We start from the raw sequence: 72,089 nt of genomic DNA, 5'->3' as shown, positions 1-72,089 counted from the left end.
GAGGGTCTCTTCGAGGGATGGCTTCGTCCTCCAGATTGATTCAATGGGAGCAAATTAAAGACCTTTGATATCAGCAAGCGTCCAACCTATCGCAGATATATGCGTTCGCAGTAGCTCGAGTAACTGCAATTCTTGAGAATTTTGAAGGTTGGATGAGATGATAACTGGAAAGGTTTCACCGTCTCCCAAGAAGGCATGTTTCAAACCCTCGCGAAGTTGGGTCAATTGAATAGTTGGAACCTCTTTGGCTGAAGTTTTCGGCTGTGCCCTTTCGCGAGGTAACTCTTCAAAGCGAGGTTGCCAAAACTAAGTCCTTCTATGGCGTGAGTCTATGCGATCTGATATTGCAAGAGTAGACTCAATAGAACTGAGACTTTCTTTGTCTGACAGAAGGAGGAGTTCATCAAGATTATCAAAGTTGTTTCGCAATTGAACCTCCTCAGGAATTAAAGAGTCAATCATGAATGTTTGCTAGCATTCATCATCTTCTCGGGGTTATTTCCCGATGTGAAAGATATTGACTTCAAGAGTCATGTTTCCAAACGATATCTTCATTAGACCATTCCAATAATTGATCAAAGCATTTTCAGTAGCAAGGAATGTTCTTCCGAGGATAATAGGAATTTAAGACTCCATGATCACCACAGATTGGGTATCAAGAATAAGAAAATCCATGGGGTAATAGAATTTTTCAATTTGAACCAATACATCCTCAACGATACCCCTAGGATTTTTGGTGGAAAGATCAGCAAGCTGCAGTACAACAGATGTTGGCTTCATTTATCCAAGACCAAGTTGCGAGTATACAGAGTAGGGCATGAGATTGACACTCGCGCCAAGATCAAGTAAGGCTTGGCTGACTTCATGGGTCCCAATTTGGCAAGAAATGGTGGGACATCTTTGTATTTTGGCGGTGCCTTTTGTTCAATCACCGCACTCACTTGCTCGGTCAAGAAGGTAGTCTTCTTGACATGGTGCTTCCTTTTTGCAGTGTAAAGATCCTTGATGATTTTGGCATAAGCAGGCACTTGTTTAATGATGTGAAGCAAAGGAAGATTAATCTTCACTTGTGTCAAGTGCTCAAGGAGTTTAGCTTGGTTATCAGGAAGTTTCCCAACAGGTTTCAAAGCCTGGGGAAATGGTACCTTTGGAGTGGCATTGAGTGGTGGATTTTCGGAAATGACTTTTGGAATACTGGGAGAGTTGGATTTTATGGGTGGGTCTGACAAAGTTTTACTGCTTCTCGTCATGATGGCATTCACTTCCTTGATGTTTTGATCATTTGAATTTGAAGATTGGGCTATGTGTTGGCCTTGCACATTGAATTTCGGTTGGGAAGGAAGTTTTCCTTTTTCCATAATGGCCAAGGATTCAGTCAATTTTGAAAATTGACATTTCATTTCCTTGTTTTCTTCCATCATTTGGCGATTAAGTTTGGATTGTTCCTCCATGAATGCATGAAGAGTATTCTCGAGAGAATTTCATTGTTGAGGAGCATTGTATTGAGGTGCAGAATACGCCTTTGATGGTTGAACTTGTTGCTCATTTCTCCATTGGCCTCCAGATGATTGAGCTTGGTTGGAATCTCTCCAACTGAAATTTGGGTGGTTTCTCCTACCAGGGTTGTACGTATGGGAGAATGGCTTGTTATATGCCCCTAAGGCATTGCATTGCTCCTCATAAACCCCCCTCATTTCATTCAAAGCTAAGCAGTCCTTAGCTAAATGCTTCGTCCCTCCACAAACAAAGCAAGGTTCTTGCAGTTCCGCTTGAGAGATCATGTGTGATTTTTGGCTATTCTTCGTCATTAAGACCTCTAACTGCTTTTTCAAAGCTTCGAGTTGGGCCTTAACACTATCCTCTTCTCGAAGTTGATAGATCCCAGATGGTTTGTGTCGATTGGTGCTGTCAGTAGCACTTGGACCAGTCCAGGTGTGAGACTTTTTCGTGGTTTCTTCGAGATATTCAAGAGCATCGTCTGGCTCTTTTTCGAGGAATTCACCATTGCATAGCATTTCTACAAACTGGCGCTCACACTTCATAGAAGTAACTGAACAAACGCCAGTTCTCATAGCCATGGCGCGAGCACTGATTTAACAAAACTTTGAATCTTTCCCAGACTTGATAGAACGTTTCATTGTCCTTTTGGGAGAATGTGGAAATCTGTCGTTATAGACTGTTGGTCTTTTGGCTAGGGAAGTGTTTCAGAAAGAAGGATTTGGTCATCTCCTCCCATGTTCCAATAGACCTAGGTCTCAAAGAGTATAACCAACTTTTGGCTTTGTCCTTCAAGGAGAAGGGGAAGAACTTCAGTCGCACAGCATCAACATTTTCGGCTCGGTTATAGAACGTGGCTACCACCTTTTCAAATTCTCTGATATGCACGTATGGGCTTTCATTTTCTGTTCTGTGAGATGTGGGCAAGAGTTGAATCGTGCCAGGTTTAAAGTCTAATGCGGGCATATTAGGAGGGAAGATAATGCGTGAAGGCGTGGAAGTGCGAGTAGGATGGAGGTAGTCATTAAGAGTTCTTAGTTGGATTTCATCATTGCGAGCCATTGCGAATGGATTTTTATCAGCTAAAGTTTGTGGAGATGCAGGATTGGTGGAAGGAGTTCCGATAGGAGTGGCAGATGAATTGGAAGAAGTGTCACTGGAAGTTTCGTGATGATTCATCCACTCTCGGAAATCAGAATTAGATTTATTTTATGTCTTTTTTTTTGTTTTTTGTTTTTATTTTTTTATTTTTTGTTTTGTTAAACTTGTTCCCAGGTAGATTTGGAGGTTTTCGGGTGATCTCTAACGCCTTACTAAAACTCCCCGAGGTTACTGAGTAAGTATGGTGGATCACAAGTCAACCTTTTCGACCAAACAACCTTTAAGCAGAGTGAAATTGCTTATTTTGACAGAAAAAACTTGGTTTTCTTATAGTAATAAGTTCAACAATGTAATAGTGCAAAGGTAGATGCTCGAAATGTTCCCAGGCCGATTGGGAAGGTTTCCAAGGTACCGCTTTAGACCCACACTTGCCTAGACAGAACTCCCTGAGGTTCCCAGGTAAGTGTGGAGGGTAACGCTATCACAAACCTTATTTAACAACCAATCTTTCTAGATAGAGCAATGTCGGTTTCTACGATTTGTAATATTACACAATTGTTCTCAATACTAAGTGTTTTATGATTGAAATTTTATGAACAATTTTATGCAAAAAAAAATTTTGTTTTTTTTAAAAAAAAAAAACCTAAATTCTAAGGAAAACTAAGGCAAGAGAAAGAAAAACCTAAACTAAACAACAAAATAAAAAAACACAAAAATAAAATAAAGAAAAGAAAATTAAAGTGAAGATAAAATAACAAGCTTAATCTTTTTTGTTTTTCTACAAATATATATTTAACTAAAAAAAAAAAAAGATTAATAAAACTATAGTTAAAAAGAGAGAAAAAAAATTATATAAGTTATATATATATGTCTATATAATGTTTTTTTTTGTTTTGGTATGCGAAAAGTAGAGAAAAAAATTGAGAAATAAATATATATAATAAATAAATATATATGTTTTTTTTTTGAAGTTTTTTTTATATGTATACTTATATATGTGTAGCTTTATTTTTATTTTTGTCTTACCAAAAAAAGGAAAGGAAGAAAGAAAAAGAATATATATATATAAATTACTTTTTTTTTTGTTTTTTTATGATTTTTTTAATAGTAATAATCAATTTAACTAAAAATTAGTAAATAAAAAATACTTAAAAATAAAAACTATACTACCACAATATTTACACCAACAAAAATACAAATAAGGTTACTAACATTTTTGGTAGAAATTTCACTAAACCTTTGGAAACTACCTCCCCGGCAACAGCGCCAAAATTTGTTTAACGCCCAAATCGTGACAACCACTAAGCGGTGGTTGTAGTATAATCGGGCAGTCAATCCACAAGGAGGTAACCTAAAATCAAAAGATTAGTAGAAAATAACATAAAAAGTTAGTAACAAGAAATAAATAAAATTGTAAGTGAAAAGAGGTTTGATATTTTGGTATTGTCTTTTTGATAAAGTGATAAAATGAGATAGGTGAAATAAATGTAAGATGTAATCAAGAGTTTGAGAAATGGAAAGGTTTCAAGAATCATCCATATGGTTGCTTAGTTACTTGGTTACTTGATTTACAAAAATACACAAGTAAATAGTTCACATCCCAACATTTACTTGGAAAATCTAACATTAAAGTCCATATTCTTTTCTAACAAAAGTTCATTTGAGTTATAAAGTTATTTACTTTAAAAGCACAATGTTACTCTTATGAAAAATCTAAAAATGACAAAATACTCAAGGGCAATAATGCAATAAAAGATTAGACATAAAATTATGTATCAATATTACTTTTACTAATTAGAAGCACATACAAAGAGCAAGACTAATTCTATATACTATTAGCATAAGTAAATAAAGATAACAAAATAGAGATGGAGATGAAAGAACATAATTAACTCAAATATTTTACATTAAGAACATAGTAAATCAAAGTAGCAAAATAACATCACTAGCATATGGAATCATCCCTAACCTTCCTAGGAAGATTATGCCATTATGCTCATGATTCTCACAAAATTCTAAGAAGAAAATATGAGAAGAAAGTGAGTAGAAATTTTGCTATAGTTTCTTTTACTCTAAAAATTACATACATATTGTGAAGAAAGAGTCCCTATTTATAGAAGGAGAAAATGACTAAAAAGAAATTATACAACAAAATGGGGTTTACAAAATAAATATGAAATATTAATAGTAAAATATGATTTTGAAAAATCAAATCTTATTATTAATATTACCCTAGTTATTTTGGTGTAGAGTCAAAATGCTCTTTTTCAAAAACACAAAAAAAAAAAAGATGAGCTTTAAGCTCAAAATGGGAGGTCCAAGGCCCAAAGAGCACACAAAATGGGCTGGTGGCAGCTGGTTCGTTGACCCAGTCGCAACCAATCAGAGGCGGACACATGGCATGGCTGGCTGGGCATGTGAACAAAAAAATGGCAGCTGGAGTTGACGTGGCGGGGCGTGGTTGGTTGGCAGGGAGGCTGGCAGGCGGCAGGCTGGTAGGCAGGCGGCTCGGCAGCTCGGCTCGCGTGGCTTGAGCTGGCTTCAGTGGCTGGGGAGGAAAATGGGCCTGGGCCAAATTCTAGGCCTAATTCCTCAAAAATGCCACTTTCTTCATTTTCTTTTTCAGTTTTAACCATTCTTTGTTCTCTCTTTTCATTAATGTCCAAATGCAATTTATTTCTTGAAAATTAAATACAAATTAAATTTAAAATTAATATTTTAATTATAAAATACATTACAATAAATTGATGAAAATATTAATTAATACTTAATTTATTTTACACTTTAAAACCAATGAATTTGCATTTTTGAGCACTAATCAGTTTTTTTAAATTGTGACTAGGATTTTATCAAGAATCGGGATAGAGGACTATTGTCGTGATCGCGGTGCTCAAATAGCTCGGGACACAGGTAAGAAAACTGTTGTACCTGTAGAGCAGGGCGTGGCCCTAATGTTTGTATTGCGAGGCGTAGCCCTATTGTTTGTATTACAGGGAGTGGCCCTATTGATTGAACTGCAGGGCGTAGCTCTAGTGTTTAAGTTTAGTATATGTTTAAATATTTGTTGTTATTATGTTATGTGATGCATAATTGTGAGTGAACGGTGAAGGTCGGAAACGACAAAGGCCGGGAATGGCGAAGGCCGAGAATAGCAGGAAGCCATGTACGGCAAGGGACTGGGATCGGCATTGAGCATGCTGAGTGGATTCCGTTAGGGTGAGACCCTCCTGGGATTCGGGAGACATTTTCTCGGTGAAGACCACGAACCCAGGGCCTGATAAAGCGCCTGGGACGACATGGTCGTCATGTGTTTAGCCTGTTGGCTATTTTGTTATATGATGTTGATAGATATGCATATGTTATTTGTTTTGTGTTGAGTTTTCTTGTTGGGCCTTGACTCACGGGTGCTCTATGGTACAATTAAGAGCAAGGGAAAGGTCGACCAACCATGAGTATGGAGAGCGTGGGCGACAGGTACATGTTCAGCCCGCCTGGTCGCCACGGCTAGGGTTATTTTTGGAAAAATGTTATGTAATAGTTGTTTTGTCGCTTAAGTCGGCCATGTGTATATTTTGAGATGTAAAGTATTTTCTAAACAGTATTTTGGGATCCCAAATGTATAACTTTTTACGTTTTCAATGAATGCCACACTTTTATATTAAATGCCTTTAAACGACTTTTATCACAGTTTGGCCACACTTTCAACCTAAAACCTCGATTAGCGAGCTTATGGTACATTTTTAACTCACTTAGTAATGGCTCTAAGGCAGTAGGGCGTTACAACTACACTTAACACTACTAGTCTACTACTACTTGGCCTTCACTAAAAAAAAAGAAACATATTAGTGTGAAAATTATACACACTTATAGGAGTTAAAACAACAGTCAATTGCATTATTAAAGTAAAATACAAACCAAGATATATCAATTATAATAGTAAACTCCATCTAAATCCAACAAAACTATCGATTCCAAAATTGACAAAACTAAAAAATCGATCAAAATATAAATACAAAACAATATTAGATTTTGCAATAACAAAAATGAATAAAGAAAAGATAAATAATGGAGATGCACCGGGTTGGGATGAAATGACTCAACACTTCAGCAGAGATAGTGAAGTCATGGAACTGGACAAAGACGATGAGAGATGCACTTGTAACGCCCTGGTTACTCCAAGACCGTTACAGTGAGCTTTGAATCGTGCTTAACTCGCTAATCGAGTTCTTGAGTTATAAACGTGCATCTAGGTATTATTAACAGGCTAAGGTGAAAGACCAATCAAAAGGAAATGATATATTTTATTTAAAACATAAAACTGTTCATGGGCCCATAAAAACGTTTACAAGTTATTTACAATACAAAACTGTCATTATAGTGTAAAAATTACAACCCGCAGACCTAAGCGGAAAAAATAGGGTTAACTCCCTAGTTCCTCCGAGAAACTCCTTGGCCGTGGTGGTCAAGCGGTTGCATATGTACACATCACCACCTAAGCTCTCCACTCAAGGCTGGGCGAGGTTTTCTTTCCCTTTACCTGCACCACATAGCACCTGTGAGCCAAGGCTCAACAAGAAAACTCATTACTGCATGTATATAATATCAAATGATGATCGTGATAATCATACAGAGCTTATAGCCCTTAACAGATGAGTGAATATCACATTGAGATTCTGTTAACCATGATGGGGCTTATAGCCCTAATGAGATGAGTGACCAATGAGTGAGTCACTAACGTAAACCAGATGAGTGACTGATGAGTAAGTCACTAGCGTTAACCAGATGAGTGACTGATGAGTAAGTCACTAGCTTAAACATATGAGTGACTGATGAATGAGTCACTAATGTGGGCTCAACATCCATAGCCATGTGACGATGCAGTCACCTGGACCTTCTGGCCCTAGCTCTAAGTGACTAGCCATAGGCTAGACTAGCGCTATTAGTTTTCATCGAACTTGAGGTCGGTCCGACATTAATGCTCATGATGAGTCATTCAATGCATATGTCAATTAGATCTAATCTTTTTGGCTTGCGTTAAACATGGTAAGACCATTCTTAACTCTTAAAGCCAATACCATATGACCAGTCTTCAGTACTACTGCCAAAGTTGACTAGTGAGTCACAACTTCACAGTTAATATTGATACCATTGCTGATTCTGACTAGTGAGTCAGTGCCATTCACAAGTAAGCAAGTTTTGCTAAGCATTTGATATGCAATCAATGTCCACATTTAAACACTCAACATGCCTCATGAATAACCATTCATGTCACATATGGGGTGCAGTTTTCTTACCTCTGGTTTGAGCGAGAAATAGTAAAAGAACAACCCTTGAGAACGATCGACCTTTTGATTCCTTAGCAGTTACCTAGTCATAACCAATTATAACCTCCATTAATGAAAATCAACAATAAAAGGGTCTTGACCTAAACCTCACTCCCGGGACCCCGAATTGTACCCAAACGGTGAGTAGATTCGATCCCGAGCCTTAGGAATTGAAACCTCGTGCCAAAAACCCTCAAAAGTGCCTAAAACAAGAATCTGGAAAAAGCAGAGTTGTAACGACCCAAAATCACTAATAAGGCTTAAGGGCCTTGATTAGTGTGTTGGGATGGCATAATTGGTTTATGTGTGAATTTATTAGTTTAATGTATGATTCTGTGATAAGCATACTTGTATGGTTATATGAATGTAAATGTGATTATGTACTATAATTGCGAGGACCACATTATTATGTGGGTAAATCTGCAACATGCGACTTGAGGCGATCCTAGGGAGCTTGTTAGCGGGAAAGTCACAACGGGACCTAATACTTGACTTGGAGCAAGTCAAGGGGTATTTTCGGGTATTAGATGGTTATTTGGGTTATCAGGTTATGGAAATAAATAATTGGAGATATATTTGAGGTTAGGAAGCTTAGGTGGGAATACTGGGGAATTTTACCATTTTTCCCTCGGGGACGTTTCCGGTACCCCGAGCCTCGGGATTAACTTAATTGCTTAAGGATAGATAGAAAAAACTTAGAAAGTGGTGGAACATTAAGAACCGACCTTCCCTCCTCTTCTCTTTCTCTCTCAAAGAAAACCACAAGGAACCAAGAAGAACTTGGCTGAAATTTAGAGAAATGGAGTTGTGATTTAGGAGATTAGCTCAAGGATTAGTTGAGGATTCAATCAAGAATTAAGGTAAGCCATAAGTTTTATGCATGGTGGTTAGATTCTGTGGTTATAGCTGAGTTTTGAGATGTTTATGGATTTTGACATTGAAGGACTGAATTGAAGCTTGGAACTTGGGAGTTAGCTCAGAAACTTCTTAGAGGATTGATTCATCAATGAAGGTAAGCTCAAATTTAAGGTCTAATGTCTGAATCTTAGTGTTTTCTTGACTGGTTTTGAAGTTCTTGAGTGTGAGGTTTCAGAAATTAAAATGATGTTTTGATGAGTTTTTAGATTAGGTTTCAGCTGGCTTAAGCTTTTGAAATCATGCAGGAATGTTTGTGATAATTGGAGTATATTTTTGGGATGGTTACGTGAGGTTTTGAGTGAGGTTTGAGAGTTAAAAATTGAGGTTTTTCTGGGTTCGAAGGGGTCGGGCCGCGGCATAGTTCTTGGTGTGCCGTGACCCTCTGAAGCTGATGAGTGCTCGAGAAGGAGGGCGGGCCGTGGCATGGGGCATGTAGGGTCGCGGCCCGTGTTTGGTTCTGAGCGAGGATGAGCCTCTAGTTGGGGCCATGCCGTGGCATAGGGAGCTTGAGCCGCGACCCTTAAGAAAATTTGGGTTTTTGGGATTTTAAGCATGGGAATTTAACCTAGGGTGCTCGGGATCGAATCTACTACCGTGTTTGGTGGAATTCGATGTTTCGAAGACTAGAAACTTATCTAGAAGCCTTTTTACAATTATTAATGGTATCCCTTATCTTGGTTGGGACTAGGTACTAAGCTAGGGCTCGGGAAACAGATCGTGCTCAAGAGGCATCTCTTGTAATCGGTATACTTGGAAATTAAAGGTAAGAAAACTGTACCCAGTTGTGAATTGATAATGGGACTAAGGGCTCCATATTCTGTATGCTTATTGAAGGATGGTATTATGCCATGCGAATATAAAACAAATAGCCTAAGGGTGTCGGGGTTTACATTGGCGCACAGGGCGCGACTCAGCCACTGGTAGCTGAGGACAACTTATTATGCACTGAGCTCGGTTTAAGCGGATCGGAGTCAGTGGGGTATACAAAGGGTGTGACGTAAGGGTGTCGACCCTGATTATCATGTGCTTTGATTATTATTATTATTATTATTATTAAATGATGGGTTTGTCATGTTGAATAGCTGAGTGTTGGTTTGTTGATTCTTTGCTTATGTCCATGGATTATGTAATTAGTGTGATATGCTATGTGTATGAACCCGCTTTAAAGATTATTCAGTTGATATCATTGTTTGTACTATAATGTTATGTTTTCTTGCTGGGCCTTGGCTCACGGGTGCTACGTGGTGTAGGTAAAGGCAAGGGCAAGCTTGATCAGCCCTAACTCGGAGAGCTCTGAAGGTAGAATGTACATGACCAACTGCTCAGCCGCCACAGTTGAAGAGGAGACAGGAACAAGAGAACCATAATGTCTGTTTTGCCCTTAGAGTGGCTAGTGGTTGTTTGTACTCTGGCAATTTTGTAAACTAACTTTCAAACACTGTTTCTTTTGGGATCCCTTGTACGAAATGTTTAATTAAATGAAACGTATCTTTTGAGACCAAAACCTTTTAACCCTAGTGTTATACCCAAAAATTGGAGATGAAAAACATGGCAATAAATACATTAATAGTCAATAAATACATTGACTCCTCAGAGTTGTGATAAAGGGACCCGGTAGACTGACGAAGAATTTGGACTGCTTGAAAGATGTCATAACCAAGCCAAGTGCACCTTGGTCTGAGGAAAGCTAAGGAAAGTGCATCCTAGGAGGCTAAGGAGAATGCATCCTAGGAGAGCTAAGGAGAGTGCATCCTAGGAGGCTAAGGAGAATGCATCCTAGGAGGCTAAGGAGAATGCATCCTAGGAGAGCTAAGGAGAGTGCATCCTAGGAGAGCTAAGGAGAGTGCATCCGAGGAGAACCCAAGAGGGTGGTCCTAGGAGACCCCAAGAGGGTGGTCGTAGGAGACCCCAAGAGGGTGGTCCTAGGAGACCCCAAGGATTTGGTCCGAGGAGAAACATGGCATGCTAGAGGAGAGTGCCATGTTAGAGGAGAGAAGTGCATGTCCACCATGCACGTCCGACCCACAAAAACATGTCCTACCACCATGCACATGTCCGACCAGCACTTGCATGGGTGGTCAGTAGGAGGTGGAGCAACTAGCTAGAGGAGACTAAGTCAAGATTCCCAGAAACAACTTCAACAAGATATGCAGGAATCTCTCATTCGTCCCACAAATGGGGGGTTTGTTACATTTTGAATTTTGAATGTTTCTTTGTACTTTAAATGTAATAAATATAATAAAATATCTCGATTCTAAGGGATATTAGTTGTATGACCCTAAGCATATAAATAGAGGGCTTATGGGATTAGAGAGGGGTTTCTTCTGCTTCTTCTTTCTAGAGAGAGAGAAAATTTGGGTCTGAGTATTCTAGAGAGAGAAAGTGCTGATATTTGAAAGAACTCTTCTGTTTTTGCAATCTGTACTGAAGAAACTCAGTTGGCTCAGTCCATCTGATCTTGAGTACAGATCTATAAATCACAACTCTAAGTGGATTAGGCTATTACCGACTGAACGGGGCTGAACCACTATAAAAATCTCCTGTGTTATTTACTTTTCTTGTTTATACCGTCTGTGTTGTTTAAATTCTCTTGAAGGTTTGTTGTATTTGACGTTCTCACGTCGTTGGCTAAAAACACAGTCAACACCTAGCTCATTAATGGTTTCAGTGACACGTTTTTAACTAAATGACTTGATTAGCAAGTCCTGAACCTTTATAAATACACAATGTAGCGATCTTGGCTATCCAGGGCGTTACAAGGGTAGCGCTGTAGCGCTACCCCCTAGCGCCCCAGTGCTATTGGCAGAGTGAAAGGGCGCCTGGCTAGCGCTGCAGCGCTACAACCAGGGTTTTCAACCCTGGTTTTTCCCTCCTTCAACATCACCATTTCCAACCTGAACAACAAGTTTCTAAACCTCATTTAAAGTCCCAAATGAACCCAAAAAGCATCTACACATGTCCTAGGCATCATAACCCAAGTAACCCTAGCCAAAAACTCCCATAAATTCCCAATATCCAATGTAGAAATGCAAGCTGAAATCCAATAGTAAAACAGAGCAAACCAGAGTTTTAATGGCTAGAACTTTACCATAAGCTCAGTTTAGAACCCTCTTCAATGATGGAACACAATCCTAAGCCCTCAAGGTCCACTTCCTTAGATTGAATCCTCAAAAGAAGCTCAAAAATCCAAGAAGAAAAGAGAAGGAAATGATGTACGGGAGAGAAGTTCTTAATACTCTATTTTGGCTAGTTCTACAGCCTTCAATGGCTGATATATATCTTAGGGTGAAAAGACTATTTTGCCCCTAGATCATTTAAAGTCTCTTAAAGGCTTCCAAGGGTAAAATCGTCATTTCCTGCCTATTTCATTAATCATAATTAACACCCTCAAATTCCCGTTATTCTCAATATTCTCAAATACCAATAAACCATATCCCATTACCCTTTAATTCCTAGTAACGTTCTAATCACCAAATTACCCCGATCCCCGAACTTAATCCCGTTATGACCAAACCACTAACTTGCACTCAAATATCGTCTCATGCCGAATGCCTCAAACAAATCCACATTGTAATGTGGCCTTATCAATAGCTCACCAACATGCATGAAAAGACACAATTACGCCTTCAACGACCAAATTACCAAAATGCATTTATGATGAAATGTGGACCCACATGCATGCATTTAGCATCATATTATAATATAATTCACATAAACATGCATATAATCAATTAATGGCATAATAAATCAATTAGGGATTTTGGGGCATTACAACACCAGTTTGGGATACCACTTGGCCTCCTTCCTTGATGTCAGTGCCTAGACTGAAGAGAGAGATAGACGACGAGAGATGAGAGAATAAGAGACGAGAGGGAGGGAGGTGGGAGGCGCGACTGGTGAGAGAGATCCAGAGGGGCCGAGTCTAGAGTGTGTGACTGAGTGAGGCCCAGGAAGAGGCAGCCAACCGAGTGAGTGACAGTGAGGGAGCGTGAGTATGAGCAACGAAGAAGGATAGAGAAAGAGAAGAAGTGAGAGAGATGGGCTGATGAGGTAACCTGTGAGTCTCGTTACCCTAATCCCTAAATTCTATCTTTTTTTAAATGATTTATTTTTTATTTAATAATTAATAATATTAATAAACAATTAAACATAACCTATTATATATATAATATATAATCAAACTTATATAGGAAGCTTACACTCGGTCGGTTCTGCCATTGAACTATAAACCAACCGAATTAAGGGCGGTTTGTGCCGCGACAGTTTTGGTAGTTTTCGATTCCATCGGTGTCGATTTATTCGTTGTTTGGTCGGCCGATTTAATCGGTTTGTTTTGGGTTTCTGGATGTTTTGAACAACCCTAGGTTACACGGGTCATGTCGGGTCAACCCATTTATAAACAGGTCGAGTTTGTGTTTTAGTTTTCGACACGATTAATAAATGGGTCGTGTTTGGGTTCAACATTTTCTTATAAAACAGGAGCATCGACACGACACGAATACGACCCATAAACATGAATTGCCACGCATAGTCATATGCTTTGCATGTGAGACATTTAATGTGAATATAACAATTTGGGCAAAATTACTAACAGTTGTAATTGTTAGATGAGTTTGGGGATTTAAATGCCAAAATATAGAAGTTGAGGATGTAAATGCCAAAGACATATAAGATTGGAGTTTTTTTTGCTGCAAATAAGCCTTTCTTTTTTGAGCAACCGAAATGTAACTTAATAAGCTAGTGTTTCTTGCATGCTTCTACATAGCAAAGGTTAACTAATCAAATGAGTTCATGGGACGAAACTAATCCCACACGTTATCTAGAGTTACCACATGATACCCATTAACAAGGGAGGAATTAATGTATCTAGTTTCATAATTGTTCTAAATATTTTCAAAACTAAACAAAGTTAGTGATTATTTAGTAAAGGTGAAGCCCCCTAATCATACTCTTGAAGTGTTTGTGCATTTCCTAAAAATTAATTGTTGGAAGTAGCAAGTTTTTTTATTAATCATTGTCGAGATTTTTTTAGTAGTGAAAATGAATATATGAATATGTCTTTTAGGTAAATAATATTTTTAAGATGTTAAAATACGAAATTAGAAAACAACTACCATTGGAAACAACAATTTTAAATTAGAATGTGAATAACTTTATAAAATAGATCTATTGGGTTTCTTATGTCTTTGTTAAGGTAACATGCGTCACCCTGTTCTCATAATGGTTTTACCTTAATGATCGATGCCTAAGTAATTTTCGTTTAGCTTTCATGTTTTTTAATGAAACCCAAAACTACTATGTACACTACAAGAAATAGAAGTTATTGTAGCGACATGTTGTCACAATTGGTCCTAAAGACCAATTTCTGCTCAGCAAAAAGGTCGTGCAAACACTTTGTCACAATTGGGGCTCTTATGCAGCAACAATAGGTGTAACCGCAAATGGTGTCATTTGCGGCGACATTGTCACTGCAATTGAGCTCAAGTGCCTGCAAAAAAATCGTCATTTCGTCGTATTTGATGACCATGTGCAACGACAGTGTCAAATGCTGTCGATCTCACTTAGAAGTAGTAGTTTTTTGCACCCTTCGCTAATTATGAGGTATTTCAAACCTAATCAACTGGTTAATTGCCTTCGTATAATTTCAAGATCAATAATCACACTAAATAAGAGTGTTCTTGTTAAATGTTACTGATCAAAAGGCTACGATCGATGTTGATTGCCATCGATCTCACCGAGTGGTAACCGGTTACAAACATACTAATAATGCAATTGGTTATAAGTTTTAAAGTGGTAACCAGTTACAAAAATGTGACTTTAAATTATTATAGTTTTTAAAGTGATAACCAGTTACAAACATTACATTGTAACTAGTTATAGTTTTTAGAGTGGGTAATGAGTTACAAATATGACACTTTAGTTTGTTAAATGTTTTTAGAGATGATCAGTTATAAACATGTCCCTAGTTACAGTTTTTAGACTGATAATCTGTTACAATTTTTGAGTGGTAATACATTAATTATTCAATCATAATAAAGAAAAAACAATATAGCACATAATTTTTTTCAGCAAGACGTGCTTGTGCTTCAATTGGGGTGTTATGATATTCATAAATTAATAACTAATGATTCTTTCACTTTCTTTTATACTTAGAGTAACATTAAATACATCATTAGTTGATGTTAATTAAATCTTAACTTAAAAAATCATTTTTGTTTATGCCATCACTATTTGTAAATAACTTTTAAATCTAATTAATTTAATAATAATAATAATAAGCGACTATTGTTTTTTGTGTGTATGCTTTTAATCGGTTTATTTTGTCTTATTTGGTGTGTTCAGCCAACCTTACCATTATACATAAGTACATAAGTGAGATTATACTTACCATTATCTTTCAAAACTTCTTTTCCTGCTTCTATTACTTTTGAGCTAATAAATTAGAAAACTTGAGAGTTTTCAATGATTACATAACTATAATGCTTACATTTTTAGTAACCTGCTATAATAGGTCAATCAGTTATGATTTATAAAATTTCTAATTTAAGAATTAAATTAATTATTATTATCTTTTTAAAAATTAAATTAATTATTTCTTAATATAATAATTATGTAATTTTTTTACATGTTAGATCCTTCAATTATTTTATAATTTAGATTTTTGTTATTTTTAAATATTTCATATTTTCCCCTTATTCAAATCATTATATCCAACCAAAACCAAAATTATTTTTTGTGTTCTTCATTTTTTGTATTTTTCTTCAGCAACCTTGATCTCTCAAGTAACTTATGAGCAATGAAAGGAGGTGTCATTTTTTATTTTTTTATTTATCAAAATTATTTTTAAGAACATAAATAGGAAATGAAACAGACTCAAACTGGTTCTTATTCATTGTTCTAGATTTTTATACCCAAATTGAGATTTCGAAACATGGTAGGCTTCCTCTATTTCCATGGCTCAATTTCCTGATTTTTTATTTCTAGATTTTTATCTCATGTTTTGACAACTCTTTTATCTGATTAGTTTATGAGTTAGGTTCCAAAGTGAATTAGTTATACCATTATCTATATTTTCTGTGTTTGTACATTGTTAATGGATCAAGTATTGGTTTGTAAAAGACAATAGTAAATGTATTGTATATTCTTTAAGAAAAAAAAATGTTTTAATGCTTCAATCTGATATGGCTATTACTAGTATTGAATTTTCCTAGCTAGCTAGTGTGGCTTTTAAATACATATAATTTTGTTTAATTTAATTTATGTCTTGATGTGTGTTTCTTGGCAAAAAAATAAAAATAAAAATAAAAGCCATTGTGTGCTTCCACTTGGCTTTTCTTTCTATAATTATAAATATAGAAATTTATAAATGTGTATTAAATTTAATTTGTTTATAATTAAATTTATTTTTAAAATAAAATAAATCTTAATTTGTGTTTTATAAAGAAATGAATTTTTTTAAACTAATAATGTATAGTATCAGGTTACACATTAAATATTTTTAGTTAATTATTAAATTAATCACAACTATTCAATATCAATTCAATAACTAGAATTAATGTAATAATCAATGAGTATAGTTTGGACATAACCACTATATAAAAAATGTGTAGATAAAGAAAATTCTTAGTCTTAACTATTTGATTGGTTAACTTTAATGAAATATTATAAATATTTAACAGAATATTCATTTAAAACTAACTTAAAAATAGACATTTATCAATTATATTAGAGATATTTGCGGCATAAATACTCAATGTTTTACACTTGTTACAGTTAAATACCTAATTTTTTATTTTTACGGAAAAAATACTCAATGTTCAATATATGTTAAAAATAAATATCTAAATTTTTTAAAACATTACTTTTTTTAATACCTACTCTGTTGGAGCTGTTAAGTGTTGACTCACCAGACATGTATCACTCTGTAATTTATGTATTTTTGTTATCAAAATATGTATTTTTTAAATTTGTATTAATTTTAAATATCTTTTTAATTCATTTTTCTAATTTAAAATATATATTTTTCAAAATAAATATGAAATGAACCGATTACAGAGTGACAAATGTCTACATAGTCAATATGCTTAACAGTTCCAACACAAGAGGTACTGACAAAAGTAATGTTTTAGAACCTTTAGGTATTTTTGCCGCAAAGAAAAAAGATTAGGTATTTATCTCTATAACATATATTGAACATTGAGTATTTTTGCCGTAAAAATAAAAGATTAGGCATTTAACTGTAAAAAATGTAAAACATTGAGTATTTATGCCACAAATACCCTTATTATATTAATATAAATTCAAATATTATAAAATATCATTATTATAATAATATTTAATATAAGACTACATATATAATAATTATATTAATTCAAATTCAAAAGTTGTATATTGACGCCTGATTAGTGCTAAAAAATATCATTTTATTAATCTTAAAGTGTTAAATTAATTAAGTTTTAATTAATATTTTCATGGATTTATTGTCATATATTTTATATTTGAAAATATTAATTTTAATTTAATTTGTGTTTAATTTTCAGGAAATAAAATATATTTTTGACACAAAGAAAAATAAAGGAGAAAGAAAGAATTAAAATTGAAGAAATCATGAAGAAAATGACATTTTTGAAGATGAAATGGCCCAAAACTAGGCCCAAAATGGAGCCCAAACCCAAGCAATGGCTGCTCCTCATGCTACCACTTGGCAGCCCGCCATTCGGCCAGCCAAGCCACACCAGCCGAGCCATTCCTCCAGCATGTGACACGTGTCCCACCAGCAGCCTGACGCTAGCCAGTTGCCAGCCGCAGCCACCCCTGACGCCGTCTGACGCACTGCCCCCCACGTGGCCGACCATGCCTGACAACCTGACCGCCTCCAGCTGCCCCATCCAATCCTAAGCTGCCACCTGTCCCCTGCGTCAGCCTTTGTCTCCCACGGCTGAACACCATTTTTCCCACTTTGCACCTATTTTGCAGCAATTTTTTCCCACTATTTTGTACACGGTTCTACACGTTTTTGAGTCCTATTTACACTATAAATAGAGGACAAAATGGAGTTAAAAAGCATCAGATTGTGAAGGGAGAGTAGAGAGTATTGGAGAGAAAAACACTTATTTTTCCTATTTTTCTTTTACAATTTTGGGAGTGAAAACAATGCCTATTTTAGGCTAAATTCTCTTATGGAAAGGCTAGAGTGAAATTTATGTTTAACATTATATTTTTAATATATTGATTCTTTATTTTGTTATTCATTTCTATATATTTGTTACAATTAAATTTATTTTCTTCTAATTTTTATTCTAAATTTATTAGTGTCTTTTACATAAGTCTAGTCATGCTCTTCTTATGTAATTTAGGCTTTTAATTTAATTTAGGATATTTGTTATATTATATGCTTTTTACTGCATTTTTCCATTGGTATTTTGTCGCTCTAAGGTATATAATATGATAGGTTTTTAAAATTAGAAGTTAGTATAATTTAATTAAAGAACATATTTTAAGGTGAGCTTTATTATATATATTTTCCAACTATAATTAATGGTGTAGAATTATAGTTGAGTAGAATGAATCAATTTTATTAAAATATATATATGTTTGCATGAATGAAACTTATGCCTTCCATACTTTCTTTCTGATTTTAATTCTTCGATTTTATTCATTTAATGTTTATATTCTTTTTCAAATTTACATTTTTCCAAAGTTTATTATTTTTAATTTACTAATCTTTCTTTTAATTTTGTATTTTACCTCTCTGTGGATACGACATAGCCTGATTACTACTGCGATCGCTTAGGAGTTATTGGGCGATATCAACGCCGTTTTTCGTCAACTTAAAATGTAGAGCGAATAAACAATGTGAACTATGGCGCAGATGAATAATACAGTAAAACAACAAGAATTTTACGTGGTTCAACAGTTAACTCTGCCTAGTCCACGAGTCAATTTTTTTAAGACTTTGGAAATTTCGGGAAATTCCTTAGGGATGAATTCTCCAGAAATTCTTTCAAGATATCCCAAAAAAAAAATCTCCCTCCAAATGTTCATGACCTCTCTATTTATAGAGGGTTCTCAGAGTTCATTCCCACATATTTCGGGAAGATACTCCTATTTATTAATGGAAATAATGACACTAAATTCTGTAACTCCTATATACAAGGAAACGTCCCCTGAAGACCAGGGGGCATATAATAGACTAGTTAATATCCCTTTAATATAGGGAAGTTACAACAATAAATATCTTTTGAATGCATGGACTGTGTCTCATCAGATGACCCACTAAGTTGTTCGAGGTCGGCAATCAGCATCATACCTGTCAAAGTCTATAGATAAGCTATGAGCTAGCCGCCTTACCCCAAGTCCAGCTCGGAGCGGGTAGATACCATCGGGGCTGTTACATTCCGAGCTTGTACTTTTGCTAAGCTCGGGCTGCTTGATCCGAAGACACCCGACAATGGATATACCCCGATGCTAAGTTCTTCCGAGGTCAAATGTCTTCGAGGTTTCCTTCTTGACTCTAGGGTTCAACATCTGGGTCATGCACATGCGGTTCAGATATTTTGAGCTCGCAGTTGACGAGTCCAGCTTTCAAGATCACAATCTCGGGTCTCGAAATCTGGGTGTAACATTTTTCCTCCTCAAAAGTATTAGTTCGAATCCTATGAAAAGGAAACTTTTGAACTACTTCCTTTGGGAACCGTTCCGTCACACACTCGAGTATGGACATGCGTCAGCTGGGTATTGCTTACTCAAGGTACTCGAGTACCTTGAAACTCTGCCCATGATCGTTCGCCTGCCACCTTTATGGTACCATCATGTCATTTATCCCTGGCCGTCAGATCTGATACGAAATCTGGCCAATGGCCCAGATTAATCCTGGCTTTTGCATTCTCACGGGTTTGTAAATTGGACTCCAGTCGTCTTCCTCTTTTACTCCCACATTCATTTCAGAGAGAAAAAAGGAAGAAAGAAAAAAAAAACAGAACCCTCGTTGGCCATTTCTTGCATGTTCTCGAAGCCGAGTAGACAAAGTAACATTGGACTCTTCGACTCAGTGAGGTCGCACTTGCAACCGCTCGTTCGCTCATCCATTTTTTTGTTTCCTTCGATTGCATTGTGTAAGTTTTCGGTTTATGGTTTTTTTACGTTATACATGTACGTTTTTTTTTGTATGCTTTTGCCTTTGTTACACCGTGAGTGCTAGGATTTATGCTAGTTTTGTGCATTAGGATTAGGGTGCTTCGACTAATAGTTATTAGGCTCAAACCCAGTTTCTGCGAAAGAAGGTCCAAAAATGGTTCATTTTCTGGGTTTTCAAATTTTAGGAACCGTATCTTGCACACCAAGATATTGGGTAAAAAATCAAGGTTTTTTAAGGAATGCGCGATTCCCAAAATATCACCTTTTAGACAACCGCCACCTTTTTTCCCTAATATTTCGGGACTTTTCATAACTGATCCACCTTCCTTCCTTTCGGTGGATTACACGCTCTGAGACTGGTCTCACCTTTTGGATCGAGCCTGTCTTGCAATCTCGACCATTCGAGCTTAGGTACTATTTATTTCTTTGTTTCTTGCTCGCTCGGCCCTCACCCTTTTACTTTCTTGTTAGATTTCGCAGAATTCGGGAAAGTGGTGGGGGTCAAAGCTCGCAATTCCTTACTCACCAGTAGCTTCGAGCCCGGAATCCCCATTCACTCGGAACCAACGCTTAATTCGGGAATACGATCTGAGACGTGAGCGAGAGGACACTCGAGACCACTTCCGATGTCAAATTGACGAAGTCGCAGAAGGAAAGAGGAAAAGGATAAGGGTCGCCCTTCATCCAGATTTGGACACCGAGCCCAGACCAATCCCTCTCAACCCTACACTCAAAGTGACAATCGCATTCAAACCCGGTGAGCTTCAGTTTTCACTGATGGGGGAACCCTCTACCTCGCAGCCGAGGAAAGAATTTTTTGAGGCCGAGCATTACTAGAGCTCAGTCACGTCACTAGGCCAGATAACTGATATTCTAGCCTTTCACGGCATAGGACTATCAGGCTCGCTAAGGTGTCGAGCCCCTACCTCGCATGAGCAGAGCTGCCGTGCTCCAGGAGATGGAAATCCTGAAAGCAAGCTGAGATATGCGGCTTGGAGCCAGGAGCATATGAAAGCGGGGGCGGTACTGCCCTTGAAATCTTTTTTCTAGGACTTCACAGACTTCGTCGGGCTGGCCCCCTTCCAGCTCAACACCAATTCCTACAGGGTCCTGTCTTCCCTGAGGTCGCTGTATCACGAGTTGAAATGGGTAGGTCCTTCACCAGAGGTGATTTTATATCTCTTCTGCTTGAAAAGAAATCCCTCCCGAACTCGGGGAGGGGACGGCTTCTACTTCCTCTCGAGCTATCTGAAGGAGAAGAAGATGTTTGAAGACCTTCCCAATCATCCTCCTGACTTCAAAAAGGCCTTCTTCTGGACAGATGGCCTAGCCCCGTCTCGATGCTATTCGTTCAGACGAATTCGTAAGTATTTCAACCTCCTTCTTTTTGTGCTCGAACTGTGTTTTTAGGCCCGTACTTAGTTGAAATGCGTTTGACTTTCCAGCCAACTACCTGTTAGGAGTGTGTCCTAAAAGCATGTAAAGACATTTGCTTTTTCTGTGAATAAATAAATACAATGGTTTATTATTATTGTCATATTTAGATTGTTAAATTATTGTTTGAATAATTTTGTAAATATCTTCAAAATTCCATATTCATTATTGAGGATGTGATCTTGTATTAGTACGAGAGAATTAAGGCCACATGAATGAATAAAAATAGTCAACAACAACAGATTAAAGTTATGAAATTCTTTAATTGGAGTTGTAAGTACAGTTTACTGAGTATCATAATGATACAAATAATCTAGATTCGGATTATTGATGTGGAAAGACATCTCGGTAAAGGTGCTTTATATAATATGATTATATATGACATGGACCGATATGAATTAAAGTCTTTATCCAAAAACCATTTAACAATAAAGACTTTTAATTCATATTATAACTGCTGATCATTTATAGATCAACCTAAATCCTGAGTGTTCATGAACTCCTGTTCATATTTATTAAATCTTTTGATTCATTCGTTAAGGTCTCTTCAAAGAATGAGGCTAATGACTTTTGTTTTGGAGATTTAATATCATGGATGGCTGGGAACATGTATCAACGATACAGAATCTAATCTTTCCTAACGGATCGTATATTAGTTCCCTTAAGGGTTAATTCTGGAACTGAATGATTTTGAGCTCAAATCTATAATTAGATTATAGATTAATTATTCACTAGTGAATTAATGGTACTTAAGGAATAATAAGTAAATTAGAAAGGTTAAATGGTAATTCTTCCATTCTAATTTATGAACTAATTAATTAGAGGGTTGAACTATTGCAAGATGGTTATATCAATGGACGACTTAAGAAAAAGATTTCTGTAAAAGTATATCTATAACATAAAGAGTGCAATTCTGAATTTATAGTGGAGTAATATCAGAATTAATAAATTAACTATTATAATTAAAGAGTTTAATTATTTAGTTTCAATTTATTGGAGCTTAATGTTATAGGTCCATGGTCCCCAAAATGGCTCAAACAATCACTGTCAAAGGCAAATACAAAAATGGGCAAAAATGACTTATGTGATAAGTAAAATATTTTTCTATGTATCAAACATAATTATTGATTAATTATGTGTAATTAATTAATTATTTGATTTATCAGAAATATAATTAATTTTGAATTAATTTATTTTTGGGATTTTTGGTATTTAAATAATAATAAAAATTGGGAAAAATCACATGCCTGCACATGCATGTGGTACACGTGTGGCACAGTGCACATGCACTGTGCTACACGCATAAGAGATGGACTGAGTCTCTTGATTCCACAATTTTAGTTATTTAAATATTAAATAAATAATGCGATGTTTTAATATGATTAAAATATTATTATTTAAACAAAAATCTGATAAATGATCAGTTATTTTGAATTTGTTTAAAATAACAAATATTTTAATATATTGGATATTATTAAATATGAGATATCAGTTTTCACAGAACGTAAGTTTTCAGGGATAGAAAGATATCTAGGATTCTCTCAGAGAAAGAGAACAGTGACAAACACAAAGGTCATTGTTCTTCACAAAACCTAGGTCCAAAACTTTATCAGATCTCATGTGTTGAGAACATTTGATAAATAGTTATTGCCTATTATTTGTATAGCGAGCCCACACTCGTTCTTTGTGTGACTGAGAACATTTTGGAAGATCTTGGTGTGAGATCTCAAGGATTCAGCCTTGTGTGACTGAGAACATTTTGGAAGATCTTGGTGTGAGATCTCAAGGATTCAGCCATACGAAAAGATAGCAGCAAGGAAGGACCTGAGATAATATTTCTATTCTTGTCCTTGATTCAATATATATATGAGTGTGAAGAAGTAGATCTAGAAATCATATGGGATTAATCTGACAATTTGATTGTTGTTCCGCTACGCATAATCTCTGATTTGATCAATAAAAACCAACAAATGGTACCAGAGCCATCTTCACATATATATGTATTGAATCTGTGTGGGTTTAATTTTATACATTTATTTATGAATGGATGACTTAATGTGATTGAATGCGTGGGAATGTTGAATCGTTAATTGTATGGTGTTTTTGGGTTAGGACTTATACGATTAGATCATTGTGTAAGCCATTAAAGGGCATAGGATTTATGTAATTTTATTTGGTTTTCGACACTATAAAATTGTAATTCCGATCACACAAAAGTCAGAACGGAGCCCGGAATTCAGAAATCAGTCACCGCACCTCCGAGGCCAACCTCCGAGCCACTGCCCGACGTCGTATGGACGGCCGTACGGACATGTCCGTACGGTCTGGCCCCGGCGGCCCCGTTTTGACGCCGTGTGGCCCCGCCTGACGGTCCAGAAATTTTTTTTTTCTGAAATTAATCTATTATTTTTTTAAATTTTAAAATGTTTAAATATCCTACTTTTGAAATTTGATATTTAAACGATGAGATATTTTTGTTGTCTTAACAATTTTTTTTTTGAATATCTTATTTAAAATTTATTTTTTCAAAATAACAGATTTAAATTCATTTCAGTTTTAATTAAAAAGAATGATTATTTAAAAGTTTGTTTTAATTAATCAAAAATAATTTGAAACTTGTTTTCTTATTATTGTTCTGGACCAACAATGCCACAAGTCCTACCGACAGTAAAGTAAAGAAGCCCGATGGAGATCAAGGCAGTTTTATTTTATTTATTTTAATTTTATAAAGTGGTTGTAAAATTAGAAATATCCAAAAAGCATGGTTATAGGCAACATCCTTCCTATACTATTGATAGTAAGGTCGTAGGTGTTCGCCATTCCATGCTCGCGATACCAGACTTCCATCCAATCTTACCAACTTGTATACGCCGAGTCGGATGACTGACTCTATCTGATAGGGTCCCTCCCAATTTGGCCCGAGCACGCCAGCTGTTGGATCCCGCGTTGCTAAGAACACACGCCTTAGCACCAAATCTCCCACGCCGAATTTTCGATCCCGAACTCTTTTGTTGAAGTACCGGGTAGCTCGCTGTTGGTATGCAACATTTTTCAATTGAGCTTCGTTCCTTCTTTCTTTGATTAGGTCAAGAGTTTCTTTGAGCTGAGAGTGGTTTGAGGTTTGATCATAAGTGATGGCTCGAATTGTGGGAATTTCGACCTCGATTGGCAACATAGCCTCGCAACCGTACGCCAGAGATAACGGGGTATGTCCTGTTGATGTATGGACCGTGGTCCTATATCCCCATAGGACTTGGGGCAATTCTTCGGGCCATCTTCCTTTAGCTTCTTCCAACTTTTTCTTCAGCAAACTTTTTAGAGTCTTGTTTACAACTTCGACCTGGCCATTCACCTAGGGATGGGCCACTGACGAGAAGCTCTTTATTATTCCATTCTTTTCGCAAAAGTTGGTAAATAGATCACTGTCGAACTGGGTTCCATTGTCGGACACAACTTCCTCGACATCCCATATCGACATATGATGTTTTTCACCACAAAGTCAAGGACTTTTTTGGAGGTTATTGTCGCCAAAGGTTCAGCTTCTGTCCACTTTGTGAAGTAATCTACGGTGACTACCGTGTACTTTACTCCACCCTTGCCAGTCAGAAGGGAGCCTATGAGGTCGATTCCCCATACCGCAAATGGCCATGGGGAGGTCATCATAGTTAGTTCGAATGGTGGAGCTTGAGGAGTTGTGGCGAATCGTTGGCACTTATCACACTTTTTTACGTAGTCGAACGAGTCTGATTTGATGGTAGGTCAGAAGTATCCCTGGCGTATGATTTTCTTGGACAGGCTATGCTCCCCAATATGGTCTCCACAGAACCCTTCATGAATTTCTTTTAAGATTTTCTTAGCTTCGGGTGGAGTCACACACCGGAGTAGTGGCATGGAATATCCTCTTCTATACAGCCTTCCATCTACAATGGTATGGGATTTGATACATCAACTTTCGAGCCTTGGTCCGTTCTTTAGGAAGGATGCCGGTCTCAAGATATTCAACTATCGGAGTCATCCAAATAGGCTCGAAATTGATCATACAAACGTCCTCCTACCCTGGCTCGTCAATACTAGGTGCCGAGAGATGTTCAATTGGTACGAAATTCAGTTCGTCATTCTCGGCAGAGGTATCGAGTCTGGCTAAGGCGTCCACATTCGAGTTCAGCTCTCGGGGGATATGTTCTATCGTATAGAACTCGAAATGATCCAATGCTGATTTTGCCTTTTCTAAGTATGCCGCCATCCTCGTACCACGAGCTTGGTACTCTCCCAAGATTTGGTTAACCACTAGCTGGGAGTCGCTGTAGCAATGTATTGCTTTAGCTTTGAGATCCTTGGCTATGCGAAGTCCCTCTAGTAAAGCCTCGTACTCGGCCTCGTTATTTGACGCGTTGAAGTCAAATCTTAAGGCAGAGTGAAATCTGCTTCCTTCAGGAGTGATCAAAATTATTCTTGCCCCCGATCCATTTTCATTAGATGGCCCATCAAAGTAAACTTTCCACAGCTCGTGGGCTGGGGTTATAACTTCATCGTTGCCTATGCCAGTACACTCCACTATAAAGTCTGCCAAGGCTTGCCCCCTAATGGTCGTCTTTGGATGATAGGTGATCTCGAATTTCCCGAGTTCAACAGCCCATTTAAGAAGTCGACCTGAAGCTTCTGGTTTGGACAAGACTTGTCTTAGTGGTTGATCAATTAGTACATGGATGGGGTGCGCTTGAAAATAGGGTCAAAGCTTTCGAGATGAGTGAATTAAGCTGAGAGCTAGCTTCTCCATCAAGGGATATCTTGATTCTGCCCCCAGTAACCTTTTACTGACGTAATACACGGGCCTTTGCACTTTTTCTTCCTCCCGTACGAGTACTGCACTTATGGCGTGCTCGGTCGTAGCAAGATACAAGTACAGAACTTCTCCCGTAATGGGTTTGGACAAGATAGGAGGTTCTGCGAGGTGTCTCTTGAGTTCCTGAAAAGCCAACTCGCATTCCTCTGTCCATTCAAATTTCTTGCCTCCCCTCAACAGGTTGAAAAACGGAAGACAACGGTCTGTAGATTTTGATATAAACCTACTTAGTGCCGCCATCATGCCAGTCAAACTCTGAACATCTTTGTGTTTTCGAGGTGAAGGCATGTCGATCAGGGCCTGGATCTTATCCGGATTAGCTTCTATTCCTCGAGCATTTACAATGAAACCCAGGAATTTTCCCGAAGATACTCCGAAAGAGCACTTCTGAGGGTTAAGCTTCATGTTATATTTCCGGAGCACGACAAAGCATTCTTCGAGGTCATCAACATGGTTATTGTTAAGTTGAGATTTGACTAACATATCGTCAACATAAAATTCCATGTTGTTCCCTATTTGCTCGGAGAACATCATGTTCACGAGCCGCTGGTAAGTGGCTCCAGCATTTTTGAGCCCGAATGGCATGACGTTATAACAATATAACCCTTTATCTGTTATGAAGCTCGTATGTTCTTGGTCAGGGGCATGCATGGCAATCTGGTTATATCCAGAATAGGCATCCATGAATGACATTAGCCCATGCCCTGCTGTGGCATCCACGAGCTGGTCGATCCGCGGTAAAGTAAAACAGTCCTTAGGGCAGGCCTTATTGTGGTCCGAGTAATCAATGTAGGTTTGCCACGTCTCATTAGGCTTCGGGACCAGTACTGGATTGGCTACCCAATTGGGGTAAAAAGCATCCCTGATGAATCGGTTTGCTTTTAACCTGTCGACTTCCTCTTTAAGGGCCTTTTTCCTATCGTCATCCAGTTGTCTTCGCTTTTGTTGCTTCGGTGGGAAGCTTTTATCGATATTTAGCGCGTGGCTCACTATATTTGGACTTATTCCTATCATGTCCGAATGTGACCACGCGAAGACATCCTGGTTCTTCTTCAAAAAGCAAATTAATTGCTATTTGGTTTCTTCGTGAAGGTTTTTCCCGACCTTTACCGTTTTTGGGGGGTCTGATTCTTCGAGCCTGACTTCTTCGATCTCTTCCAATGGTTCGAGATCAGTCTTTTCCTCCACTCTTGGGTCGATTTCTTCATCGATCTTTAGGACCGCCCCGTCCTTATTCTGAATAATGACGAGCGCGTGTGCGCTCGCCTGCTTCTTTCCCATTATGGAAATGCTATAGTATTCCCTCCCAGCCAACTGGTCTCCCTTCAACGTCCCGTGCCACTAGAAGTTGGGAACTTGATGGCCAAATGCCTTACAGATGAGACTGCCCCCAGCCCTACTAGGGCGGATCTCCGGAGCAGCACGTTGTAGGTTGATGGCAGGTCCACTACTACAAACTCCATCATCTTGGTTGCTGAGACTAGGTAGTCTCCCAAGGTTACAGGGAGTTCAATGGACCCCATACAGGCAATCCCCTCTCCTCAAAAATCGTACAACGTTATTTCACAAGCTTTTAGGTCTCGAAGTGCGAGTCCCATCTTTTCTAAGGTGGCCTTATAGAGAATGTTCACTGAGCTCCCATTATCAATGAGAACTCGGTGAACTCTCTTATTCGCGAGCTGGAGAGTGATGACCAGTGGGTCATTGTGGGGAAATGTACATGGGACGCATCGTCCTCAGTAAAGCTTATCGGCTGAGATTCAATATTTTGGTACTTTAGAGCTCTAGGTTCGAGTTCATATGGGGACCCGTCCCCAGTTTTTAGCTCGTTCACGTATCGCTTTTGGGCATTCTTACCCGATCCTGCTAGATGAGGCCCGCCCGAGATGGTTATCACATATTCTCCATCAATCAGAGGGGGCCTATCTTCTTTTCTAGCTCGGGAATTATTGTTTTGAGCAGGCGGCGGCGCAGCTGCCCTCTGGCTAGTAGAAGCCTGATTATTATTCTGGTTCCTGACATACTGTCTGAAGTATCCTCTCGAGATCAGTCCTTCAATCTCGTCCTTCAACTGCCTGCATTCATTAGTAGTGTGCCCAGTATCTCTGTGAAATTGACAATACTTGCTGGAGTCTCTCTTGGACTTCTGATTTCTCATGGGGTCTGGACGCCTGAAAGGGACCTGGTTTTCATTAGCCAGGTATATATTCTCCCGAGACTCGTTGAGCTTGGTGTACACTTTGTACACGGAGAAATACCTTTCCCTTTTCTTCTTCTTTCCCCCTTCCGCCTCGGGGTTACTTCCTTCATTCTTCTTCCTTTTGGAAGGGTTTTCTGCAAGGGGTTTCGAGGCAGATGGGACTGTTGAGGCCGAGGCAGAGTTTACGTTTATCGTCATAGTTATGGGCTGAGAGGTCATATTCAGCGTTCATCTCGCCTCTTCTACATTGACAAACCTCTGAGCTCGTCTATTAAACTCGGTTAAGGACCTTATAGGCTTTCTCTGCATATCATCCCAGAGGGGACTTCCCGGCATTACCCCAGCTTGGACGGCCATTAGATGACCGCTGTCGTCTACATCCCGAGCTCGGGCAACCTCCAAATTGAACCTTGTAAGGTAGCTCTTCAACGTTTCACTTGGCTGTTGCCGAACGTTGGTCAGGGTCGATGCTTCAGGTATTACCCCGATCATGGCTCTAAACTGCTTCTTAAAATCCTTTGATAGCTGATCCCAAGAAGTGATTAAATGTCTCTTATATTTTTCGAACTAGTTTTTTGCTGGTCCTGTAAGCGATGCTGGAAATAACATGCATCTAAGCTCGTAACCCACATTACTTGCTCTCATTATGGTGTTAAATGTACTCAAATGACTGTACGGGTCAGATTTCTCTTCAAAAGGCGGGACATGAGGAATCCAAAACCCTTGAGGAAACGGAGTGTTGGAAATATGGGGAGCAAATGGTTCGAGCTCCTCATCAGAATCCTCGTCCCGACTCCGACCTCGCTTATTCTGCAAGAGCCTAAATGCCCTTTCCAGCTGATCAATTCTTTCTTGAACTGGGTCCACAGGGGGTCTCGCCTGAAATTGGCTATCATTGATCACAATTCCAGGCTCGCGTCTTCGCAAGGGATCTTTGCGCCCATTTAGGCGATCTCTCAGGTCTGGGTTCGATGGATTACCACTGCCCCGATTCTGATTCAGGTGCTCCTGCAGGTCGGAGCGGTTCCTATGGTTTCCAGTATTTCTACATCCTTGATCATACATGCTGACTGATCTGGCGTCCCCTGAGTTGTCACTGGCGAGGCTTGTCGCATGGTTGTTTCGAGAAGGATTTCTTTCATGCTGTCTCGTCTCTGCAGTGCGAGATCGAGACATTTGGCTTCTCGCAGGCTGGGCGCCTCTCCGCTCCCTAGTAGCCTCTCTATTCCCCTGTTTCCGTCCTGCCTACCTTTCCTCATCACCCCGAGTTGGTTGTGCATTCCTCCAAGGTGGTGAGGGGTATCTTATTGGTGACGGAGGGAACCGTATGGGTGACGGTGGCTGCCAACCATTTTCGGGGCCAGGATGGTCCCGAGTTCGCCTGGGCTGACTTAGCAACATTCTGTGTGTTACCAGGAATCTAAGTCCGAGCCTCTGCAGGGGCTCGATTATTCCCAATTTCTGCTAGTAACTCTGCAGTTGAGTTAACCGGAGCCTTAGCCCGAGTGTTTCTTTGGGGTCTCGAGGGAGCAGGTTGCTTTGCCGGTGGCGGAGGTTGCTTTGTCCTTCTTGTGGCAGCATTTTTCCGAGGTCGCCCACGAGGCCTGTGGGGAGGAACATGAACGTCTCGCGGAGGTGGGTCTTGGTTCTCCTGCGGAGGTTGAGGCTGAGCCGCCTGTACATCTGCGGCTAACCTAGCCAACTCTTCGTTCCACTTCTTGGCCTCAGCCAACTGTTTTCTTAACTGTCGGTTTTCAAGTTCCACAATGGGGACGTACCGTTCAGGATTGTAGTACATGTCCTCATCGTCTCTGGGAGCCAGAGGTGCTGGAGGTCCTCGAGAATCAGAGGATTCACTTCTCTCTTCAGGTTCAGGATTCGTCATTGGCTGCTTCCTAGGGGGCACCGTGGACAGTTTTCTTCAGGAATATTCTGATCATTCGCGGCCATAGCTAATCAGGGATTGTATTGCTTAAGGCTCTCAATGAAAACACCAAACTGTTGACGCCGTTTTTCATCAACTTAAAATGTAGAGTGAATAAACAATGGAAACTATGGCGCAGATGAATAATACAGTAAAACAACAAGAATTTTACGTGGTTCAGTAGTTAACTCTGCCTAGTCCACGAATCAATTTTATTAAGACTTTGGAAATTTTGAGAAATTCCTTAGGGATGAATTCTCCATAAATTCTTTCAAGATATCCCAAAAAAAAAATCTCCCTCCAAATGTTCATGACCTCTCTATTTATAGAGGGTTCTCAAAGTTCATTCCCACAAATTTTGGGAAGATACTCCTATTTATTAATGGAAATAATGATATTAAATTCTGTAACTCCTATATACAAGGAAACGTCCCCTGAAGACCAGGGGGCATATAACCGACTAGTTAATAATCCTTGAATATAGGGAAGTAACAACAATAAATATCTTTTGAATGCATGGACTGCGTCTCATCAGATGACCCACTAAGTTGTTCGAGGTCGGCAATCAACATCATACTGGTCAAAGTCTATAGATAAGCTATGAGCTAGCCGCCTTACCCCAAGTCCAGCTCAGACGGGTAGATACCATCGGAGCTGTTACATTCCGAGCTTGTACTTTTGCTAAGCTTGGGCTGCTTGATCCGAAGACACCCGACAACGGATATACCCCGATGCTAAGTTCTTTCGAGGTCAAATGTCTTCGAGGTTGCCATCTTGACTCTAGGGTTCGACATCTGGGTCATGCACATGCGGTTCAGATATTTCGAGCTCGCAATTGACGAGTCCAGCTTTCGAGATCACAATCTCGGGTCTCGAAATCTGGGTGTAACATTGTAAAATATCATTATTATAATAGTATATATAATACAAGATATTTAATAATTATATTAATATAAATTTAATTGTTATAAAATATTATTATGATAATAATAATATATAATCTTAATTTTTTTTACTAATTATATTAATATGAATTCAAATATTATAATAATATTTAATACATATATCAATATAAATTTAAATATTATAAAATATCATTATAATAATATATAATACATAATCTTAATTTTTATTAAAAAAATTATCAGTTATGTTTAAAAATGTTATCATATTATATATATATTTTAAAAAACCATAAATAGTATTTTGGTTTAATTTTTTATTTAATATATTTATATCATTCTCTTATATATAATATTGTTTATTTATTTAAAATTTATATAATATTGATATAAATTTAATAAATATAATTAATAAATTCTATAAATAAAATTAAGCAAACTTATATTAAACAAACCTATAAATTATATTGATAAACGTATATTGCTTATCTAGTATATATATATATATTCTATATAATAAGTGTGTAGATAACGGAAATTCTGTTTTTAACGGTTTTTTATTTTTTTAATGTTAACTTTAACGAAATATTCTTATATTTAACGGTAGTTTGTAAACGTTTAAACTTAAATAAAATAAATAATTAAAAAAATTAAAATATGATATTTTTGAGATATTTTACAATGATAATTATTTAAAAATAATAAATAATTAAACAAATTAAAATATGATATTTTTGAGATATTTTACAATAATAATTATTTAAAAATAATAAATAATTAAAAAAATTAAAATGTGATATTTTTGAGATATTTTACAATGATAATTATGTAAAAATAATAAAATTATATGTTTTATAACTTAAATAAAATTTAATTAAACTTAAACTCACTTATTAGAATAATATTATATTAAACATATAATATAATCTACTATGAATTAGCAACAATTTTTTTTTTAAAATTAGCAAGAAACTTAAATTTAAAATCCACGAATAATATTTAATATTACATTAAACATATAATATATATTCTCTTGTTGTCACTCCCAAATTCCAAAACTAGAATAAATATAAACTTAAACAAAAATAAATAAATTGCACGTCTCTTTATCTAGTATATATATATATATATATATATATTTATATGCATGGCTTATCACAACTATAAGATTCGATCTTAATAGAAGAAAAGAGAACCGCAAAAAAATGCTCCAATTAATACATGCTTATCAAGCTTCTAAATATGGTAGGTTGGATTGAGGTTTATGAGTCCATGCAAAACTGGGAGAATTATGGAAGCAACAATTTTTTTTGAAAAAAAAAATAACAAGCAAAAGAACTTTATCATATCAATACTTTTTAAATTTTAAAAGAAGAAATCGAATATCTCTTCTATATAAAAAATGTGTAGATAACGAATTTTTTTTGTTTTAACTTTAAGAGAATATTTTTATATTTAATAGTAAATTAAAAAAATAATTTAAACTTAAATAAAATAAAATAAATAAATAAATAATTAAGGTGATGTTCTGTAAACATTAAAAAGAATTTTTTTGTTTATTTAATTAAAAATTTGAAAACAGAATAGAAAAATACATTTGGTTTACATGTTTCTATTTTTTATTTTTTTAAATTTAAAATTTTTTGAAAACAAACTTTTCATACTTTTAATTTTTTTTTAAATACTTTCTTTCTCTTTCTTCCCTTTTTTCTGTTCGGGTTGTTAGACGTAAGTATTTTTTTCTCCTCCGATATGCACAGTATTCCGTTGACTCTATGTCGCCATGGTCGCCGATGAAAAATCGTTCTCAAGATCGGCTTCCGACAACCATCGTTTATCTCCTTGACTCCGACAATGTTTCAGCGATGTCGCCATGGTCGCTGGCGAAAAATCGTTCTCAAGATCGGCTTCCGACAACTATCGTTTTCCTCAACTCTCTCACCCCATCATTTATCTCCTCGACTCCGACAATGTTTCAGCTTGCTGCCGTCGATCTACTTGTTGTTGCTGTTCGCCATGGTCACTGGAGTTCATATATATCGTTCAAAACATAGTTCAGATATGGAATTTTTTTTTAGAATAGTAGATATCAATATATTAATAGTACTGTTATTATAAAAAAAATAATAAAATAAAACTATTACCTTACCGAACATCATTATTTTGTTTTCAAACATAAAAAGATTAAAAATATAGAAAATATTTTTATTTTTATATTTTAAAAATAAAAAATGAAAATATTCGTGAACACACCCTAAACAAATTAAAACAAAATATTTTTGAAATATTTTCCAATGATAATTATTTAAAAATAATAAAACCATATATTTTATAACTTAAATAAAATTTAATTAAACTTAAATTTAATATTATATTAAATATATAATATATATAATCTTTTGTTGTTACTGCAGAATTCAAAAATTAGAACAAACATAAACTTAAACAAAAATTAATTAATTTAAAGATATTTTATAATAATTTAAATAATTAAATCATATTTATTTAAAAATAATAAAGGCATACATCATTTTTTTTCTTATAAATTTGTGTGATAGTTTGTTTTTAATCAAGTAATTTGAACTCTTTTTCTTCATTAAATCCACCAAAGAACATTGTGAGATATATTAGAAACTAAAAATAGTTGATGCATGCATACTACTATCTATAATATGATTTTTTCTATTCTTATTTTATTTCTATTATTAATTTCTTTTTTAAATATTATTGCATTATATATATATGTACATATATTTCATGTATCCATGTAAATATATAGTTGTGTCAACGTTGTGTAAATATATAGTTATTGATATAAATATTTATATATACTATAGAACTATAATCCATTCTATTATATATATTTAAAAAAACAGTGAACTAATTTTTATTAAAATTATAGGCAATATTTATAATTTTAAAAGTAAACAAACGTGCATTGTACGTTAGTTCTACCTAATATTTATATATATATATATATAAAACTTAAAAAACAGTATAGAAATATGTTAAATAAAACAATAAAATCAAAATTACATAATTACCACTACAAAATAATATAATTTAATTGTGCAAAAAATTATGGCTTATTTTTTAAATTATATATTTATATAGGAGAAAGAAAACATATATTTGAAACAATAAAAAAAGCCATAGAAATATTAAAAAGTAAAATTCTCATATAAATAATTAAGTGGTAAAAAAACTAAATGTGGTGTAATTTCCTCTAATTAATATTAAATAGACCTAATCTTATTAGAATTACTATTTGTTCAAATATTTAACTTGAATAATAGTTTGAATAAATCAATCAATTAAAGAGATAATTTGAGAAAAATATTTTGTACCAATTTTGTCACACACCAGACAATGTAACTACACAACGTTTGGGATGTGGCACTGTAGACAGGAACAACAGAGGTACTTTGTGGGTGAGGAGGGGCCAATTCTTTTCTTACAAAAGTAAATTATTATTTTTATTATATTTTTAGTTTTCTTCTAATGGCCCTCAATTTTGTTTTTTACATTCGGCCCCTCCCTATAATTTCACAACCTGCCTCCATTCTTTTGTAGTAGTTACAGTGTGTGGATCTTTTGTTTTTCTAATATTATTTTATTTAATTTATAAGATAAATAATTAAATATGAGTTAATTATTAAAATAATAATGTTTTTTTAGAAGCCCCAAAAAAAAGAGATATAAATTCTTATTATTCTTTTTTTTTTTAAAAAACCACATATATCTCAAATCACATAGGGAGAAGAAAAGAAAGTTTTTTTTTTCTCTCAAAAAGAAAATAAAGATTATAATTATTCAAAATTACTTCTTAATCTCAATTATTTAGATCTCATATGTAGTGTACATTTATTGGATCATAAATCTTTCCTTGATGCCTCTCTCTCAGCCGATGGCTCCGAGATTGGCGTTTGGAGGCATCGACGACAAAAGGGAGACGTCACCAAAGTAAGCGGATGCTTCGCCGAAGTTAAAAAGAGGCATTGTTAGAGTGTTGCCGAAGCCAATGAGTGTTACAAGTCTTGTGATCATTTGAGGTTTTGATTTCCCATGTTTGGTGAAGAAATTAGTATGATTCCCAATAAAAATTAAGAAAAGTTATTTCCAATATTTTTGTAAAATTTTTGTATAAAAGCCATAAAATCAAAACATTCCCTTAGTTAAAACTGGATCAGACACAAGTCCAAATGAAATTCATTGTAATGCCTCGAATTCTCCGATGTGGTTTAATGGCGAGAATAGTAGGCCGGGAGGGCCATACTTGTTTAATTATGTCATTAATTGATAAAATGCATGTATATGTGGATTATGTTATAATATGATGTTAAATGCATGCATGAGAGTCCATATTTCTAATTACAGGGGTGTGATGGTAATTTGGCCCGTTGAAGGTAAATTGTATATTTGTATGCATGTCGGTGATATATGTTGAGACCACATTATAATGTGGGTCTGTTCGAGCCATTCGGCATGAGACGACCTTGGTATGTTAATTAGCGGTTTGGTCATAACAGGTTTAAGTTCGAGGCTCGGGGGGAGTCTTGGGGTGATTTTTAATGATTAGAGCGTTACCAGGCATTAAAGGGTAACGAGATATGAATTATTGGTGTTTGGGGTTATTGAGAATAGCGGGAATTGGAGAGTGTTAATTATGATTAATGAGATAGGTTGGAAAGGAAAAATATGCCCTTGGGAGCCTTTCGAAACCTTAAATGACCTAGGGGCATTTAGGTCGTTTGGTTTGGATTTATATGGGACTTTAGTTAGTTGTAGAAAAACATAACAAAACAGAGCAAGGTTCTTCTCCTTCCCGTACATCATTTTCTCTCATTTCACCTTTGGAGTTTTTGAGCTCAAAGTGAGGAATCAAGCTAGAAAATTAAGGAGTTGAGTTCATAGAGTTGGTTCAGCCATTGAAGGGGATTTAATCTCAAGTTTGAGGTGAGTTTCAGCCATAAGTTTTTCTGGTTTTACTCTGTTTTGGTTTAAGATTTCAGTTTGTGATTTCTTAGTGGTTGGTTGGAATTAATGGAAGCTAGGTTGATGTTTAACTTGGGTTTTGATGAGGGTGAGATGTAGATGGAGTTTAGTGGTTGAATTGGGTGTTAGGGTGATGTTTGAGATTGGTTTGAAGGGTTGGTTTCAAGGGGAAACGCAGCGGAAGAATTCTGGTTCTTTGCTGTTTTGCGTAATGAGCCGCGGCATGGCTATGGTGAGCCGCAGCCCATGATGCTTGACAGGGAAAGGACGCCTCTGTCTGAGGGGCGAGCCGCGGTGTGGCTAGGGAGGGTCGCGGCCCATAAGGGCATTTTTTGCCAGAAATGAGTTTTTAGCTTGGGGATTCAAGCCTTAGGCCTCGGGGTCGATCTTACTACCTGGCTTAGTAGTGTTTGATGTCTCGAAGGCTAGGTTTTGGTTTGGGAACCCTTTGTTATTCATTTTATTGATAGAATCCCATAATTGGTTATGACCAGGTAACTGCTAAAGGACCAAAAGGTTGATCGTTCTCAAGGGTCGTTCTTTTATTCATTCTAGCTCGAACCAGAGGTAAGAAAATTGCACCCCATATGTGACATGCGTGGTTATTCATGAGGCATGTTGGTTGTGTAAATGTGGACATGGATTGAATATTGAATGCTTAGAAAATGTTGCCCACTTGTGCATGGAACTGACTCATTAGTCAGATTTGGCAAAGGTGCTAGTATCAACTATGAAGCTATGACTCATTAGTCAGGTTCGGCAGTGGTACTGGGCACTGGTCACACTGTGTTGACTCATTAGTCAGGACGGCCTTAGCGTGTTCAGCGCAAGCCAATAAAGATTAGATCTAATCGACCTTCTGCATTGAATGACTCAAAGAGCATTAATGTCAGACCGACCTCAAGTTTGATGAATATTATAAGCGCTTGTGTGGCTTACCCATTAGTCACTCACTTGTTAAGGTAGAGACTTACCCATCAGTCTCTCATTTGTTGAAGGCTAGTGGCTTACCCAGCAGCCACTCCTCCATTTGAATTAGTGACCTGCTTGTCAGTCACTCAGTATGGTTTACCAGAACCTCAAGTGATATTCACTCATCTGTTTGAAAGCTATGAGCTCTGTGTGATTGTAATGATAATCATTTGATGATGTTTACATACAATACTGTGTTTTCTTGCTGGGCTTTGGCTCATGGGTGCTATGTGGTGCAGGTAAAGGGAAAGAAAAGCTCACCCAGCCTTGAGTGGAGAGCTTAGGTGGTGATGTGTACATATGCGGCCGCTTGACCACCACGGCCAAGGAGTTCTCAGAGGAACTAAGGGGTTTACCCTATTTTTTGCCGCTTAGGTCGGCGGGTTTGTAATTTTGGAACAGTAATAACCTTTTTGAGTTGTAAATAACTTGTAAATGTTCTTGTGGGCCCATGAACAATTTTATGTGTCAAATAAAACATATCCTTTCCTTTTTATTGGTTTTCACCTTAGCCTGTTAATAACACTTAGAACACGTTTTTAACCAAATGACTCAGGCAATGAGTCAAATTTCCAGTTCACCGTAACTGTTCTGGGGTAACCAGGGCGTTACATTCATCATCACTGTTAAATCAGAGATGAGAACAAGAAATTGTAATTTTTCTGTATATTGATTAATGAGAACAATACAAGGTATATATAGCTCAGTAGGAAGAGAGCTAATGCAAGAAACTAACCTCTAACAGAATATTGTTGAGGATAACAGAAATTACAGTATATAATAGCTAACAACTAACTATTAGCTCCTTATCTCTTAACAAACCCCCCTCAAACTCACAGTGGAAATACTTTGAACTCTGAGTTTGTCCCGTAGAATAGGAAAACGTGAACTTGAAATTGTTTTGGTGAGGCAATCAGCTAACTGAGCAATAACAGGTACATGTCTAACTTCCAGTGACTTGTTGAGAAACTTTTCGCGAACAAAATAGAGGTCTAATTCAATGTGCTTAGTTCTGGCATGTAAAATGGGATTGGCAGTCAGCAACACAGGACTAAAATTATCGCACCAAACAACTGGGACATCAACGGAGGAAACCCGAAGTTCATTGAGAAGTGAAGTGATCCAACTGAGTTCGGTAGTGACACTTGCAAGACTTCTAAATTCTGCTTCAGTAGAGAAACGAGACACCGTTTGTTTCTTTTTGGACTGCCAAGCAACAAGATTAGCACCAAAAAAGATGCAGAAACCACTTGTGGATCTTTTATCGTCAGGAACAGTTGCCCAGTCCGCATCACAGAAGGCAACTAAGTCAAGAGAGGCTGACTTTTGAAGATGTAAACCATAGTCAACAGTGCCATATAAGTATCTTAGAATTATTTTGACTGCACACCAATGAGATTGCAGCGGAGCATGCATGAAATGGCATACCTTGTTCACACTATATGTTGTTTCAGGTCTTGTGACAGTGAGGTACTAAAGGGCGCCAACAAAAGACTTGTTAAAATGAGCACTCTCCACAAGATCACTGCCATGAGCTGATAGTTGTAGACCAGAATTCATTGGAGTTGATTAATTGCATTTTTGCTCGAGCAAGCAAGTCTGTTAAGTATTTGGACTGAGACAAGTGCATCCCATCTTTGGTGTGTGTCATCTCTATCCCAAGAAAATAGTTGATTTCTCTCAAATCCTTTAGAGCGAAAATGCGATGCAAATCCAGGTTTAAGGCAGAAATGAGAGTGGGATTACTACCTGTCACAAGTATATCATCTACATAGATGAGAATAAGAGTAGTGTGACCATCAACATGCTTGTGAAAAAAGAAGTGATCTGCCTTGGAAGAATGGAAGCCAAAGGAGACCAAAACTGAGGCTAGCTTATCAAACCAAGCTCTTGGAGATAGCTTTAGTCCATATAAAGCTTTGTGAAGTTTGCAAACTGCTTGCTGTTGATCCTCAAAGACAGGAGGTTGTTGCATATAAACTTCTTCAATCAAATCCCCATTGAGGAAGGCATTGTTCACATCTAAGTGACGAACCAACCAACCTTTAGAGAGAGCCAAGGTGAGGACAATGTGAATAGTTATTGGTTTCACCACAGGGCTAAAGGTCTCATAAAAATAAAATCCAGCTTGTTGGTGAAAGCCTTTGGCAACAAACCTTGCCTTGTACTTGTTGGTGGTTCCATCCGGATTCTCCTTGATCTTGAAAACCCATTTGCAGCCTATGGGAACTCATCCTTTAGGTAGGGAAACTAAGGTCCAGGTGTGATTATTGGAAAGAGCAGTCAACTCTTCAAGCATGGCTGAGTGCCATTTGTCATCAAGTAAGGCCTGTGAAACCTTGGAAGGAAATACTGTTGAGATATACACTTTTGGTTTGGAGATGCCATTTTTGGACCGTGTCCTCATACAAAGATTGCTAGTGTTGTCAATGATTGGAGTTGCAGAAATAGTAGTGGGCAGTGACGTTTCAACAATGGCAGTAGTGGTACAAAGAGAGTCCTGAGAGGCAACAATAGGAGCAGCAACAGAGGGTCCAGCTCGAGGAACATCTGAACCTGTAGGAAAAATCACAAACAACACCAGAAGTTGAAACAGGAAATGAAGTTGGTAGTGATAAATCAGTGTCAAGCAAATCTCTACATTGGTCATGATGTGAGGGAACTGAGGAGGGAGGACAAATATAATTAGACAGAATTGGATGTGAGGCAGAGATAGGAAAAGAAGAGGAAATTGAGGAAGATGAGGGAGTAGATGTGACAGAGAATGGAAATGAATTATGCTCATCAAAAGTAACATCTCTTGAGAGATAAATTCTCCCATCGAAATTGAGGCACTTATAGCCCTTATGTGTAAGACTATATCCAAGGAATGTACACTTGGTGGATCAAAATTGAAGTTTGTATTTATTGTAGGGTCAAAGATTGGGATAACAAGAGCAGCCAAAGACTTTAAGGGAGTGGTACTCAGGTACACGGTGGAAAATAATCTTAAATGGAGAGAGGGAGTTGAGCTTAGGAGAAGGAAGTCTATTGATTTAGTACACGGATGATTGGAAAGCTTCATCCCAATATTTAAGGGGCATGTGAGCATGAGCCAATAAGGACAAACCACTCTCAATTATGTGTCTATGTTTACGCTCAACAACCCCATTTTGCTCATGAGTACGAGGATATGATTGTTGGTGAATAATGCCAAACTGTTTAAAAAAATTGTTAAATGGTTGGAACTCTCCACCATAGTCATACTAAAGAGCTTTAATGGGGAGACCAAATTTTAGCTCAACCTAGTTTTGAAAATTTGGAAGGTGGGAAATGCCTTAGATTTAGATTTTAGAATATATATCCATGTGTATTGGCTATAGGCATCTATAAAACTTATATAGTATTTATAACCACAAGAGGAATTTTGAGGAGATAATCCCAAAATAAAGTGTGTATTAGCTGTAATGGTTGAGTATAAATTGTTTTAGAATAAAAAAAAGGAAGCTTATGATTTTTGCCTAACTAACAAGCATGACAAAAATCAGAAACAATTTTATTACTTGGAGAAATATTACAACTAGTCATAATGGTTTTTACAGTTTGAGCAGAGGGATGACCCAAACTGCTATGCCAAATTTGAAATTGAGAGGGTACATCTTGAAAGGAAAGGAAAGCAATTGAGGAAGGACATGGAGAACAAGAAGTTAAGCTGAAGTTAACTTGAGCAGATGAGGAAGGTGGGTGGAGAGTTATGATCTTAGTGTGATCAAAAGCATAGAGACCCTTTTCGGCCTTTCCAATAAGGAGAGTCTTCTTGGATACATGGTCTTTGACAAGACATGTGTTAGCATGAAATTCAAAGAAGACATTATTGTCTTTGGAAAACAAAGAAACACTTAACAAGTTTTTGGTAATTGAATGAACATGTAAAAGATTTTTAAGAAGTAAAGATTTGGGCTGAAAAGGAGAATGAAAAAATGAATGACCAATATTTTGAATGCTCAAACCTGATCCATTACCAACAAGTATTTGTTCCTGTCCCAAATATTCTAAGCTATTTATGAGGTTCTGTGCATCAGGAGTTAAGTGGTTTGTCGCACCAGAATTGAGATACCAATTGGAATCTGCAACTGAGTTGGGGGTAGCTATCAAAGCTTTCATATTCGCAGAGGGTTGTGAGGTTGAACTAGACAAAGTGCTTGGACCATGGAATTATTTGTCCAACCTATAGAAGCATTGAAGCGCAGTGTGACCAAGATTTTGGCAGAGTTGACAAACTGGTTTAGATGGCCAAGATTGGTTGTTAAACCCTCTCCCATGACCATTGGAAGTACGGCCACTACCACGACCAGTGTACCCACCATATTCTTGAGGATTGTAGTTGCCATGTTGGTGAGACTGTCCTGATCCAGAGTGTGAGGAGTGGCCGCTTCTGTGATTGGGAAAAGATCCACAATTGTTGTTGAACGATCGATTTGCACCATTATGGGCAAGATTGGCCTCTCCAATAATGTCAAGCTCCTTGGAAGACTTCTCATTCCGAGCTTCTTGAGCCATGAGGAGCGCTTCAAGCTCAGCAACTGTGAAGGATTCCTTTCGAATGTTGTACGAAGTGTAGAAGACATCGTATTCGAGTCCAAGTCCATTGAAGATGGCTTCAATGTGATCTGAGGTAGAGACTTTCTCCCCAATGCCATTTAGCAAATCAACGATATTCTTGATCTTTAACAAATATTAATTAATTCTTAAAGAATTTTTCTTTGTATTACATAACTGAGTCTTAAACTGACTTATCTTGGATTTTGTCTGCGCAGTAAAGAATTCTTGCAAGGCAGCCTAGGCTTCTGCTGAAGTTTCAAATCCAATCATCTGATTATTCATTTGATCGTTCATGGAGGAGAGCATCCATGAGAGTAGCAGTTGGTCTTGGGCTTCCCAGTCGAGATATTCTGTGGAGAGACGATTGGCGGTGTGATCGACTTCTATGTTGAATTTGGAGGGAGCTGAATCAACATCAAAGAATCGTTGAAGACGATGACCCCGAACGGCTGTGAGAATCTGATGTTTCCAGGAGAGAAAGTTGTGTTCATCAAGCTTTGAAGACAACGAATGCTTGAAGGAGACATTCTCTTTTGTGCTTGAGGATGATGACTAGTTGGCCATGGCGGACAAAGGTGTAATGACCCACTAATCTAGACTTTTTGGACCATTAACGAAACTATACATAAACTTACATTTTTACGAAAATACCATAATTTTATTAAGTAACTTGTAAAAGAAATAAGAGTTACTTACAAAATAAAATACTAAGAAGGATATGGGATCCCATTGTCTTTAAAAACAAAACATTATTTAAATGAAAAGAATTACATAAGCAATGCGGAAAATACATATAAAACCATAAAAGATAAAATGAGACTACATCCTCGAATCGAATAACGCTCGGCCCCTTGACTCCATTCACCATCGATACACATCCTCTAAGCGTCACGAATCTTACCGCCTCTAAAGCTATTTTCCTGCACATAAAACAAAAAGGAATGAGCCTAATGCCCAGCAAGGAAAATTTAACACATAGTCATACACATAAATTTCATAATAAACGTAACGACATATCATAACACTTAATACATACACTTATTATAATGGCCATTATTACTTGGGGTCCCATAGACTAAACAAGCTTATGCCCATGAGATTAGTGGGGTCCTACTAGCTAAGTATGCATATGCCCATAATCTTTTTGGGGTCTTGTTAGTCAAATAGGGCATAAGCCCAAGCCTACAAACATACACATTCATAACATATCATATTTCATAACATAACACATAAGCAATACACATATAGATTCTACCCTATTTTCCTTACCAAAGTTACCGGGATATGATGGACTGAGTTGGGACTTTTGGAACACTCCGAAACTTATGTGCTTAAGAACTTGGATTCCCTCAAAGACTTGCAAGACCAATCTAACCACAACCGAAATACTAAAGAACCTTACTTCCCAAAGTGTTTGATAAGCTAAAGATGATTAAGCTTTATGACTTTCCCACCCAAGTGTTTAACTCTCACACTCTCCTAGCACTTGCAGCTTCTGAACTTAGAGCAAAAGGTGAATAATGGCTGGGTACTAGGTCCTATTTATAGAGTTTGGGAATGAAAGTATCTTGATTTTACTTGAATAAAAATAATGGCTTTTTAGGTGAAAATAATTTGAATAATCGTTCAGCAGAGGCTGAAGACTCGTTCAAAAGATGCTGGACTTATGAAGGAGTTTGAATGGCTGAAAGGAAAAGAATTCAAAAATGTTTGAACATATGTTGGAGGAGGCGATACATCGCCCCCTGTAGGCGATATATCGCCTGGGCCAGTATGCCCGAGGCGATCGTGCATCGTCTCGTGTTTTCCGTATCTACGTGCTGCGATATATCGCCCCCTATAGCTGCGATATATCGGCACACGTTGAATATTAAACACGAAATTACACATTTTTAGCTAAGTTTGAATGGAGTAAATAGCCTTCACTAAGCCTTCAACGTATTCAAAGCTGCTGACTGACCCTATAACATTCAAACTTTACCCTTATTTAATTTAATCTTCAAAAATACTTAATCCTTAATTACCCATTCATAACACGTGCTTAAAATCCTATTGGTTGATATCTAAACCTTATAGTATAATAAATATAATCCTTAATTATCAGTCATATAATCAAACCTTAGGTTATACTTAATATTCTTAAACTATAGGTTAAACTTAGAAAATCTATAAGTACTACTATGAGTGTCCAAATAATTTCCGGTCTTGAACCAAAAATCCACAGTTACAAAGATAATACTAAACATACTATAATACTACTAAACAATTAGCTAAGTAAAGTTCTTGGATTCTACAAAAGGGCAACGAAATGAGCTCAGAAAGAGTTAGAGCTATGATACCATGTTAAATTAAAGATGAGAACAAGAAATTGTAATGTTTGTGTATATTGATTAATGAGAAAAATACAAGGTATATATAGCTCAGTAGGAAGAGAGCTAATACAAGAAACAAACCTCTAATAGAATACTAATACTGGTGAGGATAACAGAAATTACGGTATATAATAGCTAACAACTAACTACTAAGAGCAGTCACAACTGATGATGTATAATACATTGTCCCTCAAAATTTTGAAGAATCATCACCAAAACATACTCCATTGGATGTTGTAAAATAACTCTATAATTTAACTATGTTACAGTATATTTCTACATTTGGAGACAAGTTTTATCATTCTTCAAATATTTTTAATTATTTTTTTGTACATTACTTTTTGGTCTATCTCTTTCTCTCTCATATTTTTTATATTTAAATAAATAAATAATATTTTAAAATATAATATTTAAATGATGTTAAATGATGTATGATAAAAAACTCTGACTACTCATCGCTTAACAATCTCATCGCAACAATATTCATATCGATACATACCATTTTACAACCGTAGTCTGTCTCCACTTGGGGGAGGCTCTATAGTACTCCATTTTTCAAATTATATTTGTGTGTATTACATATTATTAGATACAAGAAACACATGTTTTCTCCTACATGTAAATATAATTCTTATTTTTAACTTCATTATACAACGCTCATATGCTTGTAATATAATTCTTCCAAATGACTACATGAAATATATCATACTATATTTTTGGCTATATGTAAATGAGATAACAGTAACACCATGACTAAAAAACGAACTATATATCAGTCACAATTTTTTGGAATAATGATAACATTTATTTAGTGAAATATTTGTAGTGTCATTTGGTATAATTCACCAGTGAATACCAAGAAAAAATAGTGTTGCAGACATTATAATTAATAGAAAATAAATATAAATATATATAAATAAATTACATAACAATAAAAACTAAAAACATCAAAAATTAATCAGCGGCAGATGAAATGAGAAATAGTTGGAATAACAATTTATATATATATATATATATATATAAATGATTAATTAATAAAAGACAGTTTAAAAACAAAAAACCTATTTTGTCAAATAGTTTTTGCTAAATACATCTTTGTCGTCCAAGTAGTCTTAGCTAGCACAAACCCCTTAAATGTCTCGTATTTTTCGCAAAAAAGCACAATTAATTAACGTTGGCAAACTCATCTCCACTAATCCCATAATTAATCAAATTTAATCGATTAATTAATCCCTCTCTTCCTTCTCTTTCTCTCTCTTTGGTAATCCACCAGCTTAGGCCTCATCTCTTTCTCTCTCTTAATACAAAACCGCTGTCATAACTAACAAAACGGCCACCACCCCCAACCAGTTTTCTCACATTCTCATCTCAAATATCTCTCTATCTCTCCAGTTTTTAATGCTCACAACCTCTCATCGCTCTCTCCCGTCGGATATCTGACGATCGAGAGAGTGCTAGAGAGAGAGAGAGAGAGATAGTTGGGAGAAGATCAGAGAAGAGAAGATCGCCACCACACGCCGAGGCCGCTCATCCCATACGGCGATGGGACACCCAACACGCCGCGAGACTCTATCTGGGCCATATCCCGTTGCCCGCCCCAACTTCACCGGACCACCAGCCATGGCTGCTGATTCCGACCTCGTATGGCCTTTTGGGAACCTCCACGGAATCGGCCGCGACGACATCCGCGAGACCGCTTATGAGATCTTCTTCACCGCTTGCCGGTCTTCCCCCGGCTTCGGTGGCCGGAACGCATTGAATTTTTACTCCAACAACGACAACAACAATGGTAACAACAATAATAACAACAATGGAGATGGGCATAATGGTAATGGTATTAATGGGCCAGGGACGAAGCAGAATGGCCATGTGGTGACTACGCCAACGAGTCGGGTCAAGCGGGCTCTGGGGTTGAAGATGATCAAGCGGTCGCCGTCGAGGAGGATGGTTTCGGGGTCCAATCCGTCGTCACCTGGGTCGGTGAACGCTGGGGGGTCGCCGTCCATGTCGTTCACGGTGCCGCAGCTGGGCAGACCGAGGAGGCCGATGACTTCGGCGGAGATTATGAGGCAGCAGATGCGGGTCACCGAGCAGAGTGATAATAGGCTCCGGAAGACTCTCATGAGAACTCTCGTAGGCCAAGTACGTATATATATATATCAAAATTTTGTTATAATATCATACGTGCAGGAATATATGGCAGGAATATATGGTATAATGTTCTTGTTACATAAATGGCATTGCAAATAACACCATTCTTAAACAACTATAACAAAACAGAGTACAAGTACGTAACAGAGACTGATTTCAAGTCACAATTTTTTTTTTATAACCAACTGGTTTGTCGTTAGTTAATATTATTATCTGTCATCATAATGTAACTTTATATTAGTAATTTAAAAGTAATGTTTTCTTTACGTATTGTATAACTCATAAAGCATAGCAATATTCTACCCAAAAATGCTTCTAGCTAGAATTATCACCGAATTATGTTCCAAACTACTTATCTACGATAGAAAATAGGAGGTTAGATTTTGCTCAATATTAATTATGTAAATTACGATTAATCTTAATCTTGAACAGATGGGTAGGCGAGCGGAGACTATAATTCTTCCCTTGGAGCTTCTCCGCCACCTCAAACCTTCGGAATTCAACGACTCCCATGAGTACCACCTTTGGCAAAAACGACAACTCAAAATCCTTGAAGCCGGTCTTCTCCTCCACCCATCAATCCCACTCGAGAAGCCCAACACCTTCGTCACGCGCCTCCGTGACATCATACGCTCCAGCGAGTCCAAGCCCATCGACACCGGCAAGAACTCCGACACCATGAGAACCCTTTGCAACTCCGTCGTCTCCCTCTCGTGGCGGAGTCCAAACGGGTCAACACCCACCGACGTCTGCCACTGGGCCGACGGATTTCCGGTCAACGTCCACGTCTACGTGGCGCTTCTGCAGTCAATCTTTGACGTGAGGGACGAGACCCTAGTCCTGGACGAGGTGGACGAGCTGTTGGAGCTCATGAAGAAGACCTGGTCAACTCTGGGGATCACTAGGCAAATCCACAACGTGTGCTTCACGTGGGTTATGTTCCACCAATATGTGGCCACGGCCATGGTGGAGCAGGACCTTCTGTACGCGTCTCACACCATGCTGGCCGAGGTGGCCAGCGACGCCAAGAAGCTCGACAGGGATGTCGTTTGGGCCAAGATATTGTCGTCCGTTTTGGGGTCGGTGCTGGGGTGGGCCGAGAAGAGAATGCTTCGATACCATGATTATTTTTTGAAGGGTAACGTTTCGCAGATTGAGAACCTTCTCCCCTTGGCCTTGTCAGCCTCAAGGATTTTGGGAGAGGATTTCACCATCACAGAAGGCAGTAGCGGCGGCGGTGGTAAAGGAAAAGATAAGAGAGACACGACTGTGGTGGTGGTCGACTCATCTCGAGATCGTGTGGATCATTACATTCGTTCTTCCGTGAAGAATGCATTTGCAAAGGTAATTATACACACACACACACATATATATATGTATATCAGCAGCGCATGAGTAACTTAATCTTAACATATATGTTCGATCATTATGGCAGATAATTGAACATGCCAATTCGAAAGAAGTAAAGGAAGAGGAAGCAAGTGGAGCTCTACTTCAATTAGCCAAAGAGACAGAGGATTTGGCCTTGAAAGAGAGGGAAGGTTTCAGCCCCATACTAAAGAGATGGCACTCTACGGCGGTCGGAGTTGCTGCGGTGACGCTTCACAACTGCTATGGAGCTGTGTTAAAGCAGTACTTGAGTGGGGTCTCGACGTTATCATGTGAGACAGTTGGAGTTCTTCAAAGGGCTGGCAAGTTGGAAAAGATGTTAGTTCAAATGGTGGTGGAGGACTCTGTGGACTGCGAAGATGGCGGCAAGACTATTGTTAGGGAGATGGTTCCTTATGAAGTTGATTATGTCATATTGAACCTTTTGAAGAAGTGGATTCTTGAGAGATTGGCCAAAGGACATGAATGCCTTAACAGAGCTAAAGAAACCGAGGTGAGTAGTTTTATTTATTTTCAATTTTTAGATCTTTAACCAAATTTCGAGCTAAAGACTTAACATCATATTTTATATACATGCAGACATGGAATCCAAAGTCCAAATCTGAGCCTTATGCACAATCAGCTGTGGAGCTAACAAGGTTGGCTAAAGAAGCAGTGGACGAGTTCTTTGAAATTCCTATAGGAATCACTGAAGATTTAGTTCAAGATCTTGCTGATGGTTTGGAGAATCTCCTCCAAGATTATACTACGTTTGTTGCCTCATGTGGTAAGGAATAAAGAAGGAAAAAAAAAGCATTAGATTTACTTGCAAATTAATGACGATCTTATTTTAAATTGATATATAATTAGCATTAACTTTACTTTTTGCTGATTAATTAGGTTCGAAACAAAGTTACGTACCAACACTACCCCCTCTAACCAGATGCAACCGAGACTCAAAGTTCCTCAAACTATGGAAGAAAGCAAGTCCATGCGGTTCAAGCCTAGAAGAATCATACCAAAATGGATTCACAAACGAAGGCCACCATCCTCGCCCATCAACAAGCCGAGGAACACAGCGTCTCTACATCCGACTCAACACCTTGCACTATCTCCTAACCCACATCAACTCCTTAGACAAATCACTTTCAATGTCCCCAAGAATCATTCCCTCCACCCGAAACCGCTTCACCAACACTCGAAAAGCACAAGAAAACTCCTCTTCCACTTCATCTTCCTCCTACTCTTACTTCGAACGCGCACACTCATCAATCCAATCGGCCGGACAACACGTCTCCGAAGTGGCAGCATACCGTCTCATCTTCCTCGATTCCAACTCCGTCTTCTACGAAAGCCTCTACGTCGACGACGTCACGAATGCAAGGATCCGGCCAGCTCTTCGAACACTCAAGCAAAACCTAACCCTAATGAGTGCCATGCTCACTGACCGGGCTCAGGCCTTGGCCATGAGGGAAGTCATGAAGGCCTCGTTTGAGGCCTTCCTCATGGTGTTGCTAGCCGGGGGAAGCTCTAGGGTTTTTCTCCGGTCCGATCAGGAGATGATAGAGGAGGATTTCGAGAGCTTGAAGAGGGTCTTCTGCACGAGCGGCGGCGGTGAAGGGTTGATTACGGAGGGAGTGGTGGAAAGGGAGGCGGAGACGGTTGAAGGGGTGATAGGTTTGATGGGGCAATGCACTGAGCAACTCATGGAGGATTTCAGCATCATAACGTGCGAAACTAGTGGAATAGGAGTTGTGATGAGTAGTAGCAACAACACTGGTACTGGTAATATTGGACTTGTACAAAAGCTTCCGATGCCTCCCACCACCGGAAGGTGGCACCGGTCTGATCCCAACACGATACTGAGAGTGTTGTGTCACAGAAATGATCGAGCAGCCAATCAGTTCTTGAAGAGGAATTTCCAGCTAGCCAAGAGAAGATGATCATTTATATGATGGTCGAATTAAGTTGAAAATTGTTCATAACATGATTTTTTTTCTTTTATTTTTTTGTTCGGTAATATTATTTGGATCATGGGAATATAATTGTATTTTGGTGCATTCATTTCTTGTATTGATCATCTTGATGATCATTTACTTTTAGTGGTGTGACCATAAGAAAATCCAAAGGAAAGTGAGGTGGGCATTTTGTATGGGAATAAAATTAAATGTTTAATTTGGTAATGTAAAGATATCTCAACAAAATTTTGCTGGGTTCGACGGATATATATATATATATATTGTATTTAGTAATTTTCTTAATATACTACAACATGTCGCTGTTAATAGTCATTAGCGGCGACATGTCGCCATTGACGTATAACTGCTAATATTTCGACGTTAATGTCGATTATTAGCGACGACAAAACCGTCACCTTTAATAAATAGTATTAGCGGCAACATTTTCACCCTAATAAATTGAATGTCGCCCCTACTAATCGTGATTCCCAGATTATATTTTGCTCCTAATAGTAAAAAGTCGCACTAATAATATAATATTAGCAGCGACATTGATATTATTAGCGGCAATAGAAGTCATCCCTAATATTTTTATATAATTAAAATAAAATATTTAAATAATATATTTTAATTTATAATATCAAAATTAAATATGTATAAAATTAATAATACTAAAATTAAATATGCATAAAATTAATAATTTATTCAAAAAACAATCCAATAATACAATATTATCCAAATTAAATATCCATACAATAATTTATTAATTAAAAGTTATTGTTTAATACAATAATACATAAAACATCTCAACCCTCGGCGTCCTCCGGATTGTATCCTTTTGGTGTCTGCAGTGGCTACGGTGCCTGTGGTGTGTGGAGAGGCATCGCCCATGGATACTGTGGAGGTAACGATCATCCTCCATGTCCATACATGTATGGATACGGATAGGGCGAAGGTTGAGACAACGACCCACTCATATGAGGAGGCGGGGGTTGGGACGAAGGTTGAGATGGAAAAGTTTGTGCAGGTGTGTCGGGATGGCCTGGTGAAGGCTAATAAGCTGAAACTTGAGACGTGTGTTGTGTCTAAGTTTCAAAAGACGAGCCTACATACTTCTCGAAAAAATCGTTGATATGTATTATGCATCTCCACGTTTGTTGCCGGACATTTTTCAAGTGGAAGTTGTTGATACACGTGATTAGTGGTGAAAAATACACATTTATTGATTTTAATAGTCAAAATAAATTAAGTTTCAATTAATATTTTAATGGAATTAATATGATTTATTTTATAAATGAAAATAATTATATCTAAAAAAAAAAAAAAGAGAAAATGGTATTTTTGAAGATCAAAGCCCAAGAAGGAAGTCCAATAGCACCCAGGCCCGCCAGCTTACTCTTTTCCCAGCCAATCTCCTCGCGCCACGCGTCCGCACCTGGCCAGCAGCTCCAGCCGTCCCCAGCAGCAGCGTGACCCTCCAGCTGCGACACCTGTCCGAGAGCCTCCAGCTCTTCCCAGCAGTCACGCCTAAGCCCCCTTCAGCCAGCAGCCATTCAAAGCCCAGCGAGCCCAACTCTCCCCACCTGAAGCCCACCTGAAGCAACCACATTCCAGCTTCCTTCAACCCAGCCATTCAAGCCCAATTCACGCCCATGCCTCCTTAATATGCTGAAGCTTCCCATTTTTTATCAACCTTTCAGCAGGTCACGCCTATCACATATGAAGCCTCATTTAGCAAAACAAGCCCAACGGCCCAAGCAGTCTCCCAGCCAGCGCCTACATGGCGCACTCCCATTGGCTGGGAGTGGGTCAAAATCCTCCTCTGCCACAGCCACCTTTCAGCTCATGTTTTGTGCACTTTGGGCTTTGCAAATTACCACTTTGAGCTTTAAAGCTCATCTTTTTTGGTGTTTTTGAAAAAGGGCAATTTGACCATACACCAAAATAACTAGGTTAATATTTATAATAAGATTTGATTTTTCAAAATCATATTTTATTATTAATATTTCAGATTTATTTTGTAAACCAACCCAAATTGTTGTTTAATTTCTTTTTAGTCATTTTCTCCATCTATAAATAGGGACTCTCATTTCATATTTACCATGTAATTTTTAGGCAGCAAAACTCTACCAAATTTTAGTCTCATTTCTCATATTTTCTCTCTAGAATCTCATGAGAATGTCTAGCATACACTACTACAAAAATTACATGATAAGTCAGTTAAAAACCGACTTCTGAACGTTCATAAGTCGGTTGGGAACTGACTTCCCATGCAGTGACTTATGATGCAAAAACATGGTAGGTTAGTTGGCGCCAAACCGACCTCTGATGTAAGACATGGTAGGTCGGTTGCACACCGAACTCTAGTGTAAGACATGATAGGTCGGTTGCACACCAACCTCTGGTGTAAAACAGGGTAAGTCAGTTGTAAACCGACCTCTGATGTAAATCATGATAGGACGGTGTGTAAGTCGGTTCCCAACCGACTTATGGTGTAGGCATTTATTGTCAGTTTTAGTAGAACTTACTTATGGTGTTTTTTGTTTTTCATTAAAATTGTATTATGCCAAAACAAATCTTGCTTTTTATACAAACAAACTAAACAAAACAAAACATATATCACAGTAATATAAAATACTAGAATTTGAATTAAATATCCAAAATAATGACGAGTCTTAAGATAACTACAAAATTACTCATATAAGCATTATAAATTATACTTATCTCCAAGAAAGTTTAAGTTAACATTGTAAGTATATCTCCTCAAAACTCCAAGTTAACAAAAGTGAGTAGTCCTATGTAATACTCATCAAATCCATGACGCATTGTGCTCATTCTTCACGTACTTTATTGATCTCATCCTTTGTGTAAGAGTTCTTCCAGCCACACTAAAACAAAATTCCTTGCGTGAGTTTAATTAATATACTTAATCTTGAGGTAAAGCTAGAACTTTAATAATAAATATTTTCACTTACGTTACTAGTTAGCCATCGCATTGAAAACTCATTTGTCATGAAGTCTTTCATAATCCTGATAACATAGAATCCACATTATAAGCATCTAATGTTTTCTAACAGAAACACTAAAATATTTCATTATTAATATTATATATAATCACTAACAAAATACTAAAAGTAAAAAACTTACCTCTTATGATATGGCAACAACCACATTTGACCCAGATTTGAATCAATCTTACGCTTTGATATCCATTCAACTCGTTCTTCTTCAGTGGATCCAATATTTAATAACCAAATTGGCTCAACAAAATGAAAAAAGTGACTGGTCTCTCTTTTCACTAATTGGAAGTATAAAATCCTAAATAAAAAATATATATCTTTGTTAAATTTATAAAATAAGTTATCTACAAACTTATAATGGTTTTAAAAATCTTTGATACCTGATATATAACGATATACATGATGCTCCAATCTCCTCCATAAATAAGGACTCTCATTTCATATTTACCATGTAATTTTTAGGTAGCAAAACTCTACCAAATTTTAGTCTCATTTCTCATATTTTCTCTCTAGAATTTCATGAGAATGTCTAGCATAATAGGCTAACATTCTTAAGAAAGTTAGGATGATCCTATATGCACTATGACTTTGTTTGGCATTTTTGATTCACCATGTGCTTAAAGTTTATAAATTTTAGTGATTTATTTTCTTTCATCTCTACTTCTTCATCTTATTATCTAAATTTATGTTTACTAATAGTATAAAGATTTTGTCAAGCACTTTCTATGTATTATCAAATTAGTAAAAATAATATAGATAATATATTTATCATTTTCTCCATATCATTCATATATATTTACTTTTGCTAAAATCTATATAGAATTAGTCATGCTCTTTCTATGTATTTTATAAATGGTAAAAGTAATATTTGTGTTAGGTTTTATGTCCAATCTTTTATTGCATTATTGCCAATGGTATAATGTCATTTTTAGATTTCTCATAAGATTTATCTCATCTTTTCATGGTAAAGAATAATAATCACTTCAATACATGTTTGTAAAACATATTTGTGCTTCAATGTTAAATTTTCCAAATGAATAGTTGGGATGTGAGCTTCTTATTTGTGTAACTTTTGTGAATCAAAGATCCAAATAAATAAGTATGCATATTGGTGACTCTTGATCCTTCCTACTTGTTACCTATTGTTACATCACACTTTATTTTATCTTTATTTCTAATCTTTAAATTTCAAAAACAACAAAAACATCACTTGTTCTATTTTCCTCACATTATTTATCTCTAACATTTATTTAATGATTAACTTGTTTCTTTACCTCCTTGTGGAATCGACTGCTCATCTATACTACAACCACCACTAAGTGGAAATCATGTTTGGGCGTTAAACAACACGTATTGAACCTGTTCATTCATGACCTTCACAATGTCAACCAATTCACGTATTTCCTCAGTCGATTGTTGAGGTGGTGCCTGAGACTGAGTGTTTTGAGAGGGACGGCTTAACGATTTTCCCTTTAATTTGCGGCCAACTCCTTTCTGGTGGCCCCACCTTTCACCAAATACCTGACTTAGTATCTTCATTTGATCGACTGAGGAAGAATCATCGGTACCATATTCAACTGTCTGTTGAGTCTCAGCTTCAAGAGTTGACTTCAACTTAACCTGTTTTTTTAAAAAAAAAATTATAATACAAAAGAAAAATATAATTATTTGAATTGATAATAAAGTTAAACTTATATAATCTCGTTTAGCACCCTCGTTGACAAAATTCTTGTTCTTCTTTGTCCAGTAATACCACTTTCATTCCTCAATTAGGGTCGGGTTCAACTAAAAAAGAAAATGAGAATGCACTACAAAAAACGTCACTTTTGCGCCGGCAAAACCCAGATAGATTTTGCCGACGCAATTATGCACCGGCAAAGGACCGCGACGTACCCCCGTCGCTAATTTCACTTTTGCCGATGCAAAATGTAATGCACCGGCAATAGTATCTTTTGGCGACGAAAAAATACGCCGGGAAAAATAAGGATGTGCCGACAAAATTTTTTGTCACGTTGTGGAAAACACTTTTAGCGGCGCAAAAATGCGCCGGCAAAAGTTGACTATTTTAGTGGCGCATTTTTGCGCCGGGAAAGGTGTATATATCCAATGAGGATTGAAACTTTTGCCGACGTAATTTTGCGCCGGTAAAAGTATTTTTTAAATAATATTTTTGATTATATTACTAATTTTATTTTCAATATATTAATATTAATTAATAATTTTCAATTTCAATATATTAATAATTATTTAATTTTTTAGTAATATTATTTAATTAGAAATAAAATTAAAATTAAAATTTTATAAATAAATAAAAAAATTACAATTATTAATATTTATTGTCTACACCAAACATGAAAATATAAAAGTAGTTTAGTAAAATAAACGTCTCATAAATTAAACTTTAAATAAATAAATAAAAAGTTCTACAAATGAGTACTGCCCGCCTCATCATCCCCGCCCCCGTCAGCATCATCGTCCTCGTCCGAATCCTGGTCTGGTAAGTCAACAGTAAAACCAGGAGCCATTTCACCAACCTGCTTCAACAAAGCACTGAGCAGGAGATCTTGATGCCGTTGACGACTCTCAAGTTTAGTATTATGCTTTTTTAGGTTATGATTTTCTAGCATAATGTCCTCAGTTTGCTGCAAAAGGCTGTCCACTTCAGGTGGCAATTGCCCTGACATTTGAGAAGTTGACGAAGATGCTGCCCTCTTTGTGTCAATTGCCTTCAACCTAGGCAACCCCCCAAACCCTTTCTTATAACGCGAGTGGGGTCCAAGGACATCCATGACAATATCCATATCAGGCAGGAACTGACCGTCGACATTATTGCCGACACAAGAAGCAGCAAATGATACAGGGGTCGTACTCTGCGATGCTCGACGCTCGGTCATCTCATTATGCACAATAAAAAGCACGTATCTCGAATTCCAATATAACATTATTTGAAAACCTAACTTATAAATTTTTAACATAACAATATATAAAATATAACTTTATTATCTATCTGCCAACATCCTATCATTAATGACTGCAGACCAGTGATTGAAAAGAATGTAATTAATTTTGTTCCCGTATCAGGGAGCAAGTGGGCTAAAGTAAATTTGGTCATGAAAATCCATATCTGAATGAAAGTCATGAAGATGTTGTTGATATATACGGTAGGTACAGTTAATTTCATTAATGGGGAATTTACGTCTCCAAACATATACATCAACTACATTTGCATGTCTTTGATTCAGATATGGATTTTCATGACCAAATTTACTTTAGCCCGCAAGCTCCCTGATACAGGGACAACATTAGTTACATTCTTTTTTTTTATCTTAGTCCACAATCATTAATCATAAAAATATTGGCACATAGATTATAAAGATTTAATTGTTAAAAATTTAATTAATAATTAATAAATAATTACTAATTGACAACAACCAATTAATAATTAATATTTATTAATTATTTACTAAACTTTTTAAAGTTAAATGATCATAAATTAGTTAAGGTTATGCAACTTACATGTTTTATCACCTCTACATCACCAATCCATTTATCATTCTTCTTGTGGAGGTGCTCGAATGTGTTGATCATGCTCGGGAGCTCGCCAGTAGATGGGTCCATCTAAAAAAGCAAATTATTTAAACATTGTGACATTTATAATATTTTCGTAAATGTAAGGATATAGGTTATTATAATTTACGTGATGATAAACATGGGCAACGATGGATTTGGAACCGTGTCCTCCTGGTATGGTCATTTTTGCTCGAGCTTCTTTATTTTTCTTCGATATACGCTTCAAACAGAAAACAATATTCATTAATCTAGATTGTAATTTTATAATTAAAAATTTATGTAAAATCTACGGCATACCTGCTGAGAATCAGAAGCCCAAAAATCACATAGAATTGCCCAATCAAAAGAAGTAATCGACCCAAGTTTTGAATTTGCTCTCTCATTGTCCACCTCTCCTCCAACCTCTACCCAATGCTTCTTCATCGTGTGGCGCCAATCAGTCAGATGTTTTTGCATTTGTCTTACCATGGCATCGTTGATTACTGGACTGTCTTGTGGATAAATGAATTTGTACTAAAATCACAATTAAATTTGGAATTTGTTAAAATATTATGAAGATAGACAAAATATTTAATAGTGAGTTATTAAAGGTTTAAAAAATGCTTACAGATAGCCTATTTCGAATAACTTGGATATCAGCTGGTTTTACTTGTTCCCAAGCTAGTGTAGTTGGGGGTACGGTGTTATGCAAATAACGAGCCATGGAATTGTTGAACCCCTTGCCGTATGTTTGAATAGCTTTTCCAGTTTATGCATCAAACTCTACTTTCAGATGGCTAACTTTTTTGGTGGCCAGCTCTCTCTCGATATTGGCACCGTAATAAGCTCCCCTACCCCTCTTGGAGCCACCACCTGTGTCATTACTTGGTTCGGCCATTCTACATTAAAATATTCATTAATTAACTAATTCAAATTATGTATGTCTGTTGTTTTTTGTTATAAAATTAACATTTCTTCATTATGGTATTTCCAAACCTATCCTATTCCAACCTAGTGGATCCCTTGGAGATAGTAAGGAGTCATGTACTTCTCCTCATTTTTTTAAAATGTTTTTCAAACATTTAAAAAAAATGAGGAGCAGTACATGAATACATTGGCTATCCCCAAGGCATCCACTAGGTGCATCACTATTATTTTTTGTTATAAAATTAACATTTTATTACTTGTCTTTCCCAACTTACCCTATTCCGACCTAGTGGATCCCTTGGAGATAGTAAGCAGTCATGTAGTAATTCTCATTTCTTCAAGATAGTATCTCAATCCAATACTCCGCAACTTTGCCTTCGCCTCATAGTGTCGACTAACAATTCCAGCAAACCATCAAATTAATGATTGATGCACTTGTTAATAACTTTAAGATGCATCAGCTTCACCAAGAAGTTCAACGCGGAATACTTTCGGCAACCCGGGTGCAGTTCACTTGACATCTCCTTAAATAAATTGTCATACTTGTCGCGATGTTGAGGATCATCTTGGGGAGGATCATTATAGTTTCCAGTGGGAACGTCATCTTCAGCATATACATCCTCCAGGATATCCGCTATCTCATCTCTATCATGATCTTGTACCACAGCTGGTGGCGACGGCAGCGCCTCTCCATGGTAATGCCACACTTTGTAGGATTGTATGATGTCATTGTTGAATAAATGCATCGAAATTGCATTTATAGGCTGGAACTTAACATTCCCACATTTCTTGCACGGACAGTGTAACGCCCCAACTCCAGGGACCGCTACAGTGCAGATTGCAAACAGTGCTAAACTCATTAATCGAGTCATTTGGCCATAAATGTGTAACTAAGTATGATTAGCGGTTTAGGGATTAAAAAATTTGGTTAAGATATAACGTTTCATTAGAACGTTTACTATATACGTTGGGATCCCAAAATATAATTTCAAAGTCTATTACAAGAGAAAATTTACAACAGGCCATTCTAAGCGGAAAAACAGGGTTTATCCCTAGTTCCTCTTTCAAACCTCGCCCAAGTATTGGTCGAGCAGATGCATATGTACACGTCATCACCTAAGCTCTCCAACTTAAGGATGGTCCAGCTTCCTCATGCCTTTACCTGCACCACAAAGCACCCGTGAGCCGAAGCCCAGCAAGAAAACTCATATGCTCATGAACAGTCATATCATGATATCAAATCATATCTGGCATGCCTATCAAACATAGCTTTATTCAAGCATGAAAATGAATTCAAACAATCCTGGGGTGTCCAGGATAAGATATCCTGACCTTCTGATTGGAGGACTATCAAGTCAATCCTAATCAGATGAGTGTCTCAACACTTGAGGTTCTGGTAAACCATGCTGAGTGACCAACAAGCAAGTCACTACGGGGATCAGCGCCCAAAGCCATGCATATGATGATCAAAATGATCATACAGAGCTCGTCGCTCTGATCAGATGAGTGAATATCACTTGAGGTTCTGGTAAACCATACTGAGTGACTGGCAAGCAGGTCACTAATTCAAATGGAAGAGTGGCTGCTGGGTAAGCCACTAGCCTTCAACAAATGAGAGACTGATGGGTAAGTCTCTATATTAACAAATGAGTGACTGATGGGTAAGCCACACGAGTGCTTATAATATTCATCGAACTTGAGGTCGGTCCGGCATTAATGCTCTTTGAGTCATCTAATGCAGATTGTCGATTAGATCTAATCTTTGTTGGCTTGCATGGAACACGCTAAGGCTGTCCTGACTAATGAGTCAGCGCATTGTGATCAGTGCCCAGTACCACTGCCGAACCTGACTAATGAATCACAGCTCCACAGTTGATACTAACACCTTTGCCAATTCTGACTAATGAGTCAGTACCATGCACAAGTAAGCATTGCTACCAAACATATATCATATGTCAAACATCCAAAGATGGGCATTCAACATGCTTACTTAACAATTGCGAGCATAATAATGATCATGCACAAACACAGAGACTCAAGCTCTGACCAATCTCATATCCATCATTCATGGCATGCCCTAATCACATGTTTCTCGTGCATTACATGCATCACACTTAATCATCCAGCACGCCTCAGTAATAATTATATGCAAATGAGCAAGATTTCTAAGCATTCATTTTGCTATCAATGTTTACATTTAAACATCCAACATGAATTAATAATGGCCATGCATGTCACACATGGGGTGCAGTTTTCTTACCTTCGGTCCAAGCATAGGTTACCAACAAATGAGCCACAAGCACGATCCTGATTCCAAGCCTCTAGTGATAACCTAGTCACAACCACAAATGGTGATCCAATGAGTTCAAGTTCTACAACCAATCCTTGAACTAAAACTTAGCCTCCAAGACATCAATCCACACTAATCCAGGTAATAGGAATGATCCCGAGGCCTAAAACCATGTTCCCGGGGTTAAAACACGCAAACGGGCTCAAAAGCCTGCCTGAGCCGCGGCCCTGGAACCTTGAGCCACGGCCCCCAGCATAACCAGAGGCAAGCACCGCGACGCCCAGCAAGAACAGAATAAGGCACCTGCTTCATCAAGCAAGGGCCACGGCGCCCAAGAACAAGGCCGCGACCCAACTTCTGGGCAGCCATTTTCCTTCATTTTTAACCTTTTAAAACCTCCCAAAAACATGTATAAACATTCCCAAATCATCAAATCAAAGTTCCCAAACTCCCCAATGGTCCAAAACCACCAAAACCTAAGGCTCAAACGAACTAAAAACTCAACGATTCACAAAATCCAATTCAAGCTTAAAACTTTTAAAATCTTATAACTTAAACTTGAATTACCTCTGATTGAGTTGTTTCCAACTAAATTCTCTGGCTAATAAGCTTCTAATTCTCCTTAGGATTGCTATGCCTCGATCCTCGCTTGATTCTGAGTCCTAGAACTCAAGTTATCTTTGAAAACACAATCGAGAGACGAAAAGGAAACTTTTTGGGAGAGAGAATGTACAGAACGTTCTTTTTATTTTCTTAAAAGATTACTTCAAGCTTAAGTAGCTTCCAATAAAACATAATGCTCGGGGTCTCGAAAACACCCCCTGGGACATTATAGTCAAAACTTCCAGAATTTCCCCCTAATCTTACTAACTCTCAATTTATCACCAAATATTAATTCCCATTACCCAATAACCCGGTGATGCTCTAAATACCCCTTGGACTTACTCCAAGTCAAGCTTAAATCCCGTTGTGACTTTCCCACTAGCTTACCTCCTAGGATCGTCTTGTGATGGGTAACCCTGGCATAACCAAATAATAACAAAGCACCACGCCCATTTCACATATATGCCAAAAATGCCCGAAATGGCCAAAATATGAAAATCGCTCAATTAATCACAAATGGGTTCACATGCATATTTAATACACCTAAACATGCATATTATCATTAAATAGCATAATAAATCAATTATGGCCCTCCCGGCCTCCTAATCAAGATCCTAAACCTTATTAGGAAATTTGGGGCAATACAGACAGCGAACCAAACCCCGATCGTTCAACTGATTTTTGGCGATATCGAAGAACTCTTTAACACCATTTCTATACTCCAGAGACCAACGATTCCTTGCACTCATCCAACTTCTGTCGCTCGCCATCTTTAAGCGAAATAATTAAGAAAATATTAATAATTGTCTTAAAATGAGGGAAATGATAGTCAAAGTATTTCATGACTGTTTGTCTCCCTAATTATCACTAACTGATAATAATATCCTATCTTTGGTAAAAATAATTATTTATAGGGATATTTGCGGCTAAATTACTCAAACTTACAACTTACTAACACTTAAATGACACGTGGCACCACATGATTGGTACACATTATTATTATTTTAAATAATTTTTCATTAAAAAAAATCATTTTATATTTTTCATTTTTTTTAAAAAATCTAATTTATTGTTTTTCTATTTAAAAGTAACAAAAAATAATTTTTTCTCATTTTAAAAAAAAAAATCAAATTTGTTGCTTTTAATCAATTATTTAAGATTAAGTAAAAAAAATATTTAATCTTAAGTTATTGCTTGGATTTTAAACAAAATTACTTAATCTTTAATTGAAAAAAAGTAGACAAAATGATAAATAGGAAGATTTTAATAATAATAATAATAAATTAAAATTTTTGAGGATATTAACAATAAAAAATTAAATTAAAAAAAATGTATTTTTCATACTTAATCTTAAATTGAAAAAAAGTTTGATTTTTTTATTAAAAAAATGTAAATTTTATTTTTTGTTAAATTGAAAAATAAATTGAAAATTATTTTAAGAATAATAAAAATGTGGACAAATCATGTAGTGCCACGTGTCTTTTGACCACTCAACTTTAACATTTACTTATTTATTACTTTTATTTTAAAATTAATTTAATTATACATTAATTTCATTTTGTAATTTTTTATTAAATTCTTCAATTTGTATTGGATTATTTACTTAATCAATAACAATTTTATTATATTTATATTTTACTTAATTATATTTTGTTAAATCATTTATATTTTTAACTTTTTCAATTACAAAACATCTAATATTAATGTTAAAATTAAGGGTTTATACCTTTTTGGACCTTGTGTTTTTTCCTATTACCTGTTTGGACCCTGTGTTTTGACAAATTACTTTTTGGACTCAATGTTTTGTAAAATGGTTAAAATAGAACCCTAAACTCAATTTTGATGAAGAAAAAATTGAATATAACAACACAGCTTTTAAGCAGAATGATTTTATTTTTGTTCTAAATTACTAGTTTGGTAAATTATTTGTGATTTTAGTTGAGAAAACATTGACCAAAATCGGGTTTAGGGTTCTATTTTAACCATTTTACAAAACATAGGGTCCAAAAAGTAATTTGTCAAAACACAGAGTCCAAACAAGTAATGGAAAAAAACACAGGGTCCAAAAATGTATAAACCCTAAAATTAATTATTAATTATTATGATTGGTAATTTTATTTTATTTAAATTATAGTTAAAAATTATTTTTTTGATGAATTTTTATTTAATTAATTATTAAACTTTTATTAATTTTACTAACTCTAACAAAATTTGGGCAGCATAACGGCAATATTTCAAACTATCCCAAAAATTAAAAAACCTACAAATTAAACACATATATACCCAGAATATTCTCAGAACATACAAAACATATATATACATTAACAAATACATCAATTTACATATATACAAATATTTAACCACAAAAAAAATATACCAAAACTGATTTTTTTATTAATACAAAAAAAAATTATTAAATACATATTTACAAAAATATCACATTTAATATAAAACAATTTAAAAATCTAAACATACATTATTAATCTGGTTTTTTTAAGTTCATACTTTAACTAAAATACATAAATCACAAAATACAATATAATAAATATTAACAAGAAAAATTAAACAAATACATATAACACATTAAAATAAAAAAAAACATATTCAAATATGTTTTTTTTAATTTTACAAAAAAAAATTAATAAATACAAAAAATATATATTATAAAAGTAACTTAAATATAGTTTTTATTAAGAGAAATAAATACATATAAAGCATTAAAATAAAAATTAATGTTAACGGCTATATTTTTTGTAATTAATGTTAATTTTTCTAAGACTAACAAAATTTGGGCAGCATAACAGCTATATTTTAAACTATCCCAAAATTTTATAAAACCTGCAAACTACACACAAAAATATACATAATATTACTAGATCAATATACAGAATATTCCCAGAGCATGCACAACATAAACGCATATTTACTTAAAATTTCTAAAATATTTTAAAATTTGATTTTTAATTGCTAAAATTTAATCTTATTATAATACCAAATCTAATCTCATAATCTTAAGATTAATCGAATACTAATTAAATTAATTTCTAATTATGAGATTATATTAGATCATCTAATGTAATGATTTTTACTATAATATCATGCACAACATAAAATTTGATTTTTTCTTATACCTCTTTTTCTAAAATTTAAAACAAAAAATAAAAACAAAAAACAAAAATTAAATCATATATAAACAGAAATAAATAAATAAAATAAAATAAATAAATACATACAAAAATACAAAACAGAAAAAAAAAAAAAACATAAATATAAATATAAACATATACATTTTAAAACATAAAAAACATATATAAATATAAATATATATACTAGTTTAAATATATATATTAGTTTAAATATATAATATATATATCAGATTATATAATATATATATCAGATTATAAGTATATACCTGTGCAGATGGTGTGGTGGTCCGGTGGTGGCGGGGTGGTCCCGTCGGCGATGTGTACAACTGAGAAAAAGAAATAGAAATGAGAGGAAAATTAATTGGCAAAACAAACAAAAAAATAAAATAACTTACCTTACCTTGAGAGGGATGGAGCCGTTGAAGAAGAGAGGTTATGGTGAAGAGATGAGAGAAATCTGAGAAAATGAAAAAAATGGAGAAGAAGACTCGGGCGGCTGAGTTATAATGTTATGACTTTTGCCGGCGTGTTTCTTTGCACCGGCAAAAGTCTATCAGAGAAACCCTAGTTCAAAACGACGCCGTTTAAATAAGCATACATTTATCGGCGCATTTTTTGACTTTTGCCAGCGCAACGAAACGCGCCGGCAAAAGTCTGGCCACCTACCTCCTTGAAAACGTGCACAACATTAATTTCACGCTGACTTTTGCCGGCGCGTTAGGTGAATTGCGCCGGCAAAAGTCCCTTCATAATATATTGTTAAACTTTTGCCGGCGCCAGGGCCGGGCCTGGGCATAGGCGGGCTAGGCCCGTGCCTAGGGCCCACCCCTACCCAAGGCCCATTTTTTAAAATTACTAAATATTAGTTTAATTTTATTTAAAATTACATATACAAAAGGGTCCATTTTTTTCAAATTTATTAAAACTGTCTTAGGCCCACTTTTTTTCAGGGCCGGCCCTGCGGCGCAATTCCTAGCTGTGCCGGCAAAAGTAACATTTGCCGGTGCAATTTTGCGCCAGCAAAAACAATGACTTTTGCCGGCGCAATTCACCGAATGCGCCGGTGAAAGTGGTTTTTGCCGGCGCATTTCCGAATTGCGCCGGCAAAAACGTTGTTTCTTGTAGTGATGTTAGAGAACTTATAAATTCATACAACTTAATTAAGTTAATATTTTCACTTACTTTTTCATGACGAGTGGTCGCTAATGATTTCGTGTCTTGTGTTGTAGAGTACTTCATTCGGTCTCGATTTATTTTGTTCTTCATGGAGCGCGCAATAAACTCTGGACTCCTGAAAAACTCATAATTTTTTTCCATTCATCGGCGTTGACATCTTTGGGTGGATTCTTTAGGACCTTGTCCCAATCATCTTGTCATTTTTTGAACTTTTTGAAGTGGGCGTGCCACTTAGTTTTCCTATCTCGGTATCTCTCAGCCATCTCAGCATCGATATTGTCAATGAGCGTGGTATAATTTGGCCACCCATCTATTTGATAGATGTGCTACAATCAAGAGAAAACATGTTAATCGTGCTGGAATTATAATACAATCATTATTAAAGTAAATTCTAGCAATTTTACCTTTACTTAACTAATGGCATTGTCCTTATACCGTTTTGGGACACTAGTCCAATCCTTGTAATATCTGGAAACGCTGATGTGACTTGGGTGCCCAAAAAGTCGAACACAAACAGCATTTTCCATTCCCATCACCTTGTACGTAATAGGGTCAACCACTATGGGGAGTGGATGTCCAACTTCTTGCCTTCTGTCGTCTAAATTTTTCCCAGTAGCAGGCCCACGACCTTTTCTCTTTGGTGGAGCTATTGTATTGTTTTAAATAAGTGCATCATATAATTTAGTATGTTGTATAATAAAGTCTAATTAGAAATAAATAAAGAATAAATTTTAAAAAACCTAACTCACAACTAGATGGAACGTAGTAGGATTTGGTGGATCTTAACCACCACCATCTCTGCCATGGTATGAAGCTACATCTGCTGACATCTTTAAACTAAATATGACCAAATTTGTTTGTTAGTATGAATATCAGATATATATTATTTATGAATATATAGTTGTAATCACCACAAAATTATTATTTAACATTTCTGATTACAAATCCACAACATAACAAATCCATAATTCCACAAATCATTCAACATTTCAGATATATAATTATTTAAATATAAAGTTTTTCTTAAACAGATACAATAACTTAGTGCAATAGTCATTTTCATCACTTATCAAATTAACATCTATTGGTGAAATATGATTGGTGTTATCATCATCACCAAGGTCAACAAGTAAATCATCCTCGTCATCAGCTTCTTCTACGTCTTCGACTTCTTCTTCTTCATAATCATTAATAAAATCATCGGTATCTTGAGCATTCGAATAAGGTCGAGGGACGGTGCCTATGAATGTTGCTGGTTGATTAGATTGTTGAACAACCAACTCCCTGAGCTCAACAGTCAATATGAAATTGGATGAGTTTGTGTCATGTACAACATCAATATCAACAATCTGATCAGAATTGTCCGAAATATCCCAAACTTGCCTATGATTCACTTCTTCAACAATTTCTAAGCTCGACCTCTAAGTACAGCATCGAGATAGAAAACTTGTTTAGCTTGGCTAGCAAGTATGTACGGTTCATCTTTATACCATTCACCGCTCACATTTATACTGGTGATATTATTTTCAGTAATTGTTTTCTTTTTTTTTGGGTCTTTGTTGAACCATTTACATCGAAACAATACCACTGAATATATACCAGTATAAGATACCTCCAATATCTCTTCAAGTTGTCCATAATAGTTAAAACCTTCTGTCCCAGCAACACACACTCCACTATTTTGTGTAACATATCGAACTCCATTCACTATACATGCTTGATATGAGTACGCCAAAAGACCAGACCCAGATCCTAAAGCTAGCAACTCATCCCCATTCTCCAATGATCCGAGCTGGTGAAAGTCATGTATCTAAATATAGCAAAAAAATAGTATAATAAGAAACTTATATTTCAATCTAAAAACAAAGAATATCCTAGTTATAGATTACCTTCTCATGAAACTAGGAACGAAATCCTTTTTTGTGCAAAAGGTTATGATCGCCCAATGGATCCCTCTGTTTGATCTCAAGAATGTGTTCGTTGTTGATTAACATAGTGTTACCATTACAGTTGAAATATGTTACATTAAAAATAACGTAAAAAATATAGTTAAATTAACCTACTCCATATAGACTTCAATTTCTGAATAATTCTCCAGTATGAACCACTCAGCTATGTTCCGAGTCTTTTCGTCAAGAGACACTTGAAATCCCTTATTCAGTGGGTGACATTGAGATTGAACACTGAAAGTTGTCTTGGAACATAAACTTTATTCGCATTTCGATCCAGGCGATTAAATTTGGTTTCCACGCCTTTGAAATACATGGAACAAAATGTTAAAGTCTCATCTACCACATATCCTTCAGCTATGGACCCTTCAGGACGAGCTTTATTCCTAACGTAGTTTTTTAATTTTTTCATATATATTTCAAACAGATACATCCATCTCATAAATACTGGCCCATGATAACTCTACAAAAAAGAGTTATTTTACCACATTTTTTATGCTAATTGTTGCTTAATTCTTGAGTTTTTAATTAATTTATTATGTTAATATAATTCTTTTTCAACATTATTTTTCTTCTTGAGAGTAAAGTAGAAAAATATTTTCCCGCGTTTTCTCTCTCTCGGTGATCTGCGTCGGAGCCATGGCAAAGGGAGCTAGGAATGTGGGGAGACCTAAGGCAAAGGGCAAAGCTAAAAAATCTAGTCCGTCTTCTTCTGATAAGATTATAAAAACTCGGTTGATGGACGCGATCTTGGGCGTGCTAGAGTTGGAAGTTACTGAGGACATGGAAATGGGTACTGATCAGTTGGGTAGGGTACATGCGCTAAGGAGCCAGAGGCAATTGCAAATCAATCCTCTGAATTTCGACAAGACATTGCATATTGGGTGAATGCGACTACTCGTGTAATGCAGGCTTTGGAGTCAGGTGAGAGATATTCTTCTCTGATTCTACGCCCTCTATGTTTTGATATGTCGACAGGTGATTCAACAGTTAGATTGGAGAACCCTCTGACTAAGGAAAAGAAATTTGGAATTAAGATTGAATTCGAAGACATAACTGAGGAGATCAACTACTGGCAACCTTCAATTGTGTGCTATGTACTTGGATCGAAGCCACCAATGAGTGTTATGGATGGCTTTGTGAGGCGTCTATGGAAAGAGAATGTGGATAAGGTAGGAGTTCTTTCTCATGGAATATTCATTATCAGGTTTCACACTCTAGAATTTCGTGATAGGATTCTTGATGGAGGTTATCTATTTTTTGGGAAAAAGTCGATGGTTATGAAGCCATGGAACTCTGTTGATGATTTTTATAAAGAGGCTATTACATTAGTACCTACTTGGATTCAATTGGGAGGTTTGGATATCAAATATTGGGGTGAACGCTCTCTTTTTAAGATAGTAGGGCAGATAGGAAGGCCACTTCAAGTTGATAATATCACCAAATGGAGGGATATGTTAAGCTATCCTAGAATTCTCATTGAGGTTAGTTTGGATCAGGAGTTTCCAACTAGCATTGGGTTCTTGAATGAATTTGATCAAGAGATTGGGCTCCAAGTTGAGTATGAATGGCTTCCGATTGTTTGTCACCACTGTTCTGGTTTTGATCATGAAACTCAACTATGTAGGAAGAAACAACCAGTAAAACAAGAATGGGTGCCAAAGCAGACTAGGAAAGAGGTTTCGGTGCAGAATAATGTTGATGAAGATGGTTTTCAGGAAGTGAGTAAGGGTGCTAAAAGGCAGGAGCATAAGTCAAGTCCTATTCTAGTGACAAATCAGTACCGTACATTGGCTGAGGAAATTGTAATAAAGGAGGTACAGAGGCCAAATACTGGAGGGGGGGAGATCCCTCTATTTGTAATGGATAAAATACTATGTTGGAATGTTCGAGGGATTATCAGTCAGCACAAGCATTACGAAATCAAGCAATTGATCAGCTCAAAGCGAATGGGGCTGGTTAGTCTTCTTGAAACAAAAGTAAAGAATAAAAGCATGGGGGTATTGTATTCGAGTTTATTTTCTGGTTGGTGTTTTACCAATAACAATCCTTGGGTAGATAAAGGAAGAATAATTGTTGCTTGGAATCCAAACATGTACTCTATTGATATTAGAGAATGTACAAATCAGTTAATACATTGTTTGGATCAAAACCCAAATAGGGAAGGTCGATTTTTCATCACCTTTGTCTATGGCTTTAATGATGAAAGAGCAAGGGGAAGGCTGTGGCAAGATATTCAAAGGTTGGATTTGCAAATTGATGATCCATGGATGGTGGTAGGAGATTATAATGAGATTCTATATAAACACGAGAGAATAGGCAAAAAAGTCAGGAAAATGGCAGACACAGCATGCCGAGATTGTATGATTTCTTGTCAGCAGGAGGATCTAAAATTTTTAGGATGTTATTTTACTTGGAATAACAAGCAGCAGAATGATGAACGAGTTTATTCAAAGATTGATCGTGCAATGGTTAACTCGAAGTGGACTGATGTATTTCAAGAGTCTGAAGCAAATTTCCTTCCTGAAGGTATTTGTTATCACAGTCCTATTATTATTTCCTTTTATGTTGAGACAGATTTGGGGAAGAAACCATTTCGTTATTTTCGTATGTGGAAGGAGGCTACTTCATATAAGGACCGAGTTAGTACTTCTTGGAGGGTTCCTGTTTATGGAACTGTTATGTTTAAGGTGGTTACAAAATTGAAGAGGTTAAAACAGGTCCTTTTAGAGATTAACAGAGAAGGATATCAGGACTTACAAAAGGCAGAAATGCAAGCTTAAGGTTCAGTTGTTGGAGACACAGGGAGCGTTGCTTAATGATCCTCTTAACTCTGGTTTACTGAAGCAAGAGTAGTTAGATAGTGAACGTTTTTCTCATCTTCATAAAGCATACATCTCTTTTTTGGCTCAAAAAGCTAAATCAACATGGGTACTTAATGGGGATGAAAACACTCAAGTTTTCCATGCCTCCTTGAAAGCGAGAAGAATACAGAATAGAATTTTGTCCATCAAAACTGAAACTGGTAGTTGGGTAGATACTCCAGAGGGTGTAAGGGATGCTTTTCTTGGCTTTTATCAAAGGTTATTAGGGTCTAATATGCAACAGAGGAGGAAGGTAATGCAGGTCATCGTGAATTTAGGTCTTGTTATTACTGAAGTGCATAATAGTATCTTGTCCACTGAGTTCTCAGCACAGGAAGTTAAGGCAGCCATCCATTCCAGGGATGAAAGCTCCTGGTCCAGATGGATTCAATAGTTCTTTCTATCAGGATAATTTGCAATTAGTTGGCTCGGAGGTCAGTGCTGCAGTTTTATCTTTTCTCTCTTCGGGTAAACTTCTTAAGGAGATCAATGCTACCTTTATCACTCTTATCCCTAAATCTGTATGTCCTGATACTGTAAGCGATTTTAGACCCATTGCTTGTTGTAATGTACTATATAAAGTAGCCTCCAAGATGATTTGCTCACGGCTTAGAGAGGTACTACCTGATTTGATTGCGGAAAATCAAGGGGGATTTGTTCATGGGAGATATATAGCACATAATATTATGATATGCCAAGATTTAGTGAGACATTACGGTAGGAAAAACTGCAAGCCGAGTTGTATGATAAAGTTGGATTTAAGGAAAGCTTATGATACCATTGAGTGGGACTTTATTGAAGAGATGCTAAATGCCTTCAACTTTCGTCAGAAGTTTATCAATATCATTATGTGATGTGTTAGAACACCAAGGTTTTCTCTGATGATTAATGGATCATTACATGGATTCTTTGCATCTAAACGAGGATTACGACAAGGTGATCAAATGTCGCCATTACTTTTTGTACTAGGTATGGAATATTTGTCTCGCATTATGCTCAAAGTGGGTTCTATGCCTAGATATAAATTTTATGATAGATGTGTAATACTAAAGATGAATCATCTCTGTTTTGTGGATGACATTTGTAATGCCCCAAATTTCCTAATAAGGTTTAGGACCTTGATTAGGAGGCCGGGAGGGCCATAATTGATTTATTATAGTATTTAATGATTATATGCATGTTGATGTGAATTATATTATTATATGATGGTGAATGCATGCATATGGGCTCATATGTTAATGATAAGGGCATTTTGGTAATTTGGCCTGTTGAAGGCATATTTGAAAATTGGGTGCATATTGTAATTTGTAAGTGAGATTTCATTATTATGGAGATATATTCGAGCTATTCGGCATGAGACGGTCATATATAATGGATTAGCGGTTTCGTCATAACGAGGTCAATTTTGGGGTAATAGAAATGTTTATTTGGTGATAGATTGGGAATATTTGAGATCAGGGTGAAATTCTAGAAGTTTTGACTATAGTGTCACCGGGGGTGTTTTCGGGACCCCGAGCACTAGGTTTTATTTGAGGTTACTTAAGCTTGAAGTGGCTTGACAGATAAGAACGTACGTTAGAAACTTCTCGTTCTCTCTCAAAACAGTCCATTTTACCGTTTGAGCCTCTTTGAGGGAATCTTGAGTTCTGGGAGTCAGAATCAAGCGAGGGTCGAGGCATAGCGATCCTAGGAAGGATTAGAAGCTTCTTAGCCAAAGGATTTTATGAGAAACAACCCAATCGAAGGTAATCTAAGTTTGAAGTTTGAAGTTTTTAAAGTTTCTAAGCTTAGAATTGGACTTTGTTAATTGTTGAGTTTTTGGTTGGTTTGAGCTTTGGATTTTGAGGGTTTTGGAGTATTGGGAAGCTTGGGAACTTTGATTTGATGATTGGGGAATGTTTGGGTATGTTTTTGGAGGATTTGGAGTGCTTGAAACACGTTTGGGAATGGCCCAGGGTTGGGGGCCGCGGCCCTATTCTTGTGCGCCGCGGCCCTAGTTCGATGAAGCAGGTGTCAGGAATTTGTGCTTGCTGGGCGCCGCGGCCCTTGATGGAGGGTGCCGCGGCCCTTGCCTCAGAGAACCCTGGGGGCCGCGGCCCAAGGTGCTAGGGCCGCAGCCCTTGCCCTGTTTTCACCCCGTTTGCTCGTTTTGACCCCGGGAACTTAGCTATGGGCCTCGGGAGTGTCCCTACTACTTGGATTAGTTTGGATTGATCTCTTGAGGGCTAGATATTGGTGTGGAACCTTTGATTATCATGTTATTGATGGTGTTCCATATTTGGTTATGATTAGGTGACCGTTAAGGGCTTAAAGGTTGATCGTTCTCAAGGGTCGTTCTTATATTGGTTCTAGCTCGAATCTGAGGTAAGAAAACTGCACCCTGTGTATATGTGACATGCATGACTATTATGATGCATGTTGGTTGGCTATTGAGTATGACATGCATGGCAATTCCTGATGCATGTTGGATGTTTAAATGTAAACATTGATAGCATAATGAATGCTTGGAAATCCCGCCCATTTGCATATGATTATTATTGAGGCGTGCTGAATGATTAAGTATGATGCATGTGATGCATGAGAAACATGTGATTAGGGCATGCCATGAATGATGAATATGAGATTGGCCAAAGCTTGAGTCTCTGAGTTTGTGCATGATCATGATTATGCTAGTAACTGTTTAGTAAGCATGCTGAATGCCCTACTCTTGGATAACTGGAATATGTTACATATTGATAGCATTGCTTACTTGTGCATGGTACTGACTAATTAGTCAGATTTGGCAAAGGGGCTAGTATCAACTGTGAAGCTGTGACTCATTAGTCAGGTTCGGCAGTGGTACTGGGCACTGGTCACGTTGCACTGACTCATTAGTCAGAATTGGCAAAG

General features: G+C 36.7%; 2 protein-coding genes across 2 annotated transcripts; both read left to right on the top strand.

The window, feature by feature from the left end:
• Window positions 1-45,819: 45,819 nt before the first annotated feature.
• LOC133815632 (protein unc-13 homolog) lies at window positions 45,820-49,864 on the top strand. Its single transcript, XM_062248449.1, has 5 exons — window positions 45,820-46,341; window positions 46,783-47,694; window positions 47,786-48,232; window positions 48,319-48,505; window positions 48,619-49,864. The coding sequence occupies exons 1-5, from the start codon at window positions 45,820-45,822 to the stop codon at window positions 49,659-49,661; spliced, it is 3,111 nt and encodes a 1,036-aa protein (XP_062104433.1). The 3' UTR covers window positions 49,662-49,864.
• Window positions 49,865-66,975: 17,111 nt separating this feature from the next.
• Window positions 66,976-70,054, top strand: LOC133815631 (uncharacterized). The gene is made up of 5 exons (XM_062248448.1): window positions 66,976-67,149; window positions 67,248-68,865; window positions 68,914-69,056; window positions 69,193-69,419; window positions 69,535-70,054. The coding sequence occupies exons 1-5, from the start codon at window positions 66,976-66,978 to the stop codon at window positions 70,052-70,054; spliced, it is 2,682 nt and encodes an 893-aa protein (XP_062104432.1).
• Window positions 70,055-72,089: the final 2,035 nt, after the last annotated feature.

This window comes from Humulus lupulus, chromosome 2 (assembly GCF_963169125.1).
Source record: "Humulus lupulus chromosome 2, drHumLupu1.1, whole genome shotgun sequence".
NCBI lineage: Eukaryota > Viridiplantae > Streptophyta > Magnoliopsida > Rosales > Cannabaceae > Humulus > Humulus lupulus.
Note: the sequence above shows the minus strand (reverse complement) of the source record. Positions and strands in the feature narration are given on the sequence as shown.

Excerpts from the sequence above, each read along its gene's own strand:
- LOC133815631 (XM_062248448.1), top strand. The coding sequence starts at position 66,976 with ATGGCAAAGGGAGCTAGGAATGTGGGGAGACCTAAGGCAAAGGGCAAA. Across the intron at positions 67,150-67,247 it reads GTACTGATCAGTTGGGTAGG|GCTTTGGAGTCAGGTGAGAG; the intron begins GTACATGCGCTA and ends CGTGTAATGCAG. Across the intron at positions 68,866-68,913 it reads AGCAAATTTCCTTCCTGAAG|ATTTGGGGAAGAAACCATTT; the intron begins GTATTTGTTATC and ends ATGTTGAGACAG.
- LOC133815632 (XM_062248449.1), top strand. The coding sequence starts at position 45,820 with ATGGCTGCTGATTCCGACCTCGTATGGCCTTTTGGGAACCTCCACGGA. Across the intron at positions 46,342-46,782 it reads TGAGAACTCTCGTAGGCCAA|ATGGGTAGGCGAGCGGAGAC; the intron begins GTACGTATATAT and ends AATCTTGAACAG. Across the intron at positions 48,233-48,318 it reads ACAGAGCTAAAGAAACCGAG|ACATGGAATCCAAAGTCCAA; the intron begins GTGAGTAGTTTT and ends ATATACATGCAG.